The 72,089-nt window shown below is 40.3% G+C and overlaps 3 protein-coding genes across 5 annotated transcripts; 2 read left to right on the top strand and 1 right to left on the bottom strand.

Moving 5' to 3' along the window:
- Positions 1 to 256: 256 nt before the first annotated feature.
- Positions 257 to 3,134, top strand: nkx1.2la (NK1 transcription factor related 2-like,a). Its single transcript, XM_080482433.1, has 2 exons — positions 257 to 655; positions 1,976 to 3,134. The coding sequence occupies exons 1-2, from the start codon at positions 478 to 480 to the stop codon at positions 2,587 to 2,589; spliced, it is 792 nt and encodes a 263-aa protein (XP_080338559.1). The 5' UTR covers positions 257 to 477; the 3' UTR covers positions 2,590 to 3,134.
- A 14,133-nt stretch (positions 3,135 to 17,267) lies between these two features.
- LOC308121163 (carbohydrate sulfotransferase 15-like) lies at positions 17,268 to 35,940 on the top strand. 3 transcript variants are annotated; one of them, XM_080482264.1, is made up of 8 exons: positions 17,268 to 17,484; positions 25,733 to 26,359; positions 28,273 to 28,612; positions 29,637 to 29,780; positions 30,927 to 31,059; positions 31,268 to 31,424; positions 33,783 to 33,930; positions 35,197 to 35,940. In XM_080482264.1, the coding sequence occupies exons 2-8, from the start codon at positions 25,898 to 25,900 to the stop codon at positions 35,385 to 35,387; spliced, it is 1,575 nt and encodes a 524-aa protein (XP_080338390.1). In that variant the 5' UTR covers positions 17,268 to 17,484; positions 25,733 to 25,897; the 3' UTR covers positions 35,388 to 35,940. The 3 variants fall into 3 exon arrangements, with proteins under 3 accessions (XP_080338390.1, XP_080338391.1, XP_080338392.1); XM_080482265.1 differs by lacking the exon at positions 17,268 to 17,484 and adding an exon at positions 20,117 to 20,186; XM_080482266.1 differs by lacking the exons at positions 17,268 to 17,484; positions 35,197 to 35,940 and adding an exon at positions 34,308 to 34,417.
- A 20,210-nt stretch (positions 35,941 to 56,150) lies between these two features.
- On the bottom strand, positions 56,151 to 58,370 carry LOC308120406 (G-protein coupled receptor 26-like; the record flags this gene model as incomplete). The annotated part of the gene is made up of 3 exons (XM_080481011.1): positions 56,151 to 56,436; positions 57,152 to 57,265; positions 57,694 to 58,370. The coding sequence occupies 3 exons, from the start codon at positions 58,368 to 58,370 to the stop codon at positions 56,151 to 56,153; spliced, it is 1,077 nt and encodes a 358-aa protein (XP_080337137.1).
- Between the last annotated feature and the right edge of the window lie 13,719 nt (positions 58,371 to 72,089).

Below are 72,089 nucleotides of genomic sequence, written 5' to 3'. Positions count from 1 at the left end.
TGTATACTGGCAGAAAGTTTTTATTCTGCTCATGTGGCACGAAAATCTCTTTCTCGACAGTAACACCTCTAAATTGTGTTTAATTTGAGGAGCCGGGGAGATATCGGACATGAATCAAGTGCCATCTGTGCGCAATTTTCGTCCAGAGTCGTGAATTATTGAATTTAACGATATGGGTGATTATCGGGAAACGGTTTACGCCCATTAGGCAGTCGTGTGAAGCGCTGTTAGTGTTTGTGTCACGTGTCAGGTTGAGAGACCGAGGAGGGGAACAGACGCTTTAAAGACCGCGCTCCGGTCATCTCACTCATGATCCGAGACTGACAGCCACGAGCAGAGAGTCCATACGCTCCGAGGGACAACCCAAAACTCATCTGGTCTTCAGCAAGACTCAAGCAAAGAAGTCTGTAAAACTATGAGAAGTTCTTCTGCAGCTCTGCGTAATTACGCACACCGACTGGAACAATACGAGTGACAATGACGACGAGTCACAAGATTTCCTTTTCTATAATTGACATTTTGGACCCGAACAAATTCAACAGTAAAAGGATAAACGAGCTCCCCTCCGCCAAAGAGAAGTTTCTTGTCGCAAATGCAGAGAGAACAAGTTTGGAGTCGGATAACACGGCAGGTGGAGAAGAGCGCACGGAAACAGGTACGAATCATTTGATGCTTATTGTGGTTAGAGCCTCGCGCTTCAGCTTTTACCTTAAACATATCCCTTTTTCTGTTTTTGATTATGAAATGTCCATCCGCTCCTCCTGAAGTTTAAATATTTAATCAAAAAGAGCGCATGGATGGAATAAACATCAAAATCGTCTTGCAAAAGTTTTTGCTGGGGACTCAGACCTAACGCCGTGAGAGTGTAGCCTGTCCATCAGATTTATTGTCATCTCTCTATGACCTTCCCTTAATTTCCAAGGCTGAGTTTCCTTTGAAGGAAACGACAAAGGCTTGCTCCCAGAGCCCCAGCATGTGATTGGCATTGGGACAGGCAGGCGAGATAATTGTTTAAATCGTCCCATTGAGGATGCCTCCGCGCGCTTTGATCGATATCCCATTACTGCATCCTGCATATCTCCCTCCAGCACCTTGCAGGTACAAACTTCACACCCCATCCATGTCTGATCCTAAATATCGTTCGATTAAAACTTCCCTTTAAATAGATGACATTTATCGATCCACCCGCAAATATGAAACTCCATTAGCACGTCATGGTTGAGGTGGCGGGGCTGGATTTAGACGGGATTTCTTTTCCGCAACATGACATTTGAGGCGCTTGTGTGGTTTATAAATTATTTAAGGATTAGTGACCAAGTCTTCCTCTGCTCTAAAATCTACGCTCTGTTCCGCTTCAGGATCCTATTCAAACACTTTAGGGATGTCAACTTGAGGCCTTCTGTGTTTGGTTTTTAAAACTGATCAAAGAGAAGGATCACTGCACGATGAAGACGCGTTTCCTAACTTCTATTTCGAGAGCTGTCATTCAGCACCACAGTCATTATAACACGTTTAACTGCTTCTTTTATTTTTTTAATAGATATATATTTCATCACTAAAATCAAAAAACCTAACTCACTTTGGCATTTTATAATCTCGTTAATATTTATATTAACATTATATTACAAATAAACCTTTCCTCTACACACATATATATATAAAGCTTCAATTTGAAGAATTAAATGTGAACAATTTGATCTCTAAAATGTTATAGATCCATCTTTTATCTATTTAACAAACATATACACATCAACATAGGGCCAAGGTGTGTTGGAGCTGACATGCAGAACATGCAAACAGCCACAGAAAAGCTCAAAAAGCCCAGACTCGACCCGAGGGTCCTCTCACACTACAGTGCAAACCACTACGCCACTGTGCAATCCCAGCCTCTAACATGGAATTCAAACAGATCTCTTATGATGAAGCTGGCTTGCATTAAAAAGATTGAACATGTGATTTTTCTTTTCTTTTCCAGGAGTAGAAACAATCGATGGACACTCCACTTTCTCCAGACATCCAGTGGTTGTTAGTGAACCGCTGGTGCTCTCCTCCCCGGGCGACACAGAGCCCTGTCTGACCGGGGAGCAGGACGACGCAGACCGGGAGTCGGCGGTCCCCCTGCAGGACTCCACGACGCACAAGCGGCGGCGCGCGGACCAGTCGTGCGCCAAACCGAGGCGCGCCCGAACAGCCTTCACGTACGAGCAACTGGTGGCTCTGGAGAACAAGTTCCGCACGACTCGGTACTTGTCCGTGTGCGAGAGACTAAATTTGGCCCTGTCCTTGAGTCTGACCGAAACCCAGGTGAAAATCTGGTTCCAGAACAGGAGGACCAAGTGGAAAAAGCAGAACCCCGGGGCGGACAGCAGCTTGCAGCCCGGCTCCAACTCCCTGGTCAGCGTCAGTCCAAACCCCAACACCTGTGGGACAAACTCCGCCAGCTTCCACCAAACTTTCTCCAACTTCAATTCAGGGGGTGTGATCTTCCACACAGCCGGGGGTGTACCGCTTTCATCCACTGGGGGGCTTCTGCATCCCTTCATGTCCTCTGGATTCGTTCAGCCAACTTATTTTAATCCACACCTATAGAATAAAGACAGTTTGTTTTTGTGGAAGGGTATTTTTTTTATACTTTGGGAAATATATCTTAGATGTTTAATTGTTTTCCCTGAATCACGCTTTCATTAATCCTATTTTTCAAGCTGAGAGGAGAAAAAAAAAAAAGACCTCATTCCATTAGTCCAGCAATAGTATAGAAAGTCAATTAATTACTTCAACTCATTATAACATCATAATTAAAGGCCAATATAAAAAAAAAATAGAAGATAAATCAAAAGCGTGGCCCGGCCAGAAGTAAATCTCAAAAGTCTGACTCCCATTGTAACGTAATATATCTAATTCCAGTATATTTGACAACTTATTCAGTATTAGTTTCTGCATCTGTGTTTTGTTTTTATGTCTCAAACTGTGGCTGATTGCAGCATCATTTCTACCTCTGACAACCTGCACATCGTACATACATTGGCGTTTAGACAACATTAACAGTGTAATTGAAAAAAAAAAGATAAATTTAACATCTGTGTATTTGTGTTGTGTATTCCAAAGGAAAAAAGAATTAAAAAGCAGGATGAACCAAAGAACGTTTTCAAAACTTTTTAAATGTTGAATTAAAAGAGGTGACAAATACTGTTTGTTTGAAATCATCTCTGTGGGATGGTGAGGCCAAGATTACTCAAAGATTCTCCCCATGAAAAAGGGAAATATATTGATGAATTTGAAGGAACAGGCAACTGTAAAAGGTAACAATCACAAATTAAATAGCACAGAGGGTATTCTGCTGTGTAGGGAGGGGGAGTTTGCCACCAATCAGTTACTTAACAAGTAAAATATTTTACCCACAGAATGATCTAGAACTTCATGAAGAATTGTTATCATAAACAGCTTCAATACTCATCCAGTTTAAGCATCAAAGTATCAATAATATTATTTAACAATGCAATAAATGTGTAGCTTTTCTTACAATGACATTATATTCCATTCATTTTAGTCTGCAACTAAAAAATACACTGTAATGAATACATTTATGACCGCAGGCCAGTGATGATCTGTAAGTTGAATTAAAGCACAACTCTTGAATTAGGTTATCCCGGAAAATCTTCTTCCTTCAAGAGATTATTTGAGTAATTTAGAGTGTTGATTTCCAGCGACTCAGATTCATCATGAAGATGTATCATTATACATAATATATCCTCTGATCATTTATTTTCTGATAGAATAGATTTAGCTATGTCAAGTATTCACTAACTAATTGTTTAAAACTGTTCCAAGATGTAAAAATGAGAAAAATACTTTTAGCAATTAAAGGCTATTTTCCACAATGTGGCAACTCAATAAGAAAAACCCCCAATGCAGACAGAGTATAAAACCAAATCACGAGAAGAATATCAAGGACGAAGAACTAAAACCCATAAAAGTGTAAAAACAAAATACAAAATACAAATGAAGACAAAATACTCAGCAGATAAACGCTGGATGGTGTAAACTCAGTAAAATGACTTGAAGAATTGGTGATATTTAAGATTCTACGTTTCAAAGTCTGCAACAGCAAAGTTAATCCGAGCTTTCATTCTTGTGTTCTTTTGTGTGGACGGTGCAAGAAATACAATGCAAAGCGTTGATCAGTGGTGGAAATAATATGATAATAATGTGCTGTGCATGATAATAAGCAAACTGTCATGCAGACCTCATACATCACACAAGCATGAAAACCGGCTTCTGTTTCATATTTTCTTTCACTTTGATTGAGTTAATGTAATGATAAAACAAGTGAACAATTCAGAATCATCACTTTACTTTGCAGGGATTTACAGTCCTGGTGAAAACCCACAGTGAGAACATGCAACCTCTACTCAGAAAGAGGCACGTTTAAACGTTCCTGTTTTGGGCTGATGCAGGTAACTACACCCTCCATCATGGTAGAGTCAAGACAACTAGATAAAGAATAGGTTTCATCAGTCGTGTCTCCTTCACTTGGTCATGCTGAACTTCTTTTCTCTGTTTTGTCAGACTGAAGGTCTTTTCTTTTTCTCATTTCTTCCTTCTCTTGTCCACTCTCTCTTTCTTCACTTTATTCGGAGACGCTTCTTGGGCTTTCTTCTCAATCTTTTTCATTTTAGCCAATGAAAACATTGTCACTTTCAGAGATGAGCTTCTGGAGTTGGATCTTTTTTTCTTTTAATTTGGTTTGTTTTTTTATCTACCTAAAAATGCCTCCAGTTAAAAATAAAAATCTCAAATATATTAAGATTTATGTAGCTTGAAAACACAATGTAAATACGTATGAAAGCAACCACATAATCCACGCTTTCCTCCCCCTGCATTTTAGAATAGAAATAATTCTAATCCCTTTGAATTTGTTTTCCAATAATGCAGGTTTGAATCACTACCACAATTACCAAGGCTGAAATTCTATTCATGCATAAAACAGCTATTGTCCTCTGCAGATTTTGGATTGGTTACACTGTTATCCACTAGGAAATATTACTAATCCTTCACCATTGAGACACGAACCCATATCATTCACTTACATCCTACAACCACAAGGTGTCACCATTTCATGTCTTTACACTCTAACACAGACCAGAACAGCTGGACAGCCGTCTTTTTAATCAGAATGTTGCATCTTGACCTTGAGTATTCTATCTATCTATCTATCTATCTATCTATCTGTCTATCTATCTATCTATCTATCTATCTATCTATCTATCTATCTATCTATCTATCTATCTATCTATCTATCTATCTATCTATCTATCTATCTATCTATCTATCTATCTATCTATCTATCTATCTATCTATCTATCTATCTATCTATCTATCTATCTATCTATCTATCTATCTATCTATCCATCAGTTGATTACTGGTATAATGTCTGATGTCTTTATCCGTTCACCGAGCGGCGAGCGAGGCAGAAGAGAGTTTATATTTCACCAGTGTGGTCCTTCAGCAGAGTTGCAAACCCGCTGTCGAGCTGGTGTCATTCACTGACGTGTCTCAAAAGTGCAGCGTGCTTTTAGTCCTCTGATCTACAATATAGCGGTTGAATGAGGCTCCTTTTTATATCAGCAGACAGTGAGTGCACTGCCGGTGAAGAAGAAGACGAAGAGGATGACGCCTGGTGCAGGCAATTTTTCTCCTGACTTGGGTTTGATGGTAAGAGAGCTGACAAGCATCCTTCAATTAGACAGAATTCTCTCACTTCTGTCAAAACCTGGACTTTGTCAACCTGTCGCCTCAGTGATGATGACAGAGGAGCTGCGATAGTTTTTCTTTTTTTTGGTGTTTTCACTCTATGGGATTTCAATAAGCCTTTGTCTTTTCCATTTCTATATGCATACCTTCACAACGGCTCTCTGATAACAACATACAGATTAATATAAATTGCTATTCTTCCGTTCAGACGTCTTGGTGAATATAAATGCTCCCAACCACTGGTTCAGTGATATTTTTTCACTCCAGCAGTTTCTGGCAAGTTTTGACAGATTTGACAGTTTTGATCAATACCCTGGGAAATCCAGCCTCAGGAACTCTTCCCGTGTTTTGGCTGGAGGCAACTGTTATGTGACAATGCGATGAATAATTTTGGAGGGCATTTGAGAAGGGGGTCATTTGGGTCTCTGCGAAGGGGCTCCGTGCTTAAAATTCAGGCTGGAAAATGTGCAAAGGGACAAGGTCAGATGTTAATAGTAACGCCACTTTCATGCCTGTGTGTGCATGTGCGAGATGGCACGGGAAGAAAATTCCATCTCCAGCTCCTGCTCGCTGTGCTTATCCTTCGCAGGGAGACGAGCAGGAGGCTTGAATAAATAAAATGGAGCTGTGGATTTCCTGGTATGTGTGTGTGCTAATTTCAGCTGTGGCGGTCCACAGGGACTGGTATCCACTCCACAGAGGTTCACAGGTCAGATGGGAAGAGAGGACGGTGCAGCCGGGAGGGCGAAGAGAGATATAGAAATAAATGAGAATGGAGGTTTTGAACACAACAGTGTGGGAACATTTTCTAAGGCGAGCATAGAGAGGTGAGCAAGATCGAGTTTGGTAGGTTGTTTTTTTGGTTTTGTTTAACAATGCTTCTTGGCAATGAATGTTATACCACTGGAAAACCAGTTTATTCCCTTCTTATATGGTGCTAAATTTATAAGGAACATGCATTTGTGGGATGATCAGCAGGGCTCATTATGCGGGTTAAACATGTATTGAAAATACTAAATCTTCTCTGCCGGCAACAAATAGCTTGTCTTTGAAAAAACAACAACAACAGCAAAAAAAAAGACCACTGCCACAATATAAAAACTTTATATATAAATAGAATTCAGCTTAAATCAAGCTAGCACATTAATAATGTAAATAATTGTAGTTTTACAATAGGTGCCAGCTGTAAAGAATAAATAAAAAAAAAAGGAAAGAAAATACATTCTAATGTTGAATTCATCCGAAAGTTTTCCAACTTCCTAAACACAGGCTCATTATCTCTTAAACCGCGCCAGCCCAGTCTCCAGGAAACAATGCTGGCACTGTAATTTTCGGCGAACCGTAGATATATGCTGAATGTTAATATTTCAGCGCTGTTATTTAATTGATCTCAGCAGTGGGGCAGAAACTGGTCTCTGGTGGTGTAATTACGACAGGCCCATACATCAATCTTCTAGACCCACTTCATCCAAGTTATAAATGTGGAGGCTGGAGCCCGTCCTGAGGGACACTGGGTGAAGGACGGGGTAAATTCTACATAGGTAGCCAGTCCATCGTAGGGCAAACATCGAGAGACACACAATCACCCACAGACACATTTTATACCTACTCTGTGATGCAATGGCTTGCAGCAGGACACCAGAATAGTTGGGGGAAAATAGAAATCCACATACACACAGGGAGAACTTGCAAACTCTGGTACAGTTGCCAACCTGGGTTTTCTCTCTGTGAGGCAATGGCAAGAATCACTATTCTACCGGAGACAAAGCTTGTGGAAATTGGTTGGAGGAGTCCTCAATGACGCACAGAAGCAGCACTTGTCAAACTTGACTGCGGCTGACACCACCCTCCTCATCCTCGATCCATCGACACCATCCTCCACTACAGAATGGCGTCCATTGGACTTTTCAATACATCCCTGGACTACTTCAAATCATACTTCTCTGGTTGTACTCAGCTCATTCCATTGAAATCTTTCTCATCCCATCTCTTCCGGTGTCCCCCAGGGCTCTTTGCTTGGTCCCGTACACATTTGTAATCGGTTCATATTTTGCAAAGTATTTAATGTCCCAGTGTTCTGGTACTTTGTTGTAAATGCTGGTAAACTCATACAAGATGTACGGAAAGGTACACTGCTGACCTTTTATTTTTAGCATACTTTGTTGAATGTGATGCTGTTTCGCCGCTTCATTCCCCCCAATCCACTGTCGTTTATTCAGTCAAACCCTACATTCTCATGGTTATAGATGCCTGCATACACAAGCCTCTGTGTCGCTGTGCAGTTGTTATAATTGGATTGTGTGTGATGCATTGTTTTGTTAGAAAACACAGGGATTGCAACCAATTTAGCTGAGAAGGTCCTCAAATGACGTGTTCCTGTTAGTTTATTTATATAGCGCCATTCAGACACAAGGCCATTCACGGTGCATTTATAAGGAATGCAATAGAAAGAACAGAAACATCTTTAATCAGGGGACAGCCGTGAACTTTGTTTGACTTTAGACGGACCAAAAATTGACCAATCGCAAAGAAAAAAACAAAACAAAACAAAACACTCCAGATCCACTTTGTAGCCTTATCTGGTGATTTGAGTTGCAACTTTAGAGTCTTCCTCAGCAGATGGATTTCATTTGGTTGTCATGGAAGCAGCTTCTTTGTCACCACGACCTTGCCAATATCAACTCCGTAAGCAAGCCTTGCGAAAAACTTGTAGGTGGACCTTGATGTAAGTTTTGTTTTCACAATGAAAAACAAAAAAAAACTAAACAAAAAAAAACAAAAACCTTCCTAACATGTGTCACAGTTTACATGATGAATGGAGAAACGAAACATTTAGACCCTGCATTGGTCTGCGTACGTACGGAGCAGCTTTAAAACCAGCAGTTACATTTTTAGATGCTGGTTTACAGTCTGCAGTGGCAACAGTTCAGACGTTTGCACCTACACACACACTCACACACACACACACACACACACACACACACACACACACACACACACACACACACACACACACACACACACACACACACACACACACACACACACACACACACACACACACACACACACACACACACACACACACACACTCACACACACACACACACACACACAACGAGTCACGGCTACATATTTCAACTGGAGGCTTTTTCACTGAGTAAAGTATGTGGGCTGTATTATTCAGCTTTGTCAACTCGGATCATTTTTAGAAACGAGGATTGCTCCGCCATTGTTGGTTCTTTAGAGGAATATACAAATGTAACCTTTATTCCTATAGTGTATATACCCATTGGCAGAAATACCAGGTGATACGGGTGTCTGGGAAAACAGATTATTGCTCCCTACTCATAGACGATTTGAAAAAAACTTTGTAATTCCAACTAATAAAATGACAAAAACGGACAGCAATTCTGTTAATGACACATTTTCAGCTCATTAAAACTCAATGAATCAAAACTTCCTAGTCAATTCTTCCGTGAACCCTGTGAACAAAACAATTCTCAAAGACATTTTTTGTTTGTTTATTGTTTCTACCAAACAAGAACATGGGATTTCTGCCCTTGTGTAAAGGATTATTGTAGTTTAGCTGTTGTATCAGCCACATCTCAATTAATGAATTTATGTCTTGAAGAACTTGAATCGGTCGAGAAAAGAGCCCAGTTTGAAAGAACAGCTTAAATCTGACGACTCCAAATAAGGACATGCAAACGTCAAGTGAATATTTTTTCAAAGTCTGAGTCTCTTTCAAAGAGATCATTCAAGGTTTAAAGGGTTCTAGTCATGTGTTCGTAGTCTGGCTGGCTTAAAAAGTCTGTGTCTAGTTTGGAGAATCTGGGTCTATTTTAAGGCATACTATTTAAGAAATACCTTTCCTAATGCGTTTTTTTTCTTTGAAAGGATTTTAAATGGTTAATCCAAACAGTATAATTTGCAAAGTGAGGACAGCTCATGTAATACAATGATGAAAAATAATATGTCAACAAGTCATGAGCGTTTAATAATATCATCTTTACCAACTTCCTATGTGGTTCTGGTTTTGCGTCGTGTTAGATACACGTCAGTCAGTGTAGCAGGTTGTCACTTTGTTTTCTCTTAACACTTTGCTTTTATGAGTTTGCCTTTTGTCCAAGTCTGCATCTGAGTCCTCCCTCCAACCTCCCTGACAGAAGGGGTCCAACACAAAAGAGACACTTTCTTTTTTTCCAGAAGTGTCTGCACATCTTCCGGGGACATTACTTTCCTTTCTGTGAGTGAAACAGAGAGCCAAGAAAAAAGGGGAAAACAACATGAGAGAAGGAGCTGGTTCCAAAGAGTTTCCAGACATCCTGCATTTGCTTGAATTGTTGGAGTTTTCTTTGACATCTCTCTTAGATGTTTTCGTATTTCAGCTGCATTCGCAAGCACAGCGGGGGACTCCGGCCGAGGTAGGAGGGGATAAAGCTGATTTCTGCTGCACCGTTGTAGCGGACGGCTGGCAAAAAGAGCAAACGTGTGATGGTCTTTTAATCAGCTGTTGAAAGTGAAAGTCAGGTTGGGGTTTGAAACCATGAGGCTGTGTCCTTTGAGGTTTTAGGCTCAATTGTTAAGGAATTCCGACTCTACCATTTAAATTCTTGGGGCAGTTCAAGGACAAACCAGAAAGATCACAAAAAAAACATATTTATCACTATTTAGAATACTTACACTACATTTGTAACAACCGATATTGATCATTTTGTAAACCACTGATGCTAAAATGCAGTTTACCCTGGCTCAAGACTGGGAGTAAAACGCCAAACACTTGACAGATGAAATGCTCCCTTCTGTCTCGCCTGCAGCCCGTCATTATTTCTGTCTTTTCCAGCTGTTAGCAGTCGTTGGGAGAAAATATCATGAAATGAAAACATCCAAGTGTTAACAGCAAGTAAATGTAATTTTATCTGCATTTTGAATTGAAACAGATCTTCCACTTGGGTATAAAAAAAATAAATAAAAAAAAGTAGTGTTTGAAAGGATCTTGTCTTTGGGTCTTGCCCGAGGGAGTATGAAAAGTGAAAAAGTCAATATTTTGTCTCATTTAGTCAGATCACATTGAGTTGTTCCTTTTATGTGGTTTTGATAAGCTGGTGTGTGTTTGAGAAGGGAAAGAGTTTCTTGTGAGAGTGGCAGAAAATTCAAAACGGCTGAGAGTTCAAACAGCTATGATGAGTTATGATTTAGAGACGGATTGAACGGAGAGTTTGTGAATGAAAATCTCAATCCTGCTCTTTAAGCTCTCCTGGTCGTACCCCCCCCCCCCCCCCCCCCACATGAATAGTTTGACTTCATGTGTACTAATCTTTGTATCCAAGCCAACACAGCCACACTGATGTGATTCCAAGGCCGTTGGCATCGGAATCAAGCAGTAGATCAAAACAGATTTTATTCCAAGGAAAATGTTTGGGCTTTCAATTTTGCTGGAAAACCGGATCCCTGAATTAACCTGACCGCTGATTCCAGCAAAGCTGACATGAGTGGTTCCCATCATCTCTCTTGTTGCAAAACATACAACTCGGTGATCGCCTCTGAGCAGATTACTTGATAATCCCTTGGGGGCTTCCACCGTTCCAAAGCGTGTCATAATGATTTTCAGCGAGAATGTGAATTAAGTCATAAGCATGCATGAGTGCAGAAGTCTAACCTGGGTTTTGATGTGGACCCTGTGGTTAAAACAAAACGACAATCTTTCAATAATTGGCAAGACTTCCTCTCTCTGACAGTCTCTGTTTAATATTCTCTCCAGCTCCCCAGCTCCCCGAACGCTGCAGCTTTACCAGATGTGTTGTTTCACTGATCTGATGCATTCAAAGGTCAGCAGCGCTAATAACACAGAAGAGGACAGAGTGCTGTTAATTACAGTCTGTCTCAAAGTCAAAGACCGCAGTGCTGGAAGAGAGCTTGTCCTCCCTCCCACAGGCACACACACACACATACACACACATACACAGACTCCAGCACACACAGTAACACATACACGCATATGTACAGCTCCAATACCGCTCATTAGTGAGCATTATCTCACAAAGGGTGCGGAGTGAACTAATAGCATTCGCATGAAATCTGTTGCTGTGGTTTGATTTGGAAAAAAGAGATGCAACGGTCCGTCTGACTTTCGGCTCCCTTGAGCTCGTCCTGCAAAGCACAATCTTCCCCAATCTGAAGGCCTCCGACTACTGGTGGACTCTGAACGCGTCTGCGCTGAGGAGTAAACACTTATTTTGGCTGTAAGGAAGCAGCATGCAAAAGAAGAAGAAAAATCCAAGATTTAATGAGTTTCGCTTCCCTTCAAGAATCTAAAACAGTGGTATTTAAAAACAAAATCCATTCCTCGTGGAATATTTTCACACCACTTTGAAGAAAGTGTCAACTTTTCAGCAATGGCAGAGGAAGCTGGTTGTTGTGAGCTAAATTACCCGGATACCATATTGTGTGAGAATGCATGCTGGACCCACAATATGGGAGAAGATGGCTTCATACAAGTATAAATATTATACAATCAGTACAAAGAAGTGTTTCACATATCATTAATGACTAAATAGGTATAAAAATGTGGTTGAAATGCTTCCAACTGATGCATGCAGTGGCATACTCCCAGATAATTGTATTAAGACTGCAGATTTGTTTACAAGCAGCTGTTGAGTCACACAAATGGCAGCGACATTAACATACTTTCGGATTCGTGTTTGTCTCCATCTGGCAAACAAGAAAAGAAGAACGGTTCAGTTCAGCACTGAATGATCACATCTGTCGTCTCATGTTATGTGAAAAGGTCAAGCGCTTACTGTAAAAAAAATTAAAAATAAATATATAAATACTGTGTAAGACCCAAAAGAGTAACAGGTTCCACATGACAAACAGTGGAGGCAACACGTTTCCTTTTAATAGGGAAAAATAAAGACATCTGTTGGAGACAGAGGCGAGTCAATAGAGCAGCATATAGACAGAACCACCATAATAATCACTACACAGATTGAGGGCTGAGTGATGAACAGTGTTGGCGGTGAGAGTGGACAGAAAGCATTATCAAGAGTCATTTTTACATGGTCCACCTGTATAGCACAATGAAGGCTACCAGCAACTTGGTCCATGTAATGTATATGGAGCCATACAGCTCTGAAAAAAACCCAGACTACTGGGAATTTAACATTTTCTATGAAAACCGTTGAAGACTTCAGAACATAAAAGTTGCAACCACTCAGTTGAAGCATACTCTAAAGCTCAATTTCTTGGTGTTTGGCGGTAACTCATTTGTCCGCTGTTGTGATATTCCAATCTGAATAAATCTGAACCACTGTATCTCTAGAGCCAGTGAAACGCTTACCAGCATTAATGTGAGACTGATAACAAAATCAAACGCTGTGTTTGAATATAACAATCAACAATGAGCACATCTGTTGCTTTCAAATGGATCAAAATCGATTCATGGACTGTGGGGGATTTTAACTGCAAAGATCCACTCATACATTCAGCTTTTGCACCTCCAGTTCGATGTGAATACATCACAATCAATTTCACTTGGAATTAACAGCAATTAGACTTGCACCCTCATGCATATGGATATGGCTCTAAAGGGGAGGCAGTTTATTCAAATGAGACTTTATCTTCATATAGCAGCGTCAGTGTGCTCTTTCACTTGTCAAAAATGAACCATCTTACCTCTTTAAAGTTGCAACCGGTGGGAGCTGCAGAGACGAACATCGCGGCAGCCCTCAGCAATTCACTGGGTCTCTTTCATATTTTCTTTCCCGTTTATTTCCTACAAGAAACAGATGTCATGACGAATGGTGAGCAAGAGGGCTTTCGACAAGAGAGTTAATTTCCTTCCTATAAAGGGGAGGAAACACATCACTGAGTTGTGAGGCCTCTGCCTTGTGTCATACAGTGAACTGAAGAAACTGCATTTCATCATGGTAGGTTTATATTTTTCCATGCTGGGTCCGTCTACACTGATAAAACTGAAAGTGGAATTTAGCATTCGGGATATATTGCTATTACTAAATGTAATACAGTAGTATGCAATGGATTGCTGAAAGTGTATTTATACACGAATAGCTGCATCAATAAGCAGCATCAAAAAAACAAATCATATAAGATTATCAATGAACGGGTCAATATGCTTTACTTTGGAAAGATCAATGCATAGCCAATTACTGATGTTGATAATGTTGAGGTCTTTACATAGCACATGTGCAATACAGAGCTGCCCTCCACTCTGTGAATGGTGTGTTTGCAATGTGAATAAACCCTTTTTACTCTAATTACATTGAGGACTGGCATGTATAATGTTATACATGTAACTATATAAAATAGAATTTATTCAAAAAAGATATGTAAGCAGAAGTGGAACTTTATGCCCATATTCTACTCTTTATGAGTTTCCTATTAAATAAACCCAACCTGTCACACATTTGTAACATGAGTCTCTCAGTACTGTTAAAAACTATAATATTAAAGAGCCACCAGACCTTGAAGGTGGAAGTTATTTTGAAAGAGGGGTAGAAGCACTTCGTTTTACAGAAATAAAATGAAGATATATAAGTAAAGACCAATCAATCTAGTTGTGAAATGGTTAAAGCACATTAGACTGGTTAAGGGAAAGTTACCACACGAAATCAATCCCAGAAACTTCATTTATCTTGATTGAATCTATCTATCCTCATGACGTGGGAACGTGTCAACGGCAAACCTAATGTGCAAAGTGCTCACTTCACTTCATGTGTAATCTGAGGGATGATATTTTCCCAGGATGGTGTGAACCTGCATTCTGGCTTGGTTTCATCAATAGACTCCCACTCGCACCGTGAGTCACAGTGGCTGTGATGTCACATCACATCACATCACAGCACGTTACTGTTCGGGAAACAAAAGGATATAGACGTTTAACAAGCGTAAAGCGTTCCTGATTGTGCAACACTCCACACACTAATGCCAGCTTCTTTATTTTTTTCTTTTTTTTTGCCCGCTCTATAAGAACAGGCTGTCCTCAAGAATAAAGACTAAAAAGTTGGAATAAACTCTCACAATGAAAGCTTGTGAGTGTTACACGTTTGAAGTTTACCTTCAAAGGCAGCATTATTCTCTAAATCTCTCCCCCATTTTTACGTCAATGTCTTTTATCTTTGTTTCACAATACACAAGCAGAATAGAAAATAAAATAATAATATGTATCTATCAAGGCCAGATTGATCCTGTGCATTCAGTGAGTCTGCTTTGTCTATAAAGACTGAAATCACTCCGCCGTGGCCAAGTTAAATAAAATGGACCATTTGAGGTTAACTGTGTGTATGTTTTTCTTTTTTATTGATGTCTGTGGAGTTTTCTATCAATTCTGGCGCATTATAAATCAAAATTGAGAGTGAGTCTTTGAATACAATGCAATGGCTTCAAGGAGCCATTTTGTGAAAACAAACCGATAGATAAGACATGCGTATTATCCAAAGACACGCAGTTGGGGATTATTGGTGTCTCTGAATTACTGGGATCGGTTCCAGCCGGATAAAGTAGTAGGAAAGATGGATGGATGGATACATTACACGCCACAAATTCAAAGGGATTAATAAAATATTGAGAGTTCTGTGCATGTGGTTTTCAATCGCAATCATAACAGAATGTTCCGTTTTTTTGTTTTCTCTTCATCAAACTCACCTGATTTGACTATTTTGTATGTGTAAAAGGCAAGAGGCTTAAAAAGTGGACTGTTCAGGGAGAAAGAAATTTGACACCAGAACAAAACATCAGCAAAACAAGCGGTAATGGATTTTTGTCACTTTGTCAAATACTCAAAGTGGTGAATTATTCGCCAACAGCATCAACTTAAAGTGAGAAGAATGAATAAACAGTACAATGACACGCAGTATCAAAAATCCATTTACACTGCTTTCATAGCCGTCTCCAAATAACATAACATGCGGCACAAACATCACGGTCACATGCTACAGTCGTTTCCACGGTAACTGTTATTTTAAAGAAGTGGTGGCCGGGTTAGCATTAGGTAACTTGCTCAAGGGGTTCCCAGATACAGTTTTCAGTGACTTCACTATACAAAAACACATTATGTCACCAAGATTTTCTGAATCTGGCAAACATTCACCTGACATATTCAACAGCTTGAACAAGGAACTCGAACCTGAAAAGAGGAAGGTTTTGAATGTGCTGGATCCCGATAACAAATGCTACAAGTACCACTGGTCTTAATGTGACACAAACACAAACGACGTGAACAATTTAAATGGGAAAACGCCAAACAAGCATTACTGTCTTTTGTAAGTGTCGCGCCGGCATTCGGCACAGGTCCTACACCGAATGCTACCTGTGCTGTCGGAGGTCAAAGGGCCTTTCTTACAATTGTACAATCCAAACGCACTGAAGTACTAAACTTAAGTATAGGTGCACGTCAGTCTAACTTGTGCAGGTAAAATGTGAAACTATTCGGTAACATAACACCTCCTCATCTGTGCTCTTCAATACACGCCTACAACTACAACAAAAATGGTGATATGCAGTTCCACTTGACAATATTCATACTTCTCTTTGTATTTGGGTATGCAGTTGATATTGAGAATGCAGTTGCCACTTTCAAATAAATCAATCTAAATATGAAAGTTATTACCGTATTTAGGTTCTCCTTCCTGGTTATAATCTAAACTACATTTTTCTTCGAAGTACTGGTGTTAATACAGCTGTGTAATATATATATATACACATGCTGGAGCTCCAGATGGTCACATCAGAGAGGTGTTCAGATGAAGACTGAACACATGTGAACAGTTATATTTGGAGCTGAAATAAAGACTTTAAAAGAACAAAAAGTATAGTGTATAATGAGTCTTTCACGCGATAATGAGCAGTAATCATTTCCGTGCTTTTACTAAATACGTTTAGTGGGAGCTTTATCATTTAAAGTCCCTTCTCCCCATGGTATCGTGAAATGGAAAAACACTCTAATTTGAAAGTGATTTACATGAGGGGGAATAAGATTAGACTAATCCCATCCTTGGATATTTGATAAATATTACAAACATTTGCCCCACATAAATAACTCGGGATGCTGTTGAATCGATGACACAGCGGAACCATGTTGAGAAAGTAATGGTGGAGAATATGTGGTATTAATGTTGACAGTGGAAAATGACGTCATGCATGAGGAAAGCCAACAAAAGCAAGATGAAGAAATACACGTAAGTGAACAATTAAAGGTTCGAGAAGGGGAAGGGCACGGTGACACAACGGGTAGTCTCACGGGGAGATGTGTTGGTTTCAAACCAACAGTCTACAAACATGGAAATTATGGTAAATTTATCACCCTAAATTCCGCCTCGGTGTGAATGTTACCACTCTTGGGAGGTCTCCTGGTTTAACCCCGTGGACTTGCCCCTGTGTGAAGGCAGAAATGATTTATTCTTAAGGCGCTTCTGATGATGACTGTTGCGCTCTCCCGTGCGCGCGCGGCGCACCTCCGCCTTCCCCCTCCTCCTCTTCTTCTCGTGCGCTCAGTCAGTCCGATGGGGACTCCGCCTGGGAGTGGAGTGTTTCTGCAGCCAAATCCGGTTTGTCAACATGAAAAACGTTATAACCGAGGACGCAGGAGCGGATCGTTTCTTTCTATCTGCCTTTGTAGCGGACACCTGTCGGGTGGGTTTGCGCGCCTCGGCCGGTGGTTCAGTGGCTCTTAAACGGCTGTGCGCGAGCCTTCTGGGAGAAACAAGTACAATGTGAGTATAAACTAGTTAAACTTTGTAGAAAAGAATATATTTTTTAACAAATCATGCGTAATTTGAGAGGATGTCAACAGAAAACAAAATCCTAGTATTACTATTGATTGACATTCTGAATATCCAAAGAGTCCATTAGAAACCATTACAGCTCTGCATTGATCCGTTTGAGTCCATAAACGAGCTGTAAAGCCATGGCTATCAAAGCTAAATTTAGTCAAAGGGCTTTGTAATGTTTAAAACTATCTGTCCTCCTGGTCAGAGCCCCTCACTTGAACAGCTGCAGCATATCTCAGTCATGCCTCACAGGGGTTGAAGACATTCGCTTGACCAGAGCCTGAATCCCAAACAGGAATTTGTTGTGCAATGAAGATAAACTGGAGACATTACCAAACACTCCCGAAGTCATGCACTTATCTTGCAGTTATTAATGTGTTTATTGTGATCTAAGGAACCAATGTCCTGTGTCAACATCTGACTTATTGTGAGACTCACCGACCTTGCATTGTGCCAGACTGGGTTTTCTCATCTCACCAAGCAGGGGGTTGATATGACACAGACGTATTTCTGTTCAAGCTCATTGCTGGGGTGTAAGTCTGGAGCGAGATCTGTTGATGTGTGAGACGTTTGCACGCTGACTTATTTCTGTGTGACATTTAGTTGATTTTCCTCCCCCAGTCCATTGCAGCTCTGCACAGAGAGCTGAGTGGATGTCCTGACAGGTAGCCAGATGACCTTTGGACAAAGTTGCCTCCGCTGACTCCCAGTGCTCCGTCTGAATCCCTATAGTAACATTTTATTCTTAATGCGGAGGGCGAGTGAGTTAAAGCGGGAGAAGATAGTAGGTCTAACTGTTAGCACCACTCCCCTGTAACTACACACACATCCAAGATCATCCTGATTGTCGCTCTCCACCCTGAGGTCTCTCTCCTCCGGGCAGGAAGGGTTTTAAGTTCCGCAAATTTGCAGAACAATTGTGTGGAGCTGCTGTCAAAGCCATGCTTCTTTTGGCAAGGTCCAGTGTTCGGAGGCTTAGGTAATGCTCAAAGTATGAGAGGGGGAGAGGGGGAGTGAGAGGTTTGTACCATGTCAGATTATTTAGACTGGACTCAGGGGGTCCGCCACAAATGGAAGAATAATAATTCAGTAACAGAGCATTAGGAATGCGGGAGGGCTGCACGATACCGAAAAGTTTTGGCAACACCTCAGTGCCGCTATTTAAAGAGACGTTAGCGTATATTTTTCACCTGAGATAACCACAAGCCTCCAAACTGAAAGTTTGGCCCCCGGATTAAAATGGAATTTTTTATTACATCTGTCACTCCGTAGTTGCTCTCCCCGAGCCGCTGAGTCATTTCCCAATGGATGATGTATTTCATGGGGATTTTTCTTGCTTTGTTTTTCTTGTCCAGTTGATGATGTGATGTTTGAACATCCTATTCCCGACAGAAAGGTTTCGCTTTTCTGGAGAAACTGATTTTTCACATGTATTCAGTCACTGTTTCCACTGAAACGTAACTCAGATTGAATTTGCCAGAGAGTGATTTAGCTCTCCCTCGGGAGTAAATTCTTAAATATCTTTGGATAACAGTGATGTTCAATACTTAACCCCCTTGCAAAATCATTACCAGCAGGAATCTCATTGAATATGAGTAAAGTAGTGTGTTTACCTCTCATGGCTCATAGTGGGAAACAATTTCTTGTCAAATTAAACCATTACCGGATTAGATCATCAGGCTACATCTACGGTAGTTTATCACATTACCTTTTACTAAAAAAGTTCTAATGAAGCTTTGAAGCATAAAAAGTATATTTAATGCTGCTGTATCTGAAATCATTTCATTTTTATTTTCTGCTTCTATCTCTTTGGTCGCGGCAAGACTATCTAAAATGGTAACGTGATTCAAACTCAAGGCCATCATGGCGCCTGTTGCTTTCCGAAACAAGGTTATTTTCAAAGTCATTATTTTGAACACTTTAATCAACGGAAGCTGGGAAAAAGTTGCGGGCGTTAGAACCTAACTCCAAACCAATTCCATTCTGGAGGTGCAATTAGCTGCATGTGCGCCGTGGCCCTGAAACAACGTGTGCGAGTCTCCAGCCAGGACAAGCGTAACGTATGGAAGCAATGCAGTGTGGGATAAGGCAGTAATCCAGATGAAACATTGGCACAGACATAATGAGTCATTTTGAAGATCTGATTATTATGTTCACGTTTCCTATTCGTTATAGTCTAAAGCAGGAAATGATTTTGATCCACGACGAGAGGGTGACAATGAAGTAATCCTCTCTACCAGGGTACCAAATGGTCACTCCTACCATAAGGATGTGTGGTAATGTAAATGTTTTTTATTCTAACACACTGAGCGTGTGAGCAGCTAATTGCTTCACAGGAGGTAATCGAGAAAACGAGTACAACCAAGCCACTGGCTGCCTATCATGGGACAGCTACACAGGCTGTTTTAACAGTTTTTTCTTCGCAGCCCTTTCAGAAGCAGTTCAACTGCACCGACGGGTTATGTCTATATTTGTTACTCACGCTGCCTCTGTAAAGTCGAGGGTCACAACTCAAGATGAGACATGCATCAGTTTCAGGGAGACCAATAAAGTTTGAGCACTTGACAGTGCCGATGACACTCTCGTCTCGTCTGCACATGGATGTGGAACATTACACACACGTATGCATGCGCTCAGGTTTTACTGTGAGTTATCATTTTCTACACCTTCTACAAGGAAGATTTATTTGTTTATAGAAACAATTAAATAGCCAGATGCTATGACGAGTGAATTAAATGCAAGTCTCGACGCAGAGTTTCTGAGAGGAGAAGAACAAGACTCCCAACTTTTTGAACTGCATTGGTGACCAATGTTGGGGCAGTGGTGAGCATTGTAGCCTCACAGCAAGATTACCAGTGTTTGATTCCCGGCTTGGCGATTTCTATGATAATGGCAGAAATGCCATCAAATACTGAGGAATATAGTAGTAGTAGCAGATTTGTGGAGTGTGCATGTTCTTCCTGTGCCTGTGTGGGTTATATTTGTGTACAGCAGCTAACTTTTACGATCCAAATGCACGTTTGGCTGGACGAGTGCTCTGACTGACCTGCTCCAGGCACCCCATGTCGCCTGGCTTACACTCTCCTCCTCACTTCTTTAGCGCCGCTCACTGCCTCTCGTCCGTTAAACAGTAGCCTCCTTTAAATGTTCTGGTATTCACACTGCCGTGACATTGGTTTTATAGTTCTGCTGAAGCAAACCATGGCTTGCATTAATAAAAACATTCATGCAAATGTATACACTGACATGCAGATGTATACACTGACATGCAAATGTATACACTGACATGCGTCCCTAAATACAGAGTGTAACGGGCATCTGCAGCTGCACTCCAGATGTTAAGGTGAACCATCGTGAAACTAGCAGATTAATATTTAAGCATGCATCTGTTTTGTTTCGCTCATTTAAAATGTTTACTCATATCTTTTTTAAAAGTTATAAATGAAAGAGGAAACGGAGGAATAGTCCAGCGTGATGAGGTTGATTTAGTCCTTTTCCTGTGATTCTTTGTACTCAGATGGAGCTTTTAGATTTCCTGTGAAGATTTAATACATCATCTGAGAGAAAAAAGAAACCTGGTGTCAGGGTACCTCTGAGCAGGACGTAAATGTTTTCGTTTCTTCAGATTGCTTCGACTCCTCATTTGTTTTCTTTTGTCAACACAGGGAAAGTTTTATTATTATCTTAGTTCGTTGTCCCATTCGTCTTTCTTTGACTTCCCTCATCAACAGGGAAGCTGTCTTATTTCCTTTCCATTTTCCAGCACTGGTATTCGGCCAATGTCACAGCCCCAGAGTGTACTCTGTAAGGTCAGACTGTGTTTACACAATTATAAACATGGAGACATGATTAAAATATGGTTTTTTTTGGAGAGGCGAGAAAATGTGCGCGCTGAGCGCTGCCTCTTCTCTCTTTCACAGATTCTGTGGTCGCGGTGGGTCCTCTTCACGTCCAGTGGAGCTCATGAATTGATAGTGTTGACGCCGAACAGAGCAGTTCATCTGCATATAGCATGTAGCATTTTTGTATATGGATGAGCTCTGTGATGATTCTGGTTATCATTTTATTGTGTGATCTGTATCTTTGCCGCAGAGGATGAGTTCTGTCTGACTGGCTTCATTTTATCACGTAGATGTAGGGGTGGGGGTGGGGGTGGGGGGGGGGGGGGGGTGAGAGCTTGGAAAACAGCGCGTAATGAGCATGCCTTTGTGTATATACATGCATAATGCAAATGTGTTTGTGAGCAGGGTTTGTGCACAACCTGCACCCGGTTTAGGACCTCGCACAGATATTCAGAGAGCAGTTTATGCGTGGAATGCCGTCCTAAGTGCAAGTTCGTTCAATTCAAGTTTGATACCGTGTCGCCCTTTTCCCTGTCGACAGAAAGCCATCCCTCGTGCTTATCAGCAATGAAATACCCTGAAAGTTTGACAAGCTGGCGAGGAAAAAAAATATGAGCTTTATTGTTTTGTTCAATTTATAGCCAAAATATCGCCACCGAGCATCTTGCTGATGAGTAATCAGTTAATAAAACGCTTTGGACAAAATAAAGAAGCTAATTTCAGTGTTGCTGTGCTGAAGCACTTCAGCAACATCATAGAGAAGCACAAAACTGTCAGTCTTTTTCTTTAAAACTCCAGCATCATGTCAGCAGTTACTGAAATAATCGTGATTGATTGCTTTATTTTTAATTTAGTGCCATCATCATTTTCAAAATGCCGATGAATGATGGATGAGCTATTTGTTTCATATAAGCTTCGGCCTGAGCTTGCGCTTCAATCATAACAAGGATAAACAATGAAAATAAAAAAGTGAGATGAGGTTGTTTCAGTATGACAGGGAGGATTGGGATTTAAAAAAACAAACAAACAACAAAACGAGTTCATTGAGAGGTTATAGTTTGTAAGTGGGTTTTCTTGTTTTTACTGTACTCTATGTGTTGGAATCACATTTTATCTCGGCTCTGGAGATTCAGATAATGTGATCGATGTGGCGCGTAAACAATCCAACACTTTGCTGCAAACAACAATGACTAATATCTCACTTTTGCTTTGGTACCAGATTTGTCTTGACATTTTGTTCTCTGAGGACAAAAAAGGCATCTAATGCATGATGAATGCAGTTGTTTTTTTGTTTTTTTGAGGCATTTCCACTGTGGGACTGCACTTCGGTCAATCCCACCTGCTGTTTACTTCCTGCCATAAATTGATTTTTTTTTTGAGACCGAGGAAGTGTAAAGGCTGTCTTTCCTGCTCAATTCTCTCACAGGTTTTTTTTTTTTTTTCACCCCCTCTCTGTGCTTTACCCTTGACTCTCACTGTCCTCTTTATGCTCTGTCACATTTTGAAATCTCTCTCTTCTCTCACGCTTTGAAATTTAGCTTGAACCAGAAATTAATCTTTCATGAGAATATTAGATTAATGGGTACAGAGAACAGAGACGGTAACAATTACCTGGATTGGTAGAAAAGAAGACATGCAATCGCATGCAGCAAAAGAAAAGGGCGTAACAGTAGAATCCATGAGAATTATACTTACGGGAACAGTCACAAATTACATTGTACATGATTAAGAGCTTAACTATGGAAATACATGACTGATCCCGAGCAGCACTACTCAGTAATAAACTACCACAGATATCAATCAATATTCAGCAAGGTGTTATCACTGGCATATTAAAAGTACCAGTATCTACTGATATTTCATTAAAAGAGGGCTGCAACACCTCTACTGGCATCAATAAAATAAGCTATTTTCAAAATCCCAGCAGCAAGCTATGCTGGCTCGGAGATATCGGCATGCATTCCTGATAAGTCTGCTCGGGCTACGAGCTGTCCCATTATGAAATCTGCAAGTGTGTGAGGGCTTTCATTTGGACTTTAAAGCAGGTCGTGCACATATTCATCACTTTTCAACGGACGCAGACTTTAACCAATGGCTTATAGCATTGTTGCACATTAAAGCGGAATAGATGAAAGCAAAGAGAGAAAAAAAGAAGAGGGTTAAAATCAAATTTCCATGTGCAGAGATCAGGCTGTGCGCCCTGTTTCTAAGATCTTCAGTGCAATTTGACTTGTCAAACATGTATCTCTGGATAATCAGCGTGTGGTGTACATCATATAGTTGTGATCTAAATTAATGATTCACTTGTTTTGGGGTGTAAAGCAGTAATTCCGTATTTGATTTAAAAGTAGATATCGCTGTTACTGTGCATAATAAGTCAACAACTGATCTATGTTGGAGGTGTACAAAGAGATCCTGCTGCTGCGCATCAGATGTCCAACCTGACACTGTCTTTGATTAGTCTCTTCCTGTCTTAGTATGGACAAACGTCTACCTCCAGTGTTGTTTTGCAGAGATCCTGTGCAAATATATCACTTCAGATAGAGGCAATCTGATGACATCAGCATAACAACATCAATTATTATTTCTTTCTCTGGAGGGGACATGACTGAACTGAAAGATGACTAAACTGTTTGAGTGCCCTTGGGAGCTTATTTGAATGCTGTTTATGTGTTTGACAATATTTTCATAGAAACGGTGCATGAATACCAAAAAGTGCAGGTCTGACTGCATGCCACAACAGGTTTTGTGTCAAAGTCTATCAGAAACGTTTTGTTTTGTGGAAAAAGATCAAGTATTATTCACTTTCACGTTGTACGTGATCAAGCTGAGTGTTATTGCTTGTGTATTTGTATAGGCCCTGGTGGGCAGAAAGAAGATGAGCTTTATTTTAGTTTGCGACAACTGGTGAAGGATTTCAATTCCCTCGTCCTTTAGGACTGCGACTCTCACAAACCAGTTTTGGGAATAACGCATCACTGTTATTCTCCTTCTTCTGACAGTAGCAAAATTAATATCACCCTTACAACTACGGAAGTTTTCATGAGCTCAAAACTCATTATATCTGACAAAATCAGTTTTGTAGCTTTGTAGTTTCTCTCGATTCTGTGCAGACTCTTTAGCACTAGGTGAAGCTGCAATGCTGCCGACAGCTACACGAAATATGTCTGACTCTCAGTAGCGTTAACATTAGCCTGCATCCACAGGATCAGTGATGCATCTGGGGCCCCAAATAATCATCCGCCCATCTTATTGCGAACTGTCTCCTGCTATCTGCATGTTCTATCTGATGCTGGTTTGCTGCTGCTGCTTCTTGTTAATATTAGTTCAGAAATCTGTATTCGTTCCAGAGCAGGTGTTATGCTCTACATGGCTTCTCAGAGACGTGTATTACCCGGTGGGATCACCTGAAGTAGAGCGCTTAACTTAACTTAAACAACTCAAAATGATGACTGCGCTTGACAGCTCAGCCAACGTGACTCAATTTCAGTAACTGGCTCAACACGGGTAACGACAAAATCCGAGAAGGAATACTTAAACCAAACCGGGGAAATGTCAGCATAGCGATAGACAACATTTTACGCCTCAGTGTCAGGAATCATTACCAGGCCACTCCTAAAATACTTACGCTTGCTTTATTATTTGTCATGTGGTGAGAAGAGAGCGTGGAATAAAGAACAGTGTGGCAAGTGTGTGCATGTCCACCTGAGTCAACACTCAACATAGTTCTCCCTGTACGGAAAAAAAACTTTGATGTTAGAAAAAAAAAAACAACCAACCTTTCCAGGTTAACAAAACAAAGCTGTCTGTGGGACTTCGGCTCACAGAGAATAACTGTGTTTTTTTTTTAAGTTTTGAATTACAGAGTAACTATTATTCTGACCTTGAAAGTTTTCCTGCCGTTACATGCGCTCTATAGTGCTCAGTGAAAAGTGGGCGATCATCATACATTAGACCACACACACACACACACACACACACACACACACACACACACACACACACACACACACACACACACACACACACACACACACACACACACACACACACACACACACACACACACACACACACACACACACACACACACACACACACTGCAGCTGACCTCAAACCTTTTATAGGTGTGTCCTTTTGAGGGAGGAGGGCTACAGTGTGAACATCACACATTTATACCTCTGAGAAGCAGTGACGTTCCATTAAATACCCCAATATTAAAAGTGCCCACACTGCTTCTTCTGTTATTATGGGAGATGACTGAAAATACTTCGAGAAGAGACGGCATGGCGTGGCACTTTAGGTGAAAAGCCATATGTTGTGTTTGAACAACTGTTTCTGTTTTACAGGAGGCCCAATTGAAAAGAGTTGAAGATGTAAGAAATGAAGACAAATGATTCCCTGCAAATTAATAGCATGAAGTCTCCAACCTGAACTTTACAAAAAAAAAAAAAGAAAAAAGAGAATATTGTCTCGCTGTTATTTCTACATACGTCGTCTCCTCATGTGTCACTATGTCACTGTCGGAGTTCGACGGTACCCAAACGGTGTACAAACACAGCCTGCACAGCCTGCCTATGGGTGAAAACTACGGCAAAAAATCTGTCAGGACGTTTTTTGACCTGAGGCACGGGAAAATGCCCGAAAATGTGCACTTCAAGTGTCCCCCACTGTTGGCTTTAAGTCTTCAAAGAATCTCGAAAAACAGAGTGGTCAGCTTCCTCATGGGCGTGATAATGACGATTTTCATCATGGCGTCGTACATGCTGGTGTCGGACAAGAAAGGACCTCTGTTCATTCCGTCAAACGATCAGATCTCATCTGTGGACGTTGGAACCAGCAATGGATCGACAGATGTCTCAGCTGAAAGTAATGTTTTGGACATGAAAAGTCTGGTGAAAATCATCAACGCCAAACAGGACTACACGCAGAGGAAGGTTCCTGAAGAAAAGGACGTCGTTGAGACAGACTCTCATGTAAGTCGGACTCATTGGCACAACACTGAAAAAAAAAAAAAAAAAAAAAAACTATTATTCTTGTTGGAGGGCAATCTAAATCAGTTCAGTCTTGAAAATGTTTGCAGGTTACAGGTGACATCTTCAGTAGTAACCAAGCACCTACTAATCAAGCCCACAGTAAATACCAGTCCTGAAAAGCTCCTAATGACCAGTAATGTCTGTCACTAAGTGTAGCTGAGGACCGTGGAACTGATGTCACTGTGTGCTAATGCTGTTATGATGCGTTTAAGGTTTGTTGTCATCACATTTCCACAATGCAATATGTAATCTGGAAGTCTTTAAGAAAAAGGGCCGTGTCATTTCTTGGAATTAAGGCACAAAACAGAGTTACAAAGATATTAACACAGGCGAGTCATTAGGTGGAGTATATATCAATGGCACATGCCACAAATATTGATTAACTCTCATTTTAAAGCAAGAGGTAAAAACAGTAATGATCTATTATCCATCCATCCATCCATCCATCCATCCATCCATCCATCCATCCATCCACACAAGCAGAGGGAAACGTGCAAACTTCACAGCGAGAAATGTTACTGGCACACAATTAAATAGTTTTATTATATAAAATCAATATTATTCTCCACTCTCCTCTGACCCCAGGAGAAACATTGATCAATCAAAAATCATTACTGAGCGCTGAAAAGCTCACTGATGAACGACCCTCATCATGTAGGTCTGTACCACATCGCAAGCAGTTTGCTATATATCCACACTACATGAGGTGTTTTCTCCCACTGTTTTCTTTATTTTTTTTATTTGCCTGATAATAAACATTATACATATTGCAAATAAATTAGCTCAGGTTTCGGGTTAACAAAGGTTCTTTCAATCAAACTCACAAGTCCTCTACAATCCATCCAGAACAGAACCCCCAAAAAACCCCAACATGCTAATCATTTGAGTTTCATTTTAACTTATCAAGAACAATTGCTGATATCAAGAAGCCAGTCTGAAAGAGCAGAGTGGCAATTATTCTTACACATGGCTCTCGCATGACGCTAAGCAGGACAAGAGACACATTACAAAGGTATTTGGTGTATTAAAAAGCTCATGGCCGGCCACCATGACAGGTGATCACACTTGACCGCACCTTTTAACAAAGTTCCTCACAGAATGAATATCAGAATACATTGTAATCTACCTTGAGGCATGAAAGACATTAATTGCATAAAAATGTATTCTGTGGCTATTGAGGACGTATAAAATGTCATTTGTGGCAGCCGCCTTTAAAGCTATTTGTCTTCCTCAGTGTGTATTTTGCTTGAATTCTTATTTTGCCCTTGTACTATTTCAACGGAATTATTGATTGTTTTGTATTACTGAATACATTCCCAGCATTAAAAGAGAGTTCAGCAGCTTAAAATAGCTTCAATGTAAACTGGGCAGACGAGGCACAGTGGCGGGGGGTTACCTCGGGCCTTTCAAAAGTGAAGTTTGCATGTTCTCTCTTTTATGGAGAAGGTTTTCTCAGAGTTTCCTCCCACTGTCCAAAAAACTCGTTTTTGAGGCTAACGGGTGTCACTACTGAAGGTGGATGGATGGCTAAAAAGAGGACTATAACACCAAAGAAATTGTACGTTATGAGTGTATTTCAGGCTTGGCAGCTGTTGATAGATTAAAAATATACATTTACATTACATGGCTTACATTTTGAACCAGTACTTTTGATTTATGGAAAGAAGTGACACCAGTATTCCATCTTTCTCCTGAATTTTTATAAGCATTTGTGCTTCTGTTAAAGCACTATACCTGACAGATACAAACAAAATATATATTAACATCATTAATCTGCTGCACAGTATCAAACATCTTCTTTTTTATTAATATTGTCCTCGCTTTTCCTTACTTCAATGTCCTTTTCCCTGCAGCTGTTCTCAGTAATTCCTCGTCAGTTCTTGCCTGGCATCAAGAGCCCTTGCTGGTACGAGGAGTACGCTGCTGAACCTGACCGTGATCCGTACAGCAGCAACCACTTTTTTATTCACGCAAATTACCTAAAGACCCTAGGTGAACGGCTGAAGACCAATTTCCACCGGCACATACTCCACCAGGACGGCAAGCGCTTTCGCCTGCGCTGCTTGCCGTACTTCTACATCATTGGCCAACCAAAGTGCGGCACCACTGACTTGTTTCACAGGCTGCTGCTGCATCCTGACATCAGATACAATGGCATTAAGGAGCCGCACTGGTGGACCCGCAAACGCTTTGGTGAGTCGCTGAGACGTGTATCGCGTCTTAATGTGTTTCTCGTGACTCACAATACACCATGCCATAATACACCATGCTTGGTTAGGTTTCATAGTATTGGAACGTGAACAATAATGCACAATTTCTTCAAGTCCGGAGTGGCACCCGTGGGGTTGTTCTGGATTAGTTGAGTTAGTTTTGACTTACCATCGTCTCTAACCAGAGAACTCACTCACTGGGTGTGGATATGTAATCTTTTTTCGGACCATTCTTTGTAAATCCTAGAGATGGTTGTTGAGTGTGAAAATCCCACTCGATCAGCAATTTCTAAGGTGCTCAGACCAGTTCTTTCGCCAACAACCATATTGCAAAGTCACTTGAATCACTTTTCTTCCCCATTCTGATACTCAGTTTGAACCCCAGCAGCTCATCTGTACCGTATCTTATTATATTTTTTGATATTTTGAAATGTTTTGGTTCTAGTTTTGAGTTTTCTTGACTATTAAGCTAAATGATTAAAAGAAACTGCAAAGAAAGTTTGTTATGTCTAAATATAGTCAAATAATTCTCTCCTCATTTGAAATTAATTATGGGAAAAATAAAGAGAATGTTGTATTTACGATTTTTAAGATGCATCTGTAGCTCTAATGTACTGCGCTGAATTCCAGCAATATTACAAAGAAGCATAAACGTGAATAACGCCAGATTGACTGCTGACTATAATAACTCTTCTGCAGCTGTTTCTTTTTTTTTTCTATAACTGAAGACTCTATGATTGAAGTGCCTAGTCTCAATAGTTGTTTTGAAAGATATATTGTAGAACTACAGGACAATGTGTCGTCACTGACTGGATGTAGTTTCATTCACTGTTTGTAGAGTCGGCCTTGTCAGGAGTTGGTATCTCAAATTATTAGATATTGACAATGGCTGACTAGAAGGATCAAGTTGAGTGTAAAGAAAAGTGGTTTACCAGGTTCAAACACTAGTCATCAAAAGGTTACATTACATCACAGTGTATGCTGATTATGTCTAACTCCCGGTGCAGGTTATAAACATATGAAAGATGGATCTGAGGAAAAATACAGTGTGGAAGATTACCTGGACCTGTTTGACTTGGTAGCCCAAAAGATCCAGCAAGGCCTGAGTGGAAATTCATCTGGAGACCACCGAGCACTCCAAACCATAACAGGTGAACACATGTGAAAGTCTGTGTGTGTGTGTGTGTGTGTGTGTGTGTGTGTGTGTGTGTGTGTGTGGGTGCGGATGATTTGGTATGGTTTGTGTCTATTGTGTGTCACATGGAAAAATTGTTTTCATTGTGTATCTTCTTAGAGACTTTGAAATGGATCCCGACCATGATTCAAATCACAGTCTCTTTTGTCTCTCTCCATCTCCCTTCTTTGTTGTGAGACCCCGCTCATTTTCTGAGTCAGTCACCTTAAAAGCAAGAGCCAGAGGGAAATAGCGCTCACATTATGCCAGGTATTTTGTGGCCAAAACCAAAAAGGCTGGTGTCTTTAGAAGTGAACACAGAAACTGAAATGCCTCTGGCGCCTCTCCCTAATATTTGCGGTGGCGATTCTTAATTTAATTGGTGGGAATTGTGGCTGGTTATTGAAAGTAGTGGTAAAAAAGATTGTGCTTATTAAATGATGCAGTATTGGGGTGAAATAAGGGGTATTGATTTTGGTTTTGGAAGGGCATTCAGTGTCCTCTGATTATAATCGCTGTCAACAAAAAAAACAAAAACGTTCTAAGTTTGATTTTGATTTTTTTTAAGAGGAACAAATGTAGACGATGGAGATAATGTTCATTATTTTGGAAAAAAAAAATTGATTCGCTTGGTCAGTCAAAGAGTGATTTAGATGTATGTGATTGTGTCTGCATGGATACAAACTTAATAAACAATATTTACTTTGCTCCATATAACATGAAATATCGTGAGCTATGTCCTTTTACATTTTCTTACGCATAAACACATTGTTGAAAAGGAGCGATATGACAATAAATAAAGTTATTTTATTCAGCGCCATCTCCATCAATCATTACTAAGGATCCGCTCCGTCCATATGTCATATGATATCCACACATTCTTAACATTCATAACAATGTTTTTTTTTTCACTTTATTTCCTCCATGAAAGTGTTCTTAGACATTTTAAAAGAGTATGTGATATATATATATTTATTTTAGCATGACCAGTTGTGCTGTTACCCATACAACTGTAAATGAAGGCTATTAGATATTAATACACACTTTTCAGCATTAAACCACAATTTTTGCACTGTGCTGTTATATTGACCATAACAGACTAAGACTTTAACATTCTTGACAGGCGATGGCAGTGTATCCACCATGTGGGACAACCGCAGACAAGAGGCAGAGCCCCGCTTCCTGATCCAGGACTTCATCCACACAATCAATCCCACCGCCAAAATCATCATCATACTCCGAGACCCTGCAGAGAGGTAAAAAGAGAGCAATCATTTCATCCGCTCATCTAGACACAGATGGTTAAATCACTTCAGTTTCAGATCGCTTCGAAAATGGCTTTGCTCTCATTCGTACATTTTGCCAAAATATCCTTTTTTTATTTAGATTTTCAATTAATACATCCAGCAAAATGTGACCTTCCGCTCCCAGCTGACTTCAAACTCTTTTCTACTGTGTTTGCAGGCTTTACTCTGACTACTTGTACTTTAAATCTGCCAGTAAGTCGGCCAAAGCCTTCCACCAGAGTGTTGTGAAGTCTGTGCAGTTGTTTCAGTCCTGTCTCGCTGAGAAGTCGCTTCGTTCCTGCGCCTATGACACCAACCTATACCTTGCCATGCCGGTGAGAGAAATTCAATGTTTCACTTTGAAAAGTTTAGAAGTGATTCCAACTTTTAGAATAGAATATACTAGCACTTCTTATTGTGGTTTCAGAAACACGTCCAAGCTCCCTGACAAGGTCGCCAGAATAGATTATGTGGTCTGTCAGCAGTGCGATTCAAACCTGCAACCATCCGGGCACTCGCTCACTTCCTTCACCTCTCGGCCAATGGACTGAAATTCATGTGACTCCAGGGGCTGCATACAGTACTGGGGGGGGGGGGGGGGATCACAGTATAACATCTTTTAGAAACACATTTGTGGTCAACTCCAAGGGTCTCCTTTGAGGTATGAGTACATTATTCAAAAATTTGACCTGCAATAGTTTTACTGGCTCATATTTTTCTTGATTTTCAATTTTTACAAAAAAAAAACCTACTTCTCAACAGCATTGCTCGGCACAGGAAGAAAAATATATGATATAAGAAGAGGCGAGAGTGGGCAGGCCTGTCTTCTCCCCCAGCACATCCCAAAATTTCTCCATTTAACTCTATTGGTTATAACTGCTGCCCTGCTGCTCACCCAGCCTTATGAAGTTGTGACCTAAACCAGATTGCTCTCGGGTGAAGAACAAATATGGCCATTCTGCATGGTCGATGACCTTCTCCGCTTCGAGAGAGACCACAAGAACATTCCTTGCTTGTTGTTGACATATCTGAATTTAATATCCACCGTATGTTATTGCATGAGTTACGGCCCTCAATAAAGCTGTTTGATTCTTTTTTTATGATAAGAGGCAAAATATCTTCCAAACAGGTTGCCAAGGTTTTAGGTAGATTTTTTAAGGTCAAAATTAAGCAGCAAAATAGGCCTGAAGGAGGTTCATCTCTCTGGGCATTTTCCTTTTTTCAGAATTAATGAAATGTTAGCCCTCCCTTAATGTTAGAAGGAGGATCCCACCATCATATGAGTGATAAGCTGAGCGTGCTTTCTCTCACTTGGTTTCTTTGTGCTTTTCGGTGGCCTGGTGCTAGAATTGCTCAGAACATATTCACTGATGCTCATATTAGTATATTTCTTGGTGGAGATACGCTGACAGAGTATCCAATAGTGTGTGTAAAAGAACTTTAATACCAATGCTGCAGCGCAGAGCTCAGCAAGTCAACTATGTAATATGTCGCCATCTTCATTTGCAGCATTTTGCAGCGTTTATGCATGCTTTCACACGTTCACCCTCACAGTGTGGGTCTGATGCTGATGATACTTTAGTCAAGAGGTAACGAGCATTTACAGCTGCATCGCTGATTTCTCGGCCCAGGTCTCAGTGTTCTGTGATGTCCACTACTCTTGCTATTCATCAAAAGTACATACATTTAAAAATCACAGTCAATATTTTATGGCCAGAGTGGACCCTTTGGCAGGCCGATGTTTGACCGTCCTGCTTTATGCCAGCCCTGCCACTAAGAAAAAGAAAAAAGTGCAAATCACATTTGAGGGATTGGGGAGTTATTGCTTAAATTATATAGGCTGTTTTCAGTCTATTTCCAGGGGGTTTATAAATGTGTGTATCTCCCACCTGAGGGCTGCAGGGAGAAAATGCGAGGCCCAGGGTGTCCTGTCAAATTTATACTTTTCTAATTTTCACCTTTCTCTATTGTGGATGATTCTCCTGCTGTGACAGGAGAACTATAACCTACTTACTGCAGAGAGTCATTTTAGCACCTTCTGCATATATTCTTCCCTCAGGAGTAGGCTGAGATATGAGCTCTGTCAGCCGGTCACTTGTAATCACAACATGTAGGGAACAACAGTGTTATCATGGGAGATTTACTGCAGTAAAAGCACCAATCAGCTTCGCCTGAGGCTGATGGGCGAGAAAAAAAAAAAAACTGAATCCAAGCTCAATCTTACAAAATAGTTCACAGAACCCCCTTCGATCTGTTGTTGTGAGACTGTAGATATGATTAAGATGTGGGTTTGTTAAAGTGTGTTGTTGTGCCTTATAATGAAACTGCTCTGAGAGCACGTGGTTTTTAGTGTACTGTAGTGCCCTCTTGAGGATGTGTGCTGTCTTTACATTTATACGCCTCAATAGAAAAGCTCAATGAAAGGGTACACATGAAGAGAAATCCATCCAGCCATCCATCCAGCCATCCATCCATCCAGCCAGCCATCCATCCATCCATCCATCCATCCATCCATCCATTCATCCATTACTTTCACAAAAGCAATCCCTACAAAAGCTATTTACAAGGCTTATATAGTTAGAGACCAAACATCTTAAAATAGCATTTAACCAAACACACAGGTGAATTATTTCCACATTTATCTTACACAACTTGTGGATATTGATGTGATTATAAATCTTTTCCTCCCTCAGGTGAGACTACATCTGGGATTGTACATCGTCTTCCTGCTGGACTGGCTGACAGTTTTCCGCAGGGAGCAGATCCTTGTTCTTCAACTAGAGGACTATGCAGCCCACATCAAAGTGACAATCATGAAAGTGTTTGATTTCCTGAATTTAGGTGCGTATACACATGCAATCATACCACATAACAGATGTATGAATTAGTTTCTGACATACCAACATACAGTACAATAACTTTTGTACAGTACAATAACTAATATAATACAATAAATGTGTTGAATGGCACAGGTTAAAATGTTACATCTATATATTCCAGTGCCATTAGAAATAATTTAAAATACTGAAAGGTAATCAAACATGAAAGGAAGACATAATCATCACAGTGTAACTTCAAGTCAGTCAAACTCCTGGATATCAACCTGTCCAGTGAGGAAGCAACTGATATTGAATCAATTTCACCTCCTGGTGTCATGACAATAGGGCAGACATCACATGAAGAGGAGAAACCTTTAGCAAGGCTACCTCATTTTTCAGGCCCCTCACCACGCGTGGTATCATGAGGCAGCATCTGGAGCGTCGTCAAGAAAAAGACACTACGAGGATGGCATGAAAGCCCCAATGTCTACAAGTGGGCCATGTTCTCACATCGCGGCACCATGCAGCCTGTTTGGCTTTTTCAAGAGAAGAATTGTTGAATTCGCCACCGACACCCTTTTCTCCTCGCGAGATAAAAGAGGAAGTTTCACAAGGAGCATATGCGACAGAGTCTGGAGACACTGTGGAAAACGTTGCGCTGCCTGTGGAGGCATACGGTTGGACCTGATGATACTGCTATCATTAGACGTGTATCAGAAGGGGATGGACCTGGACTAGAGGGGGTTTAAAAAATGGACTCAGAATGCCCAAAGTTAACTCCACTTGCTAAGGTCCTGTTGAGACATTAGGAGACTGTGCATCAGCTCTGTTATGTGTACACAGTGGTCTGCTGGAGCACATTACACCACAGACTGTTTAGACTTTGGTCCCCTGATCCAGGTCCAGATTCTGAATCCACTCCTCATTGAGTTATTGATTTAAGATAATGATTATTCTCACATTATTTTGTTGTCAACAAACTGTACTAACTAATCAATGAAAACTGAAGTCATCCATTCACTGAGATCAGGGATGTTTGATTAAGTGTTCCCTGTATTCTGTTGAACTGTGCATAAGCGCAGCATGCCAGGGATTGATTGATTCATACATGCCTACAGGTGAGTCATGATGACCAGTTGACCAGAGCACGGTGGCATGTGAGGAGATTACGATAAGTAACAGATCTCAGGGCACCGTGGTTGATAGCCGTTGGCAGAGGCTGCCGGGCGGCTGGAAGTGAACTCGAGATCTTTACCGGTGTATTTACACGGTCTGTGCTTCGTTTCAGGCCCGTTGTCGGAGCAGGTAGAAGCAGCGCTGACCAAACTCCCCACGTCCAACACCAGGCGGGTGGCCGACAAAGATCTTGGTCCTATGCTTCCGGCCACCAAAGACCTTCTCAGGGAATTTTACCAACCTTTCAACCAAAAACTGGCCAAAGTGCTGGACAACAATGGTTTCCTCTGGAGTGGCACATGAAGCAGCTTGAATACGGAGGAAATGTGCTGTGACACAAACAATCAGAGCAAGAAGCTAAAGAAAATAGTCTTGTGGAAGAACTGACTCACAGCTGTGTGTGAAATTATATGAAACTGCGTGCGGGTTCTTGGGCATCTATATGGTGTAATATTTATTTGTTTTTGAAATAATTCCGATGACTACTCAAATCAAGACAATACTGTAGATGATGATACCAATTACATTTTAGGCTTTGTGATATGAAGAACATTTCTACTCTGTGACTCATTTACTTCATTTCTAATTTGCATCACTTATTAATAACATAGAAATTGTTGCTTTTATAAATTGGTTACTTAATAAAAGCTTATGTCACATTTATATTGTTCATTTTCTCTTTAAAAAAAAAAATGGTGAAACACCACATGAAATATTACTCAAGTTCATAACACTGGATTTTGGAAAGAGTCATCAATTGTCATAATGAGAAGGATAAAGACTATTTGCAGTTTTTAACACACACACACACAAAAAAAACAGCACTGTACAATTTTCAAACTAATACTTCAATAAACATGTGACATTTGATGACACGTTTCATACTCTCTGCTGTATCTTGGAACGATTGCATCACAATGTCAATAACTGCATACCAAATTAAAGAATAAAATCTCAGGTATAAATGTATTCATAGGTTGTTTTGTATCTTCTTTACATGTGGGATAAGAGTTATAATGCTCCGTGGGGTAAAATCACAATAGAATGCAGCAAATAAAGAAATCCAAAATAAAAAATGGAATGACACAAACGTCAATAAAGAAAATATTCAAAACAAACTGGATTCAAGTGTCTTTTTACTTGCAAGTTGCTGAAGTTGCTGTTTTTTTGTTTAACATTCGGATGTGAAAAATGTTTAGGTCTCACCATGGTGACACACAAAACTAGTATTCAACTTTAAGATGAAAATGTTAACACTATGATAACGTACGCATGTGATATAGAACCCCCCCCCCCCCCCCCCCCCCGGACTCTCCCATTGGTGGTTCCAATTGGGTGGATCAGTGGGTACCATTTTGACAGAGAATCACCTATACTTGATTATGGATATAGTTAGTGAAATGACAGCTGCAAAGGAAAGTTAAAGCATTTACAATAGAAACTGTTCATACATAAAGAAAATCACAAATTGCATGTACTTAATTTGAAAAGCTCAAAAGGATAGTGTGTTCAAACATTAAAAAAAAATATTATATCTGAATGATACAGATTTCCTGAGTGATTTTTTTAAAAACGTGCTCAAACACACTGACACTGTAGAAAAGTATTTACATGACTACATGTTCCCTATATGGGTCTATCTGTATTCTACCTCTTGCATTGGGTGACAGACAATTGCACCATTGCATTCACAATCACAAGAGGGCACTAAAGCAAAGAAAATAAGTTGACATGAAACCATCCTCAATTGGACTTGCTGGATGCCTCATCGTGTTTATACTGTGTGTGGCATACAGTACAGGTCTTGTGGGGAGAATGCAGGGTACACTCTGGACAGACAATATAGAGCTCTAGAGCACTGGATTTCACCCCATTGAGCTCAATGGGGTGAAATCCAGGGCAGGGTGATACACAGTCACAACCAGCATTCCCAAAGACTATGATGTTCAGGATAACATGATGGTCATATACACGCACAGCCAGTCTTATATTCTGTCGGCACTTCGAGATAAATCTTGTGTTTTGTTTTATTCCTCAGAAGCAACATGACCACATATCCACTAAGATATGCACAAACACTATTAACTAACATGTGACCGAGATAATTCTTATTGGCATGTTATGGTAATGATCTTCCCTTCATCCAATATAAGCTGGAATCTGCTCCTGTTCTCCTTATCAGATAGCGTGATGTATTATGATGGCATCACGATGCTAGATGAAGCTTTTGGGAGAATTCATTCAACTTTTTATTTTATATTCTACTAATTCAGAGTGTAGGGTGAAATAACAGGGTACACCTTGGATGGTCCATCACACTGAAAACACAGCGACAGTCACACACACTCGCAACCCATCGACATGCGATTTAGAATAAAATGCATGTTTTTGGACTATAAAAGGAAATGAGAAAATCAAAACAATATGTTAAGGCCACACGGGAAGATCCTGAAGCTCAGACTGGACAGAAACTGACGACCTTTTCAGTACGAGGCAGGAATGTTATCTCTCTAAGTGAAGGTCAGTGAGATTTCTTTGAGAATTGTGGTCTTTCAATTAATATTAGCAGTTCAACGGCTTCAACATTTGCAGCACAAATCAATTACGATGAATTGCCTGAACATTTGTGGTCTTTAAAGACTAATTGGATTTCTGTTTGAACAGTCACTGTCTGATTGTGTCGCACCGAGAGCATGGTATATTAAGTGAACTTTTCTTGATTGAATTGGTCCTCTACGTGGATTAGTTCCTCATGCAAATGCTTGAAGTCGCCCTGTCATGTGGGAAAATTACAACTCCTCTCTGCCTCTCACTTGATGTGATGACCTATTGCTATTTGCGCCTTTTAGATTACAGGTGACAGTTCGCCTCGGTCCTTTGTCAACATGTGCTTAAGCTGAGAAAGGTCAGAGGGAGGAGGACCCATGGACGGGAATTACCTCGTTGGGCTGTTTGATTATTTGCATTCACAATCTCATTTGTATCGCAGATGTCGACGGTCCCGTGAGCTGCATTGTCGATGATGTCGCAGTGAGAGAAATGTCAGTCAGACATGGCTGACTGTCCTCTCTCCGTGATACTGATGTTAATCCTTTCCAGGATTTTCCGAGGCGGAAGAGACTGATAAGGTGTTTTTTGACATGATTCCATTTTGTCAAGGACATTAGGTATTTGATCATGGACATAATGGTGTGTTTGAGTGTGTGTCTGTGCATGCATTTAAGGAGCCGGGATGGTTTTAGAGTCAACTGAACACTGTTATCATTCTTCCTCTTCGCACCCATTTTCACAGTTTCAACTCATTCACACCTGGGAGCTGACAAGAAGAAAAATCATCATCGTCACTGTGACACGAGCAGTTTAATCGCAAAGGACTGATGTTATGTGTCTTGCTCAAAAGCACACTGGAAATGGTTACTCTAAAATAAGCATTTGTCTCACTCGACAAGACAATAAAAGACAACATTACAGCACACTAATAGATGAGGTTAAAGGAATTTATATCCAAAACCAACAATGTTTAAAAGCCAAAAATATTACATGAAATAGCGCAGAAAAGCCCACCATGTTTCGTCTAAATAAGAGTCCCAGCAGGGTAAATAACTTATTCGCTGAATTAGTTTTATTCTTAGCCAATAGATGTCATTCACACATCTGATTACTTGTTCTAAAACATCTTCCCTCCTTGGTTTTGTGTACAGCTCATCCGTGAAGACCGGAGCTAAATTAACATGCCGCGGAGGAGAAAGGCAATCGAACCCCCGAAGCAGCCGCAGCTCGCTGATTAGTGAATCAATGGAGAATGCAATGAATAAAGATCATCAGGCGAGATGGACAACTCCAGGGGTCTGAAGCTGAACGAGACAGACTGGTATTGGAAATACAAGGGAAAAGAGAAGAAACATCATCGGGATGTTATTCTTAGAACGGCAACAGGTTGAGTTACCCATTAACCATGGAAGTGATGCAGTTTGTTCAAATCGGAGGCGCTACAGACTTAAATTAGAGAGTTTTCATTCAATTCAATACATCATTTTAACTTGACTCCAAAACGAGTTTGGTTTAGTCAATAAATATAATAGCGCTCATTACTGTAGGATGGACGATCTTCACCTGTGCTAATCTGAGCAAATCTTTGAACCAGGAATTGGAATTATTTTCATCAGAACATTTTTTTTAAAATTGTTGCTATTATTCTATTTTCTGAGACATTTTAAGAAAAGAAAATTTACTTTTGGGGATTTTCCCCCAAATTTTTTTGTCATTATTCATTTAAGAAATTACAAGAATTGCATCATATTATAGCATATTTGTGTTGTGACAGCAAAAAACAAAAACAAAAATGCTCACCTCATGATTTTGTAGGTGACCAACTAATATCAATTTTAGTTTGTTCATATTAATAGTTTAATTTAGTTAATCAGTTAATCCGATAATACGTAATCATTTTTTTCCTTGTCAATGTGTACTCTCACAAGCTTTCATTGGTTTTTCCATTTTTCTGTTTTCTATTTTGATGCTTGTTTTTTTTTAAAAAAATGGATCTTGTAATATTCTTTATTTTGTGCACAATAGTTACATCATGTTACTATAACTTCAGTAATCCCAATCCTTTTCTTTTTCTTTTTGTCTACCTGATAGTTTGGCCTCATATGATACACATATTTCCTCTTGTGTTTCACTCTGTGTCCTTGGTATACGTTGCTCATTAAAAGTTTTTCTGTTCTCATTGCAGAGTATTAAAGAATGTTTGTTTATAGTTTTGTCTGCTGCTTCCTGATTGGAACATTATTAAAAAATAGTTTTACTTGTTTTTGTTGCCACTGCCTTAAAAGATGAACTCATTTTTTACCCTCATTTGTATCTTAACCCCCGGTTCTTATGATGCTTAACTCCAGTTTACTGAAAGAGAACAAAAACCAATAAGGAATTAAAACAAAATCCAAAAAAATGTTATGCAGGGACTAATATTTAGCTCCAGAACCTTAAGCAACAATTTCAGCCATCTTTTTTTTTAAAGCTTCTTGGAACCTGATTCCCACAACTCTTTTAATTGCCTTTAAGTTTGTTTAAGTGTGTTATGTATTTCCTTTTTTTGAAGTGGCACATTACAACACCCTCCAACAAGTGTCCTGAGTGGCTTTCTAAGCAGTTGGTCGGCACTTGACAGATGGAGGAGGCAGGTGGAGGTGTGTCAAAACCTCCTGGATGCATTTGAAGCTGACAGAAGCTCAAATCGGGATTATTGACAAATACAAGACGTCAGCAACTTCCTGGAGTGATGAGGGACGAACCAATGAACAAACAGCCAAAATTCCTCAAAATTAAATGCAATATTTGAGTTTGACAAAGATGCACACGTGCATTGTTGTGTCTGATTCACTCAGTTACTTTGGTTAGATGGATAAAGACGCTCTATAATCTGAAATATTGACAATGAGAAGAGGCTGTAAAAACCCAGACGATTCAAACACAGAAGCAACCAGCAGGTAAAGTCACACTCATGTTTGCTATTACCGGAATTTTTGTTGTTGTTGTTGTTGTTGTTGTTGTTGTTGTTGTTAGGGAGAAAACTGAGTGAGTTTTGGATTATTAAAGAAAATCTCTCTTTTAGGGAATTTAGTGAAATAGTGACCATTGAAAAGGCCTCTACATAATGCGATAGCTAATCGTCAAGTGAGCAGGATTGAGGGAGGAACCTGTTTTTGCAGCTTAAAAAGTAGTTTCATCTTAAATAAGGTCACTTAGTTGTGTGTTACTGCCAGAAGTACTGGCTTTACAATAACCTGTTACAATATGCAGAATTATTCCTAAGAGGGGTCACTTTTATAAAACTTCTTATATTTTTCAGATGTGCTCTCTAAAACAAGAAACATTCTTATTTACAAAGGTAAGATTGGCTTTACAGCACATATTATATAGGGTAGGGTCTGTAACCCACAGCTCTGGAGCCCATTGTGACTCTTTAGCTCCTATAGTTGCTCTCTGAAACTTTCGAGAAATTCAATATAAATAAACACTTTTTATGTCAGTTTTATTTTATTCACACACCAGATCATTTCTCAACTGCACCCTTCCAAAGTGGCTCAAACAGCTATAAATGAAAAGAAAAACATTACAAAAAAGTATAGAGGCAAAAAGCCAAATGGCTAAAATCACGAAAGCAGCTCAAACCATGTGAAAAGGTCAAATGGAAATAAAAACAAACATGATGATTGAGAGTCAAAACAGTTACAGGAACTAAAATGTATAAAAACATCTGTGGAAAAAAAAAAAAAAAAAAAGATAAAACCACTTATACCTGCCACTAAAGCAAAGGCAACTGAAGATACATTTTTTTGTTTATATTGAAAAACGAATTAGAAACGTATCATCTCTGTTTTCTTCATCTCAAAGGTTAATTTTGTTTCCCCAATTCAGGTAAAATTTCATCAGCTGGACAACAATGGCAGTTTTTTTTGAAGAAATGGATAATGGACAGTGGTGAGGAAGGTTTTTCTCTCAGGGAACAAAATTACAGACAGATGACAAACACATATGAAAGGTATGATCCTAGGAGACTTCAAGCAACATCCAGTTGCTGCCAAGCAACAGGAACCTGTGCTGCCATGACAACCTGGAACGAGGACCAGCTAAACAAAAACAAAACAAACAATCTACGAGGACTTGGAGAGCCTCGTTTCAGGTGTTGTGACTGTGAGCTGAAGAGAATAACGCTCATCCGCGCAACAATTAGCGTGAACGCGCAATGCTGCTGTCTAATTACAGTTCTTTTCAAATTTCACTTTCTTTCATTTTGTTTATTTTTCCCCCTGCTTTGGAGTGTAACACACTAATCGCAAACTTTCTCTCCGCCGATGCGCCGCTACTCGCGGTGACGAAGATGAAGATATGAGTGGCGGTATCTTTGAAGCAAATACATCAATGACCTGACTCCTACATCAGCGTCTGCTTTGAAGACTGTAAATTGCACACATCAGTCAGGATGACTAATTCAGCTCAATTAATCCAATTACATGAGAGTTCGCTGGATCTGAATCACTCTCGCTGCAGTAACACTAAAATTCATTTGGTAATTTCCCTGACTGGGTCCATTATCATGACATATTACGGCGTACTCTTGAAAGAGCCTTGTAGAAGACTTTCAATCTGACTGAAATATGTATTTTTACAAGAAAAAAAAAACAACAAGCTGGCAGAAGGCAGTGTGAAAAATAAGATGCTGCCAGTTTCTCTGTTCCCAGTTTATTTCCACAGTGTGCCGATGTTGAAATGCGTCAGAAAAATAATAGAGGCATCAGACGTCTTCATCCGCAGGATCTGTGCGCTTGAAGGTGATGAATAAGGAGATGTTCAGCGTAGAACGTGAATTTTCAATATATCGGAAGGTGAGCTTAATCCACGTTCACCCTGGTTCAGCCTGCTTGGGTTTTAAAAAAAATATTACTGTTGACAGCAGTTGGGATAAATAGGAAATAAAAATCCAAGCTGTTCTTTTGAGTTAGGTGCTAGGTGAAACATTTGATGTTGCGCACTAAAGCATACTTACTATTTAATCTCTACACCTTGAATTCAATTATAGATGGTTTTTATTTCGATAGTTTTACCAAACTCATGTTTAAAAAGTTAAGATCTGTGACAAAGGATTCCCCTGACTGCACTTTTTGCCCCAAAGTACCTAAAGCAACTTTTCTTTTAAGACATACTGAAATGTCTTTAATGAGCAGGACTGAGACCAGGATACATTTTTCCACACGATTCTCAAATAAAGCTGGTTTCATTAACATTATAAACGCATCATGTGGGATACATTTTGATAACTTTAGATGTCTCAGTTTGCAGATGTACTGCATTATGCTGGAGGTTCAGGTCAAACACTACAATCTTCTTTTTTGCCAAACATTGCTGACCATGTACAGCACTTTAGTTCAACCATGGTTTTGTTAAAGTGCTTTATGAATAAAGATACAGTATGGTACAGTACAGTATGGAATCTTGTGGTGTGGTGTGGTACAGTCGGGTAGAGTAGGTTATTGTATGGTATGGTATGGTAGGGTAGGATAGGGTAGGGTAGGACAGAGAATGGTATGATATCGTAGGGTAGGGTAGGTTACAGGTTGTTGTATGGTATGGTATGGTATGGTATGGTATGGTATGGTATGGTATGTCACGTCACATCACGGAGCAGTACAATATGGTATGACACGGTCCATTACAGTACGGTATAGTATAGTAAACCCCCTCATTGACTTCTGAAGCTGATTTCTGACGTGACGGACACACATAGTGCATCTTTGTCAAATATCTTTTCATGCTGCCTGTAGTTCTGTTTGTTGTAGTCGTGTTTGATTTTATAGTCCCTCTGTCTGTCCGGCTGTCCCTGCACACACATTTTGAGAATATTTGAATCTTCATGTCACATGCAAATGATGAAGTCCTGGATCTGAAAATGTCCCGCATAAATCATGAATAAAAAGCTGACTCAAACGGTTCCAGAGTATATTTGAGAAGCTGTCAGATAACTTAGAATAATGCGTCCCAGGAGTCAACATATGAAGCAGAGCCAGGACTTTTCATTCAGGCCTGATATTTCTGACTTGTTCAGCGTCTTTATGTCTTATTTGACATATTTTTGTTAATAACCATACAGAGTGGTATCCATTATAAGGCACAATTACACTTATAATCCGAACTATTTTTAGGATATTTACGCGGTTTAGTTGGAAGTGTAAGAAACTGTAAATGGTGCTAGTGGTTTTCTTCATGAAAAGCCATCAGTGGAGACAAGCGCCGGAACCTCAGAGTGTCTCATTTTATACTCTCTGAGACACACGAGAGGAATGATAGAGATAACGCTGTGTTTTCTACGGGGCCTGTGAAGAGGCAATCAGTCATGCTTGAACTGTGCAATGATTTCAATTTCAGCCGGAGGGAACTCATCCCGCTATCTCATTTGCTTGCACAATGAGGTGGACCTCTGCTGGGACTCTGTTTGCTTCATCCCGGTAAAAGCAAGAGGACGCAGCGTTTTGGTGAATGATGTTTCCGTCATCGGCGCCTGCACAGTCGCACTATAAGAATGTCAATGAATAAGAGCTACACACACAAGTTACTATCTATTGATATATTATAAAGAGCAGAGATACAGCAGCAAGCTCTGCCCAACAGTACAACTAATAGCATTAGAGGGTGCCTGTGTTTTTCCTCCTCTTTGTAAAATGTTGTATTTACTGTCAAGCCCTTGCACGTACCATTATTTACTCATGTATTGTTTTTTCTTTCTTGTTTGATGTTCTAATATTTCAATGTTCTATTTCACGTAGAGCAACACTGTAAAAGAATTCCCCCCTGATAAAGTATTTTCTACTCATATTTATTAATGAAATATCAACACAAAATGCTCCACTTCTGATTTTATTTATTCTTTGAATTTTGTTGCACTTAAAAATACCACAAATTACTTAACTTTGTACCTCTTTGAACTCCAAATCTTCACAAATATTTCGGATCGTTTGTGCCACAGTGTTTTTCTTTGTTATTTGTGTTTTCACAATTCTGCTGCCCCACGAATTCACTCCCACAGTATGTGAATAAATAAGTTACAGATATTCAGATATTCCAAAAAAACATAAAGGGCGTTTATGTCATCATGCCAAGTGTGAAGCAGAAGTTTCCCTCATTTTCCTAATTGTCATAGATACTAGAACTCCAACACAACACACTTTCCATATCTCAGTGTCCACCACTTTTTACTCAATCAATTTCCTGTTTCATATCAATGTGCATTTTGAATATTTCCCATTTATATTGTTGTTATTTGCCTCAAAAACAAATCAAGTTGCTTGGTTACACCGTTTGCAATTGATTGTTTTTCCATTTGTGTGTGTGTGTTGTGTAATGACGGGCATGCACTGTGTCAACTATGTTCATATCTTCAGTTTTCTGGTCTTATTAGATTTTCATGGTATTTTCAGTAAACTCTACAAGGTATAAAATTGTTGAAATGAGTTAGTTCTATGAACGCTCTTTGTCATATGACTTGGAGTTTGTATTCTTTAGTTCCATAAAACTCTTTTTTAATAAGCAACAATGAGTCTGGTATTGGTCTTGTATTTCCTTTGTGCCGAGGAGGTTTTCGTCTTAATAACGACGACTCCTTAAAGGTCGAGGGAAACTTTGTCCACACGGAACAGGTACTGTCGTGTTTAAACTGAAAACATTGTCATCTTTTGGTTTAAAACAGGAAACAAACAGCTGCCTTCTGTGCTAAAGTCCACTTTCTGTTGTGTAATCAGGTGTAACTGACGACAGCGGTGCTAAAAGCAGATCCCTGGCAGCAGGTCTGAAACTATGTGTGACGTACTGCTCATGTCCACCTGTGAATTTCTTCATGGTAAATATATACAGAAACTCTCTGTGTAATCATCCACTTACATTTTGTTTTGTTATACGGAACAGGATTTTTTTTCTGATTCTTTTACTCTCTGGTTTTCAAGATTTGTGGTAAATGAAAAAAAAATGTATAAAAAAAGGTTTCTTGTTAGTGCGAAAGAGAGGCATCTGAGTATCTGTCAGTATCAATCTGAAAGTGTCATCTGAGGTGGCGTGTTGTCTTATCCTCTGACTCATTTGTCTCACAAATGATTAAGTCAAACTTGAAATGCAATGATGATTGCTTTTGCGATGTGAAAATGTGATAAGTGATGATTCAGATTCCTGTGAAATAAGAGTCTTTTGTAATTCTGCTTTTAAGAGACCCGCAGAACAATTTACATCCGATGTTAGAAAATATAGTTGGAATAAAAACCTTGAAGTGTATTTGGCTTCTCAGATCCAGTGTCCTATTGGAGGGAATTTATAAAGAAAAATAAAATACATAAATAACCTTCTCACCTCTGGTTGGATCTGTCCAACGCGCTCATATAAACACCATCATCTTTTTCTTTCTCCTTATTGGTGAGAAATGTGGCCAGCGAACCGGAGGAAATGGATAAAGAGCTGTTATCGTCCACAGCAGGTGATGATGTTTCCTTTATGCCAGGTTGTTGTCCTGTCTGCTGTTGTTCTTTTTCTGTCTCAATACATTCACGCAAGCATGGTCACACGCTCGCGTTTGTGTGCTGACGGATAGTTGCTGCTGCCATTGATGATGTTACTTGAGCGAGGGCTCGGCGCAGGACATGTGTGTGTGTGTGTGCAAGGTTTGCAAAGAGAACCAATGTAGTTTACAAATAAAAAAACAAACCAAAAAAAAAAACTAGACAAGAAATAACAGATCAATGCGTTCACTTACAGTATTTCTAGCTTTTGCACCATTCATTGCATCATGAGTCCTCTCGGTGTGCAAACACGGTTTTTAATAAATAAATAAGTAGAGCTAAACAACAACATAGCAGTGACATGAGTGGTGTAATCCAGAGGAATATCTAAGATCACACAGGAGCAAAATGCTCCCATGATTCAGCAAGATGACTGACCAAACTCTTAGTTTAGCTTCTTCGCCTGTTTGAAGTCAAAGTTTAAATGTGTTCGTTTTGCAGTTTTACTTCGTTACATAGGTATTGAAACTTGTGTCCACTTCTTTTCACATTTTTTTTATTGGACGAGCTGGAGCTTTTTGAGAGCAAATACAATCTACAAGTTTCGATTTTCCTTTGTTGCGGCGATCCTGATTGATTTGTCTTGAAGTAAAATGACCTGCTTTTCATAGCTCGCATAGTGCTAATCTGACCTCCGTTAGAGAGGCTTATTCATGTGTGACCCATTGTCTCCAGATCTTTTTATTGCTGAGGTGTCTCCTAATGAAATGACATGATGGATTTTCCCCAAAAGCCACTGGCTCTTAGCTGGCTGAAACAAGATCAGTTCGTATCTGCTCGTCTCCTGATAGATCCCAATCACACCCACTGGGTTATCTCAGTCCTTTGTAATGGCGCCGACCTTTCATATCTCTTTGAGGTTTCCTCTCTGGTTGGAAGTGTTTATTTGAACAGGGCTTTATACTACACGGAAATGTTCACTGAGGCGCATGCTGCTCTACTTGTCTGCTTGACGGCGTGCCACTCCACACCGGTGGATTTTCCCTTTGCCAAAGCAATATTATCTGTTCAAATACAATCGGGTCATGACTGATACCTTCACTTGTCCTTCAGCTCCAACTTTCTGTGAGCTTTTGCCAACCTTAAAGAGGATGTGTCCTCTCTGTGTCAGCTTGGATGTGCCCCTCTTTGGTCTCAATTATGGTCTGATGGGATTTTTAATGGTGTCTCATGTCAGATTGGGTCTTTTTGGTCCGTCTTTATCTCGCGCAGCCTTCACAGCAGCTGACAGCCAGGTAATGAAAAAGGTGGGGACGCCTGTCAGATGCATTTCATAGCATCAGCTCAGAGCCTGGGGTTTATCTGAGTGATTTATAGCGAAATGACACAAAGCACTGATAGGGAAGTGTGTTTATTTTGTGCCGTGGAAATAAGTGTTGCTGTTGTAAAATTGACGTATGCCCGGAAGCAACGGTTTCCATGTGAGTAATAAAGCAAAGTTGCACAAGAGCAATGCCGTTTTTTTTTTTTCTTCATGTAAATCTACACTCCATCAGTTGAGGTTGATTAATCTGAGCGAGTCGGGAGCCTGCGTGTAGCGCTCCGTCAGCGAAGTAGGAGGCAGCTGTCTGAATATGTGCCTTGTGTGCTGGTTAGGACTGGCAAACATGGGCAGCATGCTAACTGGAAGCATGAAGGTCAGAATAGACTCGGAGAGCGCGGCCAGCTCTTATCGCAGTAAGATCAGAACCTGAAACACCATGAAACAACGTGTTGGGATGCAGATGGGTCGCCACTCGTGTACTCGGAGCATCTTCGTTGTCTTTACATTTACTGTCCTGGCTGTTGCTCAAACAAAACAATTTAGATTAAACTGCTGAGGGTCATCTCATAGAGCTGGTATTGCAAATTATAATCCATGGTGCATTTATTCATCTCTTTCTACTTTACATGCCACAGTTGATTATTTATCTCTCCAACATCCACATATTCCCTGCGAGTGGATCGTCTGAGGTTACATTTATCTCCCTGTAAAATGACCGATATGTTGTTTGACGAGAAATCTTACTCTAATTCCAATTAAAAATGCTGGGGTTTTGATTATTTGACACTAATCAAAAGTTTTGTTAGTAGCCATCTGTCCTTTTAAATCACTTACTAACCGAAACTTCCTCCAGTTATTGTGTCTTCCGATCATTAAACAGATGGTTGGAAATGAGTCACTGTGAAAGACTGAAGCCGCGTACATCATCCTCTCATTAGCTGTCAGCAGATAAACCTCTCAGAGCAGCTGGCACAAAATACCCCAAAACATTCATGTTTCCTGGCGAAATCTGCCATGAAAGCTCACGCTCAGTAGTTTGGAGTATTCTTCACAAAAAGAAAAGGAAAAAAATGAGGACAAAAGGGCACATAGAGCAGGCATTTTTACTGTAAATAGATTTTGCTCATTATTCACATGTAAACAAAAGCCTGGTGGTTACACCTCGATGCGTCGGTCTTTTCCTGAATTTTGATGCGGAGCAGGGAAATGTGAAGCACCTGTTGCCCTCGGATCTATTTTTAAATGTGACGTGGAGAAGAAAATCCTCCTCTGGAGATTCAGGGCAGCGTTACTCAGCTTTGGGTGTGACTCAGAAATAAAGTTGGAGGAACAGAGATTTGGCATTTGTCTATTTATTTAAAGTACATGCATTATCATCACCCTCTTTCCTCTTTTTGCTGCGGCTAAAATCTACAAACTACTGAACTTTAAAGACATAAATCCCCCTGTATACACCAACACCAGCACAGCCTGAATGTGTTGTAGTTTTTCTGTCTCTCCACTGCAACATTCAGTCATTTTTACATACAATATATGTATATTACAATATTAGTTAATATTTACCTAAAAATAACTATGTATATATATGTATATTTAATGGTATTTTCATACCAAACTGTTATCATGTGCAATATTCTTGTTAAATAATTGTTTTGACTGTAAAATACCCCCAGTGCAGTTTTTGTATCATGCATACCTTGTTGTTAAAATGTTTTATAGTAGAGAGTTTATCTTTTTCTGTGTAGGGTATATTGTGTATTTTGTTTCGTTTTATACCTATTTTGCTGCTTTAACAAGTACATTTCCCCATTGCGGGATGAATAAAGTATTATCAAATCCAATCAAATCTAAATACAGTATTTGTTTTGTCTTCAGTGGTTGATTCTGAATGATTTATGGGGGGGAAAGTTGCTCTTAAAGCTGGACAGTGACCTAATGTATTGACACAGAGGCCAGACAGTGTGAAGTTCATTCATTCCTCCAGTACTTGAGTGTACAACAATGTGCTGTACTTGATATCGTGCTGCTAAGAGAAACCCAACACAATTTGATTAGAGGTTGTTCGGAGGATGATCAGATCATTAATGCTCTGGGTAACAGGGGGCCCATAGCAACAAGTTGCATCTACGTACATTATTACTCGTGTGGATGACGACATTCGGGCCAAAGCAATAAAGAATTTCTATAACAGCATTATGTTGAAAGTTACACCTGGCGCAGATCACATCATGATTAATAAAGATGACATTTTCTGTCTGTGTGGTTTGGATTCATTCCTTTTGAATTTTTTTTTTTTACAACGCTGCTCCTCAGCAGGGGAACTTTTTCTTTCCCGTATGTTTAGAGATCTGTCCACAGATTGCACACGCTGTTAATAATAACATCAGTGATCTCCAGGGTTTCAGTCCCATCTATTTTTATAATCCTCTGACTTTTTAACTACTTTCGTGCCTTAACTTTTAGATGCATCACATTTATCCATTCAGCCTCGATATAGCAGCGTTCTCATGGCCAGAGTCCGTCACAAGGTCAACACACACACACACGCACACGCACACGCACACGCACACGCACACGCACACGCACACGCACACGCACACGCACACGCACACACACACACACACACACACACACACACACACACACACACACACACACACACACACACACAGACTCACAGATGCAGACACAAAACCAATTTATGGACACCAATCAGCCAAAAATGCATGAAAACCCAAGCGTACACAGGAAGAATAGAAAAGCCAAACCAACCCAGATTCGAAGGTGATCCAGGTCTTCTTGTTATGAGATTACTTTTGCAAACATAACTGTTATGATAAAGCAAATGCAATAAAAAAGAGTTATTGTTTCTTGAACTTCAATGATCCCTTACTATTCATCTGAGATGTTTTTTAGATGAAAACCGGTCGGCATCAGCTCACGTTAACGGCTGCACAAGCTTGCGGGGTAAATTTCCTCTTGGCTGAACAGAAGACATGTTATTCCTGTGAAGGTATTACTTTGATATTTCCTCAACATTTCTGCTGGAGTCTTGAGGTTGAGGCACACAGCTTTCTTTCTTGGTGGACTGTGGATGATATCAAAACAAACAATTAAAAGAATCATTCTTGACATGCTAGTTTTAAAACCTCTGGAGTACAAATCATGATTAATGTAAATATTCAGCCACAATAATATGATTGCATCAAATAATATCGAGGAAAAAAAAATACAAAGCATTGGTGCAGCTATGTAACAGCCAATAATGTAATGATGGCCAATAACAATGTAATAAAATCCATAATGCAATAGCTTGCCAATTGTGTAATAAGATATTTGATCCATTATCATAATAATATTTATATAAAAAAACAAAATGATCACATGATTGAAGTAGCATTAAAAAAAATCTTTCAAAAATGTAGTAACTGCTACCAGTAATGTAATAATTCGTGAATAGGGCTGTGTTTCTTGGAAATTGGTGGATGAAAACAAAAGCTTAAAAATCAAAGCTTTTTATGTGGAATCAGCGAAGACGTTGAAAAAAGTGTATCAGATGCTGGATTTCTGGCAATACTCTTCAGACATTAGAGTCAAACAAACAGAAAAAAAACACATTACGGCCCACAGCATAAATAAATAGTGCAATCCTGGACAGAAATAGATGGTATTTTTTTATTAGGTCTACATGCAGTGCAGGCTGTTTGCCTCGAGGGCACGGGGGAATACCGTGGCATTTGAGTTCAACATTCCCATAATTCACATTGTATACCGGTGGTCATTCCAATAGGATGACTGGGAGACTTCTGGATAAACTGCAGCTCCAGGAAATCTCAGTGGTTGGAAGTGTGAGAAGAGGCAGAGACAGAGAGCGTCTAAGACCAAAATACATCGAGGGCATGTCTCTAATGTCCACCATCATGAGATGTTTTGTTAGCTTTGATCAAGTTCTATGATATAACACATTTACCCGGTGATAAAAGAACAAACTGCAAGGTTTGCACCGTTTTGTCGTAATAATGAAATGAAAAAAAGACCCGTCCGTGACGCTTTGTCACCGTGTGCTGGATGATTCATGCCTTATTCAGAGCAGATTTGCTGCCCCTGATTAAAAGAGGTTGCTGCACATGGGTGATCCCAGCTACATTGGAGTTTTGCACAATCTGACAGCCAATTTATTTCACACGCTCATTTAAAAACACACATCTCAGAAGACAGATCCGGTTTCTTCGCAGCTCTTTGCTTCTCACATTCCTCTCCACTGAAATGTTAACAGTGTGAAAAGTTGGGGGATATTTAGTTATTTATGGGTCTGGTCAGGACATTGTTTAAGCATGCTCCCATGCGTATGTTGACCAAACATGGTTTTGTTTAATTTTTGAACTTATCTTTGCTGTGTTTGGGTACCGTGCATTCCTGTCCAACCACCCATCCACCTACGCGTCTTCTATTCTCTTTTCTCCGGTTCAGTGACATACGGTGTCTATTTATCTTCAGCCTGAAATCTGGCTTGAACAATTGGATTAAACCATTCATCAGTCTTCTATAATGATTTTTATTCTCTTTTTTTTAATGGAGCCGATCCCAGTTAACAAGGGGCGAAGGCAGGATTAAAGAAAGTCACGTATTCAGCACTTTTTTATTTGTCTGCAGGTTCAAACCCACTTTACATTGTTGGTCACATTCACTGAGTCACACACACAACCACTAAGACACCAGCGGTGAGTCCTGCTTTCATAATGGGCAGTGTGTTGCTCAAGAGCACGCTGATATACGGACAAGGTGAAGTAGGGAATTTATTTTGCAACCTTAGGACTGGAAAACAAACTGCTCTACCAACTAAGCCGACGCCACAGCCCTCCGGTTACCAGTCCAAGCAGAGAAAACACACTCATATCACTTAAGAACAATTTAGAGTCATGACCTTAGACCAGGGGTGTCAAACATGAGGCTCGTGGACCAAAACAGGCTCCAATCTGGCCCGTCAAACAACCAAGCAATTTGTAAAAATTTGCACTGAGACCCGAGCTGAGATATCAGTGATGCTGCTATGAAATCCAGCGGCTTCATGGCTATCATTGTATTAGCCTCAAAGTCGTGTCGTCGGGGTTCGTTTCTAAAAACGTGCACAATGCACCAGCTATAAGAGACGATTGTGGTAGTGTCCCTGTATTTTTTGCACTTCGTTTGAATCAGATTTATGTTGAGATTGTGGTCATTTTCCATTATATTTGTTTGGTCTGAGTTTAAACTTTAAGGTCTTTATAGCACTATTTCAATGATCCGGCTCACACAAGATATAATTTGGTTGTATGTGGACCCTGGACTGAAATGTGTTTGACACACCAACTTTAACCTATGGAAACAAACCAGAGGACTGCAGAAAGCCCATCTTTGCACAGCGATAACATGCAAATCCCACAGAGAAAGGTTCCCAAAGCCCGATACGGACTTGATCATGGACACTCTCACTGTGAGGCGAGCGTGCGAACCACCCTGTGTCCAACATCCCTTCCCTCTTCTCCGCATTTCAATCTCGCAGAATCCAGGGAAGATTTTGCATCCTCAGTCTGCGGCGACAGACTGTAATTCCATCTCACCTTGAATGACATTTTACACCTCCGTCTTCCACTGTGCGACTGGGAGAAGCGCTCTGTCACTGACACTGGCGTGGCATGAAGTCAGCTGGTGCTCTCATCTTGGCTGGCTTCCTCCTCTGCTTTCTTGTACTTCCTACACACTGCGGCTTAATCACAAGGTCTGAGCGCAACGTTTCGTGTGTGGCAGGTTTTTGTCTGCCTCTCACCCACTCACTGAGTCTCCCGGGGAGATGGGCTACACGCACACCTCCAGTCTGGGGATCCTTCCAAACTTTTCTGAATACTTTCCGCTAATTGCCCTCGGCTGCTGTGCTTTGAAATGATATGATAAATACAGCTTTGCCCCCCCTTGGTGAAAGGGATGAAAAAAAATTTTTATTAAATGACAGCAAAGAACTTTAATAGCAAGTCAGAGTTTTTACATGATGAAGGTGGTGCAGAGCTTTACTGTAAAAAACCTACCAACAGATCTGAATCCAAAATGTAAAATTAACTGCAAAAGAACACGTAAGACTAAAATAAACTTTTGTAAAAGTGTTTTGGTTTGTTGTTTTGTTGTAAGTGCTCCAGTGTGTTCTGATGACTCCCATCAGTTTGAGAACAAGGCGTATTGTCGGGAGTTAAACTGTCATCTGTGACGAAACTGCCATGGAAAGGTCACACTATAAGAATAAAGGTGGAACTGTCAGGACAGACTGTTCGGTGTGTTAAGAGAGCCATTAGAGGGAGGAAAAAGTGACAATGGGAAGTCATGAAAACAGAGGAGTTGATTTCCTCTGTTGGTTTACGACGAACATACTCGGATGGGGTGAGGCAATTGCTCTTTTTTTTTTTTTTTGTATTATTTTCTCACTCCCACCACCAGCTCTGCAACGAAGAAAATCCTTCAACTTTTCATCCTGGTGCTTTGTAAGATGTCTTTGATCGGTTGCCAGTGCAGCAGGAGCAGCAGGTGTGGGCGGAACACATCTTAAATTATATTTTTTGTCTTAATCAACGTGGGTGAACGAAGGATGTTGCCAGGCTGTTGTTTAAATATAAATCTGCTTGACTCCCTGTGCAATATTTGAAGTTGAGATGTGTAGAAAAAGAAATTGTATGAGATTTTAAATTGTCAAAATGCACAGCATTTATTGCATTATAATCACAAGCATAATTCCCCCCCAAAAAATAAAACACAGTTCTGACAAAAATAAATAGACTTTATGCCTTTCGCAGGCCTCAGACTGTCACAGGAGAGTAAAAACACAACATGACTTGCCACTGTTATCAAAAAGGAATCGTTTTAACATGTCACACAGTTACCCTGTGTGGCAACAAGTTAAGTTCACATTACAGAAAAGTTGCTACCACATTCAAATAATATTTCAGCCCAATTTTTCTTTTTGATGCAGCAAAATTGATGGGAAAAAAACCCCTAAACAAAACCAAAGTGCTCTACAGACTCAATCATCACAATTAACACCGGCACAGAAAATACTAAGAGTGTAAAAAGGTTTCTTATGCTGGATTTTTTTTTTTTGGGATTAAATCAGAGAGTTCAAAGTCTTCAAGGCACTTTACAACTCAGGTGTCAACATTTGAAAATGCAGCAATTTCAATCAAACTGTGGGTGTGAAGACCACAATTCAAATATATCAAACATGTGGTCTCAGTTTTAAATGATTACATGTACTTTATATAGCTTGATATTAGTCACTGAGGTCAGAAGTTACACTCACATTTATTAAAAAAAAACGCCGTCGTTCAGTGCGACTGTTACTTAAGTTCCAAACAAAGCCTTCATATCTTTTTTTAATTTTAATATAGTCCTCATTTTTGGTTGTAACATTTCATTATATGCTTTATATTTACCAATTCTAAATACAGTGGAATTTCATCCTGTTACAACACTATGCTATTTTATAACATCTTATAATGGTGCCGAGGACGAAACAAGACAAGTTAAGTTACTACGAGTCTTAATGAAAAAATCTATTTATGAGCTCAGCTGAGTGTCTGTTAGTTTCACTAAAACCTCTATTATTTAAAGGTGAACCGAAAGCAAAACTAACAATGACGTATGAAGAGACACGCCTACTTAAATATCATTGTAGGGTTTGGATTAAATGTAAACATAAGGTTAATTTCATATTTAATTCAAATGCATTCTTTAATTTAATTCAGTTATGACTAATAGCGGTCTTTTTTTTTTCTTTTCTTCTTTTTTAAATAAATTTTTATGAATTTTCACCATGAATTTGACAGAATTACAAAGGAAATAATGAAAACCCCAAAATGTTTGTATATCCTGTTGTACCTTCATATACACTGCAGTTTGTGCCTTCAATCGCACATTTAACAAAGTAGTCACCATAGTCACTATATTACTTTCCATGTTACACAGACAAGATGACACAAGTTTACCCGAATGCTACAAAACGATCTCATTAGAAACTGTGACGCTTTGCAGAAAAAAGGCCGTTTTTACACTGAAGGTACTGAATGCTTTCACAACTTCTACACACAGAGCTTACAAAACTGACTGGTCTACAGTAATTTTCCAAGTATGAGGTTACTCATTTCTCTACTGATAATCAGCGAGGGAGCCATTATAACAAAAACAAACAGCACTGTTCCTTTGTCACCAACATCATGGTCACTTTAGTTTAATTTGACAGTCCTGCTGCTGTAAATGTTTGTCATTGTTCCATAACAGCTGCTCAAAGTGGCTCCATAAACAAATGTACATCTGCATTGTTAGTTTTGCAAAGGAAAAAAAAACTGAGCTCTCGTCTGCCTTTTTGCCCTTCGTGATCAAACGCTTCTTTATGATATTCTTCGATAAATGACGACCTTGACAAGAGCACCTGAGAGAAAGTGTCGGCAAGGCTGGCAAGGTCAAGTGTGGAGAGCCTGATTACCACATTGTTGGGCCTGGTGACAAAATAATAACAGGCTTGTCCGTCAGCGAGAGGCTGGGTGAAGCATCTCATTCACTCTGATTTCACACCATCACAGAGGGGTCCCTTTTCTATCGCTCTTCTTTTTCAGAAGCGCTCACCCTCAGAGCAAAAGCATCCACACCGGGAACTTCAGAAACTGTCTCTGAAAGCGGAAGCCTTCACGGTTCAAGCGGCTTGTCGTTTGACGGCCGGACGTCGTTCGGCGGCTGGACGTCGTTGGCGTTGTTGTTGCCCCTCGCCACGTTGTTGTCAGTCCAGAGAGAAGAGGAGTTGAGTGGACTCCTCTTGAGGACTTTGTTCGCCAGGAGGCTGCAGGTCTTCCTGTACTGGTGGCGCAGCAGCGAGTAGACAAATGGGTCACTCGCCGCCTTGCTGTAGGCCAGACATTTGGACAGCACCCCCCAGTGAGGGCTTATAGGCCCCGCAGTGAAGAGCTCTACGATTCTACCTCAAATAAAGCAGAAAAAGAAAGAAAAAAAGGGAGAAGGAAATCACACTCAGTCCACAGGCAACGGGCAGTTGCTGAGATATTTCTTAGGACAGTGTAACTGGAGTGGAAGAGATCTCAAGCTGGAAGTCACCCCCTTTAGTACCGTAAAAATGTCACTTCACTTCACTGAAATGCCATCACTCTGCTCGGGAATGTGAACTCATAAGATCTTTGCTACTGAATTTCTTTTTATCATGACAAACAATTCCTCAGCTTACATTTTGTGTCCTTTCAAATAAAGGCCAAAGTATAAACCCACCAGGACACGGTCCTATAATTACCTGTGATTCCATGGTGGAAATAAAAGCCACTAAACATTTAAAACATAACTAAATAACAAGGCTGAGCTGAAAATGTTTGTTACTGTCTGTATTCAGATTTGAAGCTAATTATAACCACACAGATACAGCAATGAAAAAAAAAGATATGTAGGGTTCAGTTGTAGTTTAATGGTATTTCTGCTTGAGGCTGTGAGTCAAAACAGAAGGAAGCAATTAACACACACACACACACACACACACACACACACACACACACACACACACACACACACACACACACACACACACACACACACACACACACACACACACACACACACACACACACACACACACACACACACACACACACACACACACACACACACTATCAAAAATCTCTGCTCACCTTGTAATGACATAAGGCGTGAAGCACACTACAAATGTGCCGATGAATGTACTGATCTTCTTGGTGGCCCTCTGCCTCCTCCGCTTCTGCTCATCCAAGCATTTCTGGCGAACACTGTCAAAGCACACAGGTACCATTATCTGCCCAGGAGGCTTGATCAGAGATGTGCGGACATACAGTAATGGGGCGAGCCACAGGGAAAACATGTGGGATGGATTTCGAGGAATGCGGTGACGACTGGGCACTGTTAACACTGACAGTTACATACAGGAAACTTGGCAATAGAGGGCGATGGTCAAATTTGAAGTCCATGACTTGAATGCATAATATATCTCACCAACTTCATAACAGTGATGCAAAAAAGAAAGTGCTTCTTATTCCTCATCTATATTTGTTTACTAATATACTTAGTGTTTTAGGCTTGAGCGTAATATAAATGGTATCCATTGAATGCAACACATTAGACCAAAGCAAACACATACAGACATTTCAAGAAGAGAGAAATGACTCAGAGGACTAACGGGTCACAGATTCTTGTTTACCTGGGGTGAATGTCCACAAGCAGCACCAGAGTCTGCATAGTGATCACGTCGATGCGTTTACAGTGAAACCTTGCAACTTTTAACACTTTCAGATATGTCAGACACAACACGATCAGCGTGAGGAGGAAGGTGAGAGAGTGCAAGGCCAGGGTGAAAACGATGAACTGCGTGCCGGCTCCCTTTGCCCTGACGCTGCACAGCGTGCACGATGCGTAAAGGTGGTTGTAGCCAACCCAGGAGCGGCAGGTGGCCACCGTGGAGAAGCACAGCGAGTGTATCCACGTGTATACCAGCGCCATCACGGCGTCTCGGTGTCGTATTCCTGAGTGGTAACTCAGGGGAAACACCACGGCCACCCATCTGTCGATGCTGAGAGCTGCCATGCTCAGCATGGAGTTCGTGGTGAGAAAAGTGTCGAGGAAACCCACAATCTGGCACACGATGCTGCCGCCTCCGGGATGGCCCGTGGTGGTGATCAGGCCGATTAAAGTTAGTGGCATGTTTGACACACTCAGCAACAGGTTGCAAAACGTCAAGTTGAGGATAAACAGACCGGGTACCTGCTTGCGGATCTCCGGGTTGTACAGAAAGCAGATCAGCACCACGACGTTGGACAGCAGCGACACGACAATAATCCCCAAAACCAGCACAGAAGTGACTATGTCCGCTGCGTCCATGGTGCTTCCGCTCATATATCCAGACTTTTAAGGAGTACATCCACAGTCCTGACGCACACGGTCATCGCGAGTAACAGTCACTCCAAAAAAATACAACAACAAAAAAAAAACAGCGAACCCGCTCCAAGTGTCTTGAGGCTCCAGACGTGTCGAAGATTAATGCAAAAAGGGAATTCCTAAAACCTTGATCTTATGTTGTGGACTCACATCGGAAGTCTTTGTACTCTTGAGACGATGCGGTAGTTTCCCCCTTGTTCATGCCGCTGGTCTCAGCTCAGACTCTCCGCTGCGCAATTGCGCACTTGCACGGCGGGCAGCTTAGGAAAAGGACATCGAAGTGACTGAAAGCTTTCGGTGTGCCAACTTATTGCCGACTATCTTTTATGTCACAGTATAAACCACGTTGGTGCGCGCCTGTTCGAAAATAGCCTTTTAGATTAAAAATAGAAGCACGACGCAGGGTTGCGTGGTTGGTGGGAAGACTGGTGGCGTAAACGTCACATTGAGCTCGATGCATTTGCGAATGAGGGATACGTGATGAAGTTTTTAAATGTGATATTGAAACGCCGCAATTTACAAGTAGTTGGTCAAACATTCTGCAAGTTAACGAGACAAATCCGAATTACATCACCAACGCTTGCTGGTTTAATCAGTGTTTCAGTAATAGGCACTTACATTTTAGTCCACCGCTCAGATATCAGGAGGGAGACCAGAGACAACAGTGGAGTGGAAACAGTGCAGCTGGGAGGATACATCCAGAGGTGCCTCCCCCAATGGAGGACAACTGTCTGTGTGTGCAGCCTCCAGAAGCAATGACTCAACATACCGAATTGTCACTGGTCCATGACCTAAAACATTCATATGTATGAACATTTGATGCTTTTGACTTTGTTTCAAAGGCATATTAAGGACAATTTTGATGTTTTGACTCTTTGATTGTCTTATATATGATTAACAGTTGTTGATATTGTGGGATTAGATTGAGGCAGGGCATGCATGACGGTGAGGAAGTGGGTGGGGATTGTAGCAGTTACTGTCCGAGCAGTGATAGAAATGCACTCATTTGAGTCTGCCTGTCTGACTGTGTGCATGTTTTGTGTACACAACAGGGACTGACTTCATCAACCACCTTCACTATCATTTCTTCAGCAAGGAACAAAAGAGGGAAGGCCAGAATATAATAAAAGGTCACAAATAATAACCAGCAGGAACAGGAACATGTCAATCCATCATCAAGGTTGTTTTATCCAACTTGGAGTCACGATTGATTGGATCAGATCCCAGCATGCCCTCGGGCGAAGAGTACAACCTGTACAGGTCACCACTCCAAGGGCAAACAGAGAAACACACACCACCATACACGCTTATGGCAGTTATGAGTCACAGATTAACCTTAAATGCATGTATCTGGACCGCGGCAGGAAACTGGAGAATCCAGATCAAACGTGTATATACGCCCAGGGAGAACATGAGAAACCACACACAGAGAAGCCACAACCAAAGACTTGAACCGGGGATATTTCTGCTGTGAGGGAAAAAGTGCTAAACACATACGCGACCATGCAGTTCAACACTTCACAATATTGTACAACTATTAAAGTAATGGCAGTAAAAGTTCTAATTTCATACCTTATTTATATCAGCTGTCAACTCTGACTAAAGTCTGAGCAGCATTTAATGAGGTTGATGAAGGTCAAAGTAATTTAATTACTGTGAAGACATATTAATTATTTATTGCCGAATAATATTTGATCAAATGTGAAACGATATCTGTGGCTAAGAAATGAGTGAAATGAAGTGTTTCCTCAAATGGAGGGAAAGCATATGGCAGAATGAAAAGTAAATACTCCCGAAACACACAACCTCAAAACTGTCCTGTGAAGCACAAACATGATGTCCTCCTACCACCAATCAGCACAGAGTTGATCCATGTCTGTTCATTACCCATAAATGTCTAACGTCATCCTCACTTATAAGAACATATCTTGAGGTTTCGATCTACCAAAGTCTGGGGTTAGGAGGATGCCTGTTCCATAAACGCCTCCTTTGATTCGTGTAAAAAAGAAATTAGAACAAGAAATGAGAGGAGGGTAAAACTATTTCTTATTTTATATGACAGGTGGAAAAACCCTGATTTCAAATCAATATCCTTCAGACTTCTGGAACAATGAACGAGAATAATGAGAGATTTACTATTTAAGGTAAGAAGCTTTTCAGATACATGAACTGTTATGTTGCTGAAATTGGGTTTTATTGTAAAGTGAAAGTATTGTTGCTAAACATAGTTAAGCAAAAGTATTTAATGCATTAGTTACTTTTAACCACATTTAACTGGATTTGCAAAAGAAATAATTGAGATTGAGTTCCCCGGCTAGCTCAGTTGGTAGAGCATGAGACTCACAATCTCAGGGGTAGTGGGTTTGTGTCCCACGCCGGGCGTCACCTTCCCGTGGGCTCACCACCTGCAGGAAGGTTCTTAATCGGTGCATTGTGTGATCTGGGTGACAGTGCTCAGACTGTCACCCGCGACCCGGAAACGGATAAGCGGAAGAAAATGAATGAATGAATGAATGAATAATTGAGATTGTTTAAGAATTTGTATAAAATATCCATCCATCTTCTAAACCTTCTTTATCCTGTGCAGGGTCGCAAGGTGCTGGAGATCACACACACACACACACACACACACACACACACACACACACACACACACACACACGGCCAGTATTTGAACCCAGACTTTCTCACTGTGAGGCGACAGTGCCAACCACTGCTCCACAAATTTCTCGAACAATATGTATATATTTTAAAAAAAACAACAACATTATGGCAGTTTGAATGTGAACTAATGTAGATACAAAGTTCTGATGCTAAAAGAATAATCGTATTGGCTACAAGATTGCCAAAAAAATACATTGGATGTGCTCAATATTGAGTTTAAGACTTTTAAAAGGAGTAAATAGATCAAATGGTGTAACTTATGAGGAAAATGAAATATATGTTCTCTGGATGGATGGATAGAAGTTTTCATATTTTTTTCATGTGAAATGTTATCAAATCTCTGATATTAATTGCTGAACAATGTATGAAATAGAATTGTTTCCTCCAATATGTCATGGAGGGAAAGTAAATACTCCGCTGAGTTGGTCCATTGTTCCAGTGAATCCAGGCAATAAAGTATTGTAATGTCAGACAGAAAAGGTTTAGATTTAATATTCTCCTATCCTGTAATATGTTGAAGGGGGGATGTCTGCACCAAAACAAAAGTTACAAAGAAAACGTTCTTCTCATAAAGGGACTGTGATGTGTGACTATATCACATTAATATCATTCATGAAACTGTTTCTATTTTCACATTCTCCTCCAATGTAAAATAGACTCATTTACCACTGTCACATGCAAGCAGCACACATGAGCCCTTTGCAAAATTTCAATTAGCATGTTCGCTGAGACCCCCACCAAAGGGATAAGAACTGGAATTACCAATTTGCAAAAAAATCATTTAATTTAGATTAGTTACAGGACCCAAATTAAAAAGCTTGTATGTGATTTATGGTATTTTAAATGAAATACATTTTTACATTGTCCATTCCAAGGAAAGTAGAAATCCTACAATTTGTTATACACAGTGTTTGGCATGTGCAGGTGCCCATTCATCCCATAAATTATCAGTAATGACTGCACTGTTTTAGTTCGTTAATTCCGCAGACAAAAAAAAGAAAAGAAATGAGAGGTTTTCACCTCTGCCCTTTCTACTTGGATGGAAAAGTTGACGAGGGTACATTATGTTTAAATTCTTAAACAGTACCAGTTCTCTGCAGAGTTGTCCTAACCAAGATAAATTTGCTTACAGGCCTGAAGTTAATGAGGTGAGAGGGTTACAGCCCCACCTGGTCATACATATAATCCTCTAAATGTCTCTGCAGACGCTTGCAAAGCCCCCATAAGCAATTCCTTATTCCTTATTCATTAAAATGAAGGATTAATGACGGCAGTCGCTCATGACACAATGATTTATGTGCAAATGTAAGCCAATATTTTAAAATAATGTGCGTTGTAACTTAACGTGCCACATGATAATGTTCTCTGGCGCCACCCGATGAAACAATGAAGTACGGCATCAAAACTGCAAACACTCAAAACAGGTAAACGGAATATTGAGCAAATTGAAAAAATGTAAACATTTGGAATAACAGCGCATATATGTCAATAGATATCACGCAACACGAATGTAACTTTTTTTTAATTCTTAAAGATCAAATAATTCCCCATGTGTGTAAGTTTTTGTGTTAAACCAGTGACGCACGTGTGAAGCGCAGTTATGACTCGGTGCGTCTATTTTCTTTGATAGTTGCATGACAATGCTGCACTTGACCTCATTGAAGCATGTGTAGCAAAGTTATTATTATTATTATTATTATTATTATTATTATTATTATTATTATTATTATTATTATTATTATTATTATTATTATTATTATTATTATTTGTCCAACAGGACAAGGAGTTCAGGCCCCGGAAGTGGAGTTCATACTGGACCATGATGCCACCATGCTGGGTGAAGGTGAGCGGTGCAGTTTGTTATCTAATTCACTGGTGGTGTCTTGGAGTGACTCCATCAGCGCATGTTTGTTTGTTTGGCTTTGCTGGTGTTTGCATTCGTTTTCTGATTACCATCGGTGCTGTTCTGTCCCATACTTGGAGGCAGTGAGCTGCATCATGCACAATGTTCATGGAGTGCAATTCTGTGATTTACTCTGTGTATTGAAACAAAAAAAAGTTGAGTTCACGCCAGAGTTATTTCGTCTACGGTTCATATTTGGGAATATTGCAATTGAAATGAAATGTGTTTCAATAATATTAATAGCTGTCAGAGCAGATTCATTACGCTTGAGGTACTTTTCAGACGAGAAGCTCCAGATAACAAAATAGTCCAAGTTTATATTCACTGTAGTTTTCGAACACTCAGTCATCTCCAGCCATAACAAGCTCAATGCCACATGATTTGAGCAAGCTCTCATGATCAATGTGCTTGCTGTGGAAGGCAGCACCATCAGTCAGCCTTGTTTCTTTTATGTAGTTCATTGCTTTTCAGCCATGTTCCCTGAAGCCCTGCAAGTTTTAGTCAGTTTACTTCAACACACCTGATACAAATACAGGTGCAGCTGTGCAGCTCTGCAGATACCTGGTGGGTGTGTGTGTGTGTGTGTGTGTGTGTGTGTGTGTGTGTGTGTGTGTGTGTGTGTGTGTGTGTGTGTGTGTGTGTGTGTGTGTGTGTGTGTGTGTGTGGGGATTTGATGTGAATGTGGATGTAGCAGTTTGCCTGTATTTGCCCTTTAGTGGACTGGGGACCGGTGTAAGATTGTAACTGGACCCCCATAGAATATAAATATGTTACACTGCGGAATATAGTATAGGATATGGAACCCCCCCCCCCAATACTTACCCTGAAATATTAATCAATTTTAACCACATAAATAAATGTGAACATAGACAGAATACAACAGGTAGTGAATAAAAACTGTTATTAGAGATACACTACTGTAGAGTTACAACAGGTTCTTCAAGAACAAGGATGGTGCCGATAGAGATGAACATGTGTGAGCGGGGAGTAGCGGGGAGCCAGTATTCATCTAAATCTTCTCAAAATTGATGACGACATTAATGGCCACTAGAGTATGGTGTTGGTGATGATGTGTTCATTCTTTCTTCAGTTTAAGTTGTTCGTGTAATAAAGGCCCAGTTTGAAAGAGAAGATATTCAGAACTATTTTTCAGACCTTTCAGAAGAGTGTGAAATCACAACTTAAGTTTATATTTTGTATTTTTATTACATATCAGAGTAACTAATCACTATTACAACATAATTAAGAAATTTAGATCCTTGTTGGCCTGCAAGAATTAAAATTGTGTAACTTCTTAGTGTGTCTGACGGAGTCGACACAGATCAAGATAGGGAAACATGTTTATTAATCAAAAAAACCTGTTCTTTTACATGATTAAATGACGAAGACTTTCCTTTACAGAAATATATACAATAACTCTAATCTATAACTTCTATGTGTATTTCACTTTGAGCAGAAAAACGGCATTGTTTTTTTTTTTATGTTCTTTTAACAACATTAGGACTGTACGTGTGCGATGCAGAGGTTATTTTTACCTCTTTTAAAGATATTGAGCTACTTTCATCTTGCATATAAGGACGATCTAAAGCTCGGTTCTTGTCTGTTCTCTAAGTCGTTCTTTGCATCTTCGGCTCTACATAAATTGCTGCTGCCATTACAGCCTCTGCTTATAATCACGCTTGCCCATCTGCTTTGATGTCCTCTATGGTAATGAGTGTAACATTGCTGTACACAATCATGGCAGTCAAAAGCTGCCTGCATTTTCTTTCTCTCGCTTGTTTTCCTGCTTACTTTCTTGTTCTGGAGCACATGGTGTAAGTCTTAATGAGGAGTCAGAATGGTACATGGCAGCAACATCATACAGTGAATGTATGTGGTTTTCTTCAACTGCATCAGATGTGTGAGTTTCTGAACCTGCTATTCTGAAGAAATTTGATTTGGATGGAGGGAGCCCCAACTGGCTCATGTGCAATGGCAGATGCTGTCTATCTGTATTGTTCTTTTTTTGCACTTGGGTCCAATATGCCTAACATTCACATATATTGTAAATCTGCTATTGCATGCTGCACATTATGCTTTTTATGCTTTGAGTGATTGACTGATGGAACCAACAGCATTGCCATTAGATAGCAATTATGTTTATTTTGTTGCAATAATTATATCTGAAAGAATACCATATTAGTAATACCAATTACCAGAATTCAGTCGACTTTATTTGATGCACTGAAATGCAACACTTGTTTTGTCATTTGTTTTGATTGTCACAATAGAAACAAATCACTGTTCATTATAATAATAGAATATATGTCTGTTACAGCTCTGTAGAACTGTTTTCATGACATATTCAAGTCTTGTGAGGCTTGTGTACACCTTATCCCAGCTTAAGAATGTTAAAACATCTGATCATAAGCACAAAAAGTCTTAAAATATACAAATATTCTGTGTTATTGCTCTGTTTTGGCTTGGTAGTACAATTTTAGAGTTGTTTGCGGTCGCCACTGTATGTCTGAAAGCTTGAAGTGCTCACAATAACAGAAGTGAATGGGTTCAAGCTATTTAAAAGCTGCTAATGTAACATGTTCATTCAGGGATCTGAAAACAGGTAAAAATGAGAGAAAATGTTTTGATGCTGGATGTTCAGAAAGTCAATACCGTGTGTTATGATACTTAAAGTATGTCTTCTGCAGCGCAGACCATTCAAGCTGTGACAAAAGGAAATAATAAGGGACATGTGGAAAAACAATAATAGACTAGTTAACGCTCTGCTAAGGCACACAGTGAGTTGTATAGAGGAGTCACTGTGTTGTTGTTATTTATTATTGTTGGTTTTGTTCTTCAGGGAAATGGGACAGGGGGGGATTGGTCTCTTTCTCGTACTCACTGTCACAAGAAGCTGCCGCTGTCACGCAGCCGTGCCAATGCGTCATCACACCCACCGTGTCAGGGCGTGCGTGGGTGGATGGATGTGTTGATCTGTCAGCCCCTTTGCTCCTCCCCGACACTCAAAACTGCTGCTGCTGCTACAAGTCATCGCACTGACACTCGATACTGTGTGAGCTGAGCATGGGGTGGGGGTCAGGGCTTTAGAAAAAATGAAATTTTCCTTAAATATTGACAAATAATAACAGATTTCAATTCGGCGCCACTATGGGCCCTTGAGCAAAGCCCCCATAACCAGCCAAGTGGCTCCCCACTGATCCCTAATGGGTTAAATACAGATCTCACTGCACTTCTATATGCTCATACATTTCTTCAATTGCATGTTTGTATCATCAGTAAATTCTTTAGAGTGCATTATTGACACGTTCTGGCTATGGACTTTTGAACTTTCTACTTGTAGTTTGGTCAAAGCATCTTTAAGCTGTGTTGTGTTTTTACAGTCGTTATATGGTGCTTCCCTCTAGTGGAAAAGATGCGAAATGAAAACTCCTGCGTGTCCAGTTATTACAGTTACATATTTCCAAGAAATGCTTTCACACAAGTACAGTTTTAGTGAAGTCAATAGAAATATGAATTCACAATAAAAATGTACAAAGTTGGAAATAGAGAAATTTGCTGGTGTATACCAGAAAATCATATTTCCATCGCTTGATTAATAAAAAATACTGTATCATTGTATTCGTTTTCACTTGATATATTCAATCAACAATTGACATTTTTGATTACAATGGAAATTTCATGTGTTCACGATATTAAAATGCAAATAGTCCTAGATGGTTAATTCAATTGATTGATTGGTTGCTATTGATTATAGAAACTTAGTTTTTCTTTTAAAGTTTTTTTTTAATGATTAACAAAATAAACTTTGCAGTATCCCTACATTTTGGATATAACAAAGATGTCAGTAATTTAAATTATCAACATTTTCTATGGAAACAGTAATAATTATATAATAATTTCAGAGAATTTCTGCTTTTTAAAATCCTTTTCCATAAACCCATTACTCTTTTATAGATTCCTATACGAGGACGTTCCCCTCACAATAAAATACCACACTATTTGTTATATTTTTATTGAATCTCAGAAACAGGAAAGGAAAGGGGGAACCTATTTGGAGCAGCACGCGGGGGTGTTCTCGGCATTCCCCATATTGGCCACAGGGGGGCGCGCTCTACTTTCAGTTCACAGCCTTGCAGGACCTGGTGGAGGTGAGCTGATGTGGTGGAGAGCTGTCCGAGCTGTCAGCGCTTATTAGTGCTGTCTCATTAAAGTGATGTCAGTGGCACTCCATTAGCAGGGAAATGAACAGCTGCCCTGCCTCCAGGCCAAGTCCACAAGTGAACTCTGTTGGTCATCGTGGCCTGGAGGTCAACCTGCTCCAAACTGGTTTTGTTTTGTTTTGTTTTTTCATGTAGTTTCTAAAACCTGTCTGTAAACCTGTTTCACTCAAGTTGTGGTTTAGGATTTACACACAACTCCAGCTGTATAAGTGTAAGCGCCAACTGTTGATGATGCCAACAAAGCCATTACCTGTTTGATTTATAAGAAAATGCAATATATGTGATTATGTGAAGTTTCTACAATAGAAACAAGAGTAATGTGTTTAAAAAAAAAAAAAGAAAAGAAAAGGAAAGTGAATGTGATACTTGCTCGTCATTTCCTGACTCGTGAGTCTTGGCTTCCTGGGTGCTTTTACCAAACTCCCCGCAAATGACACAGAAAACATTTGATCTTTTGAGACACATCAGTAAAGGCCAGACACACTTTAGGACTTCCACGGCAGCCCCCTCTCCTCTCCCTCAGCTCCCTGTGACCCAACACATGCTACGTCTCAGACAGCCTCTCCGATGGACCAGGAGCTGAATGGTATTTGGGGTCAAAACCGAGATATCCCCCATTTGCCTTCCTCCATTAATGGCCTATTTAGCGTAGTGCCGATGGCAGTAAAGAGATAGCCGGGGCTTTTATACCTTCTGACTGGATATATTAGCAAGTAATGTCCTTAAAGAGGATTAGCGTATGGGAAGGGGGAGAAAGAGAGAGGGAGGCAGAGTGGCTGGAAGCGCCGCGGGGATGGCATGGCAGTAAATAGGCAGGTGATAGCAGGGAGGACAGGAGAGCTTATGCTGGCTTGTGCCGCCTCTGGCAATGGATGGGGGATTAGCAGCCATCATGGATTCTCTGGTATCCCCACGCACGTTGAGTCATAGCCATAAAACAGTTTGTACTTCAAATATATGCATGTACAAACCCACCTTCTACATGAGAGCATGTTGTTGGGCTGCGGTGTTGTCTGCCCGAGTTGGTCTTTGGAAGCTGGTCGTGTCCAGTTTTCAAGGTCGGGTTGTCGTTAACACTCTTGGTTAACTCGTCTGTCTGATCCTCTGGAGGCTATCAGTCAAGAATGCGCCGTGGGTCGAGGTCAAGAGTCCCAAAAAAATACCAAACAAATCACCCTGTTTACCAAAATTGCTGATCTGCCTAAACACATTCTTAAATCGTTCTGATGACTTTTACAAGTGACCCTAAGGGAGCAAATGTCGCCTCGCATAAACCAAGTGCCTCTCTTGCATTGAAAAAACATCACCTAATTCTGTTTTATTTGCTTTAATCAGAGTTCAGCTTTACCTTGATCGTAATGTCTAACATACACTTTATAAATCTAAGCTGAACGTTTTGAGGGCAGATTGTTGTAATTGAATCAAATCACCATGTTCACCACGCAAAGACAATAACATATCTGAGCAAGCTTTTCAATGTCATCTGACCCCCCCCCCCCCCCTTCCATGTTTGTGACTGGCGCCCTGGACCCGAGGCCTTGGCTTTGCCCGGCTAAGCTGTTTTGGGGGTATTTGATCATGCAGAGATGACATTGAGTTAGAATGGGTCACTGCAGAATCTGCTTTAGCCACAGTCTGCTGGAAAGGAGTCAAGTGGAGGGCAAGCACCTGGACTGGCTGACCTTTACCTGGAGAGAGGATACGGAGAGGGATCAGAAGGCGAGGCAGCAGCGCTGGTTTTGTTTAGAACTTTTTCGAGACGAGTGCATGTCGCATTACGCTATCCTCAAAACTGGAATGGTATCGTCCTTTAATCCACTTCCTTGGATTAACTTCCACTCTTGCTTCCTGACATGTGCGTTACACATCAGCACTTCCTCGTGCTCCCTCCATTTTGCAATTCCTCCGAAGCTGTGAAAGACGCTGCACCCTCCCCAGGAGGTTCATGTACAAACTCTTGACTGTGCCAAGACATCCTGTGACCATCTCTGCTCTCAGCTGCACGGGCATATGAAAGGAGCATTGTGCGCCGCTTCACGCTCCATGGCCAATTGACTTCTTTTCCCATTAATCAAATGCACTGTTTACCTAATCTTTCATAGCATTTCAGAACCATTAAAACCAAGAGGATTATCCTAGTGTTTCTGACGGTGTCGCTTTACCTCAGGAACTGATGCCCCGATAAATGCTCCCTCTTTCCCTCTCTCTGGGTTTGTTTGCTCACGTTTTCATTTTATTCCCCCTCTCAACTGCCCGTTCTCTTCAAGGTTTGCTGTCTGTGCAATATATGAAAACCCACCAATGGGCAAGTCTGTCCTCTCTGAATGAAGTCTTATTGCTCTATTAAAGCCGATTAAAGCGATGGAAAGGGAGTCAATCTGAAATTGGGTATAGTGCTGCACTTAACTGTGTTCTCGATCGCTTTTCTTAGTGTACACTTTTGTGCCCGTGAGCAGGAAGTTTGGTGTGGGTTCGAGGGGCTATGTTTCGGAGAGTGTATCTTACTTTAGAGAGGAAATTGTGAATTGAATTGCACTTAAAACCCCTCTTTGTAAAACTAGACGAAGCGCGCCGCAAACCCACATGCCAGAGCAGTTGGCCACGATCTACGGTTGGGTTTAAAGGTTGCGGCCAAGGCTGTACTGCGGCTTGTTTTGCCCTGAAGCTGTGGGAGCAGGCTTTTACCAGCCTCACACAGATGACCAAGGAGCAGCACTCTGCTGGACAAAAATCAAAAAAAGTTTGTTTAAACACTTTAGAATAGCTGTCATTTTAAAGTCTCACTAGCGATGCAACTGGGTTTCAGTCATTCAAATGCATGACACATATTTCATGCATGAAGGGGCGAGGAAGTTATTGGCTGGCTGTGAATTAGTACTTGAGCATTCGGTGGTTTTATCAACGTTTGGACAGTTCAGAGTCATTTTAGGGTCGTTAAGGACGTATCCAAGCATCAGCCATCTGGGTTATAGCAAAGTTTATAGCTCAGTCTACTATGATTGTTGTTGCTAAACTGAGAAAATATAATCAGCATGATATTCATGGTTTTGATTGTAAAAATTAGACCAGGGAAGTTTGATTAAAAAGAAAACTGCTGATTTATTCAGGAAGTGATTTACTGATTGTAATTTGACAGAATTTTGAATTCAGACTTAAATTTTTTTAGTTTGACACAGTTTTTTTTTAACATACAAAAAATTGGAATTATGAGACATTCAAATTGATCTATATTCTAGCGCCTACTCATTCATTCTTATTGTAGCAATACCTGTATTCTGGCTTTTGGTGTAGATAAAGAAATAAACAAACGCACACACAGACACAATAAAAAGTGCGTCTTTGTGCAAATTAAATACTAAATGTATAATATTAAATTGACGAATTGTTGTGTCGTCGCCTGTGAAAATATCAGAGCTTTTGAATTTCAATTTCAAACCAATCCTAGATCTTTTAAACTCCATGATGCTACACTCATGCCACAGTATTGTAACGTGTTTTGAAATAGCAACAATCTTACTAATATTGAATAAACAAACACAAAATTCCTCCTTGTTGCCGTGTGGGAAAAACGTCAACATTGTCTTAATAAATGTGATTATTTTGATCGTGCTGAAAATGGTCCTGATATCGCTACGAAGAATCTTAACATGACAAACGCCCAAATATTACCATTACCACTGAAAACGATATATTCTAGGTGTGTGTGAGTGCGACTTAGTCATGTTGATTGAGTGGTTGCTGACGATGCTGAGGGTTAATCTGTATTTAGTTGGTCCATCCGGATGCCTTGGAGGCCATCTTATTAAAGGAAATGAGACGTTGTGAGGGCTTTTTCAACAGACAGTTACTGAGCTCTGCATGCATTCCTTCATGTCTCCTGCACACTGGATAGGAGCGGCGCTGTCCACAGAGCCGGGCTCAGACAAAAAGGCCCTTGTGCTGGTACACATGTTAAGAGAGGACATGCCGGTGTGTCAATCCAATGCAATTTTGAAAGTTTATCTCTAAACAGAACGTGACCACCGTAGACGGCTGAAGTTCAGAGCTATTTGGATCAAGATAGCCGAAGAATCTAGAACCGTAATGCTTTAAAAGATTGCCCAACCCCTCCGGTTGCTGAGCTGAGGCTGGAAACAAAAAGAGAGGGTGGGAGGGGGGCCTTGTTGAAACAGACTAATAACGTCTTATTCGGGTCATTTTTTGGGTCTTGCCAAGGAGTTGACTGTACGTTTAGATGAAAGGGTTTAATTGGAAATGATAACCTGCCGACGGAGGGGATCCGTCAGCCCACAAGCCCTGGCTGTCTGTCTGCCAGTACTGCAACAATATCCACAGGGAGATTGGCAGATAGAAGCTGCTGTCAACGCTCTCAACTCAGGGTTGTTCCAGCATAAGCCCTGCACTTGTGTCTGCTCCGGCAGGGGTACGTGGCACTCCTGCTGGCTGTGTGCAAATAGTCCTTTGTGTTGTTAAAGTTACACCCAAAACAATTGAAGAGCTCCTGGACGCACACACACAAACAACCTCAAAAAAAAAGAAAGAAAAAAAAAAAAGTGCAGGCTGGGAATAGAAGGAGACACAATGTGATGAGCATGAACGAAAACACAATGCCGATACTTTTCAGGACCATCGGGGCAGTTCAACAAGATCCGGGACATCAAAGCCACTTAAATATTTTTCATTCTTGGGGCCACAAAATGCAGGATGATATGACAGACGCACAATAGGCCCACAGTTTCCTTTTGGCCCCTGCAGCGGTGTTGACATGAGTAGAAATTAAGTTATCACCCCTTTTAAAAGTCCAGACGGCTGTCAGACAAGAACCGGTGGCACGGAGGCTGATGCGATGGTTGGCCCAGCAGGCGACTTTACAGG

This window comes from Lipophrys pholis (assembly GCF_963383615.2).
Source record: "Lipophrys pholis genome assembly, chromosome: 15".
Taxonomy (NCBI): Eukaryota; Metazoa; Chordata; class Actinopteri; order Blenniiformes; family Blenniidae; genus Lipophrys; species Lipophrys pholis.
Note: the sequence above shows the minus strand (reverse complement) of the source record. Positions and strands in the feature narration are given on the sequence as shown.

Excerpts from the sequence above, each read along its gene's own strand:
- nkx1.2la (XM_080482433.1), top strand. The coding sequence starts at position 478 with ATGACGACGAGTCACAAGATTTCCTTTTCTATAATTGACATTTTGGAC. Across the intron at positions 656-1,975 it reads AGAAGAGCGCACGGAAACAG|GAGTAGAAACAATCGATGGA; the intron begins GTACGAATCATT and ends TTTCTTTTCCAG.
- LOC308121163 (XM_080482264.1), top strand. The coding sequence starts at position 25,898 with ATGTCACTGTCGGAGTTCGACGGTACCCAAACGGTGTACAAACACAGC. Across the intron at positions 26,360-28,272 it reads TCGTTGAGACAGACTCTCAT|CTGTTCTCAGTAATTCCTCG; the intron begins GTAAGTCGGACT and ends TTTTCCCTGCAG. Across the intron at positions 28,613-29,636 it reads GTGGACCCGCAAACGCTTTG|GTTATAAACATATGAAAGAT; the intron begins GTGAGTCGCTGA and ends CTCCCGGTGCAG.